This window comes from Acomys russatus, chromosome 32, assembly GCF_903995435.1.
Source record: "Acomys russatus chromosome 32, mAcoRus1.1, whole genome shotgun sequence".
NCBI classification, from domain to species: Eukaryota; Metazoa; Chordata; class Mammalia; order Rodentia; family Muridae; genus Acomys; species Acomys russatus.
The window spans coordinates 47666894-47738472 of record NC_067168.1 but is presented as its reverse complement, the minus strand read 5'-3'; the positions used below and the strand labels follow the sequence as shown (position 1 = coordinate 47738472).

Here is a 71579-nt window from a genome sequence, read left to right as displayed (position 1 = left end):
TGCCCTCTTCTGGCTTGCAGGCACACATGCTATAATAAATAAATAAAACCTTTAAAAAAAAAAAAAAAAGGAAAGAAAGAAAAGAAAAGAAAGTTCAAAATCAGCCTCTTTCCTCAGGTAGGCAGGCATACTGAGGAATGCCTCACTGAGTCCACATTTGTGCCTGGTTGGACTTGGAGAACATCTCCTGGGAAGAAGTCTGAATTGAAGCCCTCTCTTTAGCTACCTAGACAACAGGGAAACAGGAAGCTGGGTACTCTCCCGTGGTGCTTGTGAAGATAGGTGCTGCATGTCTTATCAACTCAGACTCAATGAAATGAGAGGCTCACGGCATCCTCACTGCCCAGAACCCTTAGGGCCAGAGTTGACCTCCCATGATTCCAGCCACATCACTGAAGTTTGTTGTGTTGCAGCCTGAAGTCAGAGAGTGATCCACCCCTGATAACCGTGAAGACTGAAGAATAGCGGTGGCTGGCTGGAGTAGCAGTGGCTGGTTGGAGTAGCGGTGGCGGGCTGGAGTAGCAGTGGCGGGCTGGAGTAGCGGTGGCGGGCTGACACTTACTGGCTTTGCATGCATCCCAGGAGTAGCTCAAAGCCCTTGGCGGTATTAATTTGTCTTTCTCTCACCCTATGACTCTAGTCTTTTATCTCATACTGCAAAGGAGGAAACTGAGGCACAGAGAGGCTGAGTGAGTTGCCCAAGTACACCCCAATACTAAGTGGGGTTTGTGGGATGGGACTAGCACCGAGCTTTTAGCCTAGAGTTCTCTGTTTCAGAGACCACAGCCATCCTAACTCATACCTTTCTTTTACAAAGAACTCGGGGTCGGAGAGACAGCCATGCCAGCTGTGCCAGCTGTGCCAGCCATGCTTAGGAGCTTTCTCTGACATGAGAGTTTGGTCAGAGAAATGGGTGTGAATGGCAGAATGCCATGGCGAGAGTCAACCTTCACCTGGTCAGGAACAGAGATAAAGGCTCCAGCCTCCCCATCTCCTGGGAGGGAATTCTAGGTGGAGTCCCCTGGTGTGCCTTTGGGTTCCCAGGAGCCAGTACACACTACACACAGGATCCTGCTCGCTGCTTAGCACATTCCCACTGAATCCTCCTTCATTGATCCGACCCCACTGTCCCCCAAAATCCAGGATGATGACTTGGGCACAGTTGGCTTGTCATGAAGAAGCCAGGAAGAGAGGAATGTGGCAACAGGTACACCAATGATGGGTGTCCTTTAGTGGGGCAGGGCCATTGGGGAGATGTGTTGAGCACTGTCAATACTGCCCTGGAGAGGGGCGAGGAAGCTAAGGGGTTCATGTAGCCCTTCCATCCCTTGTTGGTGGAGGTGTCCCGTTACAGGAACACTACATTCCTGCTACCTCCCAAATTTGCTCCATGCTTGGAAAACCCTGGAGAAAAAAAATACAAGAAGTAGGAACCATCTGCAGTAATGTCCGGGGTGTTGCCTACAAGGTGTGGGCATGGGGCCAGGGGCATCTATGGCTTTCTGGAGCCGTCCATGAAGCTGGAGCTAAGACTGGATGGCAGAGGCTGGCCTTTCCTTGGGAGCTTAACCTTTGTGCTCCACTTCACCTCCAAAGGACTCTGCTTCACATGCTCACCCCAGGAATTTGTCCTGAATTTTGGGTGCTCTAGAAGTGGAAGCAACCCCTGCTTAGATGACAAATGCCCCTTCTCAGCCTTACTTCAGGTTACAGATGATGGAGTTGGGGTGAAAGGAGTTTGAGAAGCAGAATCCTTGTTCCAGCATTAAAGATTAGCATCGTAGGCTCTCGCATCGCATCTTTTGCTGGTGAATTATTAATAAGCCCTGTTTTTTGTTTAATGCCTGATAATAATTGCCAAAAACAGATCTACAGCTTCAGCTGTAAATGCACGCCCATGAATCACTCTACTGAAAGATCAGTTGTACAGTTGGGGGTGGGGTGGGACAGCCAAAGCCTCTAGCAATGAAATAACCTTATTTTAAAACCTTCTGCCTTGCAATCTGTACAAGTGGCAGGTGGGTCAACATGAGACCCTAGAGGCAGGTTGGGGGCTGAGATGGAGCTCTGGAGAGTTTTGCCTAGCTTGCCTAAGGAGTGGCACAAAGAAAGGACCTAAAAGCAGACCACTACAACAAATGACTTTCTCACTGCTGACTTCAAGTCAGGATGAATTGGCCAGCGCCCCAGCTTCCATCCAGCTCCCCCAGAGGTCCGGCTTCCCACTCCTGCTCTCCCTAAGGAGCTCCTGGGTCCCTACAGGACTGTCCTGAGTATGTGCAACACATTCCCGCAGTGTCTCTGCCAATGCTGACAGCAAGCTGCTTGTTAGTGCCTTCTTGACCCTTGGACTCCCATTCCTGATGATGCAGCAGGAGACACAGAACACTGGCAAGTGCCAGAGCCAGGGTGTGAACCCAGCACAGTGTGGTTCGATCAATCAAATGGCTTTGAATTTCATTTTCCCGTGGAGGGAGAAATAAAAAGTTCCTCCTCCAAGAATAAATCAGGGATCAAAAGCCCCCTTGCAGAGGTGCTGATGCCTGTGCCCCCCCACCCCTGTTAAGAACCATCATCTTCCGGTGAGCACACTGACCCGACCCCAGTGTCACGGACTGGATTGTGCTCACGTGGAGTCACTCATGGGTGGACATTGATTTAGCATCTGTGGTGGCCAGTTGCTGTATTAAACAAGGATCCAATGGCTGTCCGAACCAGATGTCACTCTTACTCACAGGCTACGTCAGGAATAAACATGAATCAGAACTGAAATTACGTGCAGTACATCCTGAGTTCATCTCTGGAAGTGAGGCCTTCGGGAAATTGTCATCAAAGAGTGAATCAGAGCTCACAAGGGAAATGCGGGAGAAAGAGCATTCCTGGCAGAAGACACAGTGTGGGTAAAAGTGCGGTGCTGGGTGCTGCATGCAGACTCACGAGGCCACAGAGGGAAAGCGAGCCCCTGTGGGAGGTGGGTGAAGGCAGGCGGACTCTGGGCCTTCAAGGTCTCCCACCCCATGCCAGGATGGCAGTGAGAAGACAGGATGACAAGCAGAGGTGGGACACTTTGTACGGTGTCTCCTCGATGTGGGAAGTGTGGCTGAGAAGGCAGAATGGAGCCAGACAGGACACAAGCTCAGGGGTGGTAGTGAGCATCTAAGACAAGCTAATGGCAGCTTAGACCTGTGTGGGTGATGGAGACAGAATCAGGGCTGCCGTGGGGAAGATGTAGGTGGTAAATTCATCTGGACCTGGGCATGGGCTGGACAGTGCCAGGGTCTGAGGGAGAAGGCGAGAGGAAGGCATCAAGGATGTCTCCAACTGTTGCACCTGCATGTGTGACCTGGAATAGGACAAAGGTCCAGATGTGGTGTTTGGGGGAAGGGAGAATCATGGGTACATTTCCGGTTTCCCAGAGGAAAGTGTCAAATAAGTAGGTGGGACGATTCTAGACTCATAAAGTCTGTGAATCATCTCCTTAGCAGTGGAAGCCAAAGGTGTGGGCCTCTGTGGGAAGGAATGGAGATGCTTAGGTGGACAAATACGTCCCCCGGTGTGGAAGGGTCAGCATGCTGAGAGTTGAGAATGATCTAGTAGACTGAACAATGTGGGGCCCAGAGGGACAGTCCAGGCCAGACTCAGCCGGCTTGAGATGCCCATGGGAGGGAGGAACGGGGGTAGTGACCACAGGGAGTGTGAAGGGAAGACATGGAGAACAGGAGCGTGGATGGTGAGCTGACTCAAAGCACAGAGATGACTGCCCTTGGTCCTCCACAGCCTGCCCATCTTTAGTCCCCACGGGAATTGCCTGGTGCCTGGGCAGCTTGTGTTGTGAGACCAGGATATGCAGGGACTGCTACCTGGGACAACACTCAGACACAGGAGGGTGAGGGGCGGAGTGTAAACACCTCAGGCTGCAGATTCTCAAGCAGGATGGGCCTTAGCTGTGCCCCAGGTGGCTTTACAAAGGGCTGTATCCTCCTCACTCCCCACCACCACCACCCCCAGATCACCAAGGAAGACAATAACCATCTTGAAGCTTCCAGAGGGACAGAAGAGGGATGGTAGAGATTGTGCTTGAGGCAGTGGGCACCAGGCGGCGGCTGAGCGACTTGTCCCACTAATGTCAGAGACAGATAATCTCCTTCTAGAACCAAAGAAGGTAAATACATTGTACAAACACCTCCATCCTCCCCCACTCCCAGCTAGGCTATCTGACCTCCTGTCCTCTGGACACAGAACCTTCCGTGGCTCACCACTGCCAAGGAGCATCCCACGTCTCTCTCCAACCTACTCTCCTAGTGCATTTCCCATCATGCCTTTCTCTCTCTGACTTCTGGTATGACATCACCCTGCTGGGATAGTATGACATCACCCTGCTGGGACAGTATGACATCACCCTGCTGGGACAGTATGACATCACCCTGCTGGGACAGTATGACATCACCCTGCTGGGACAGTATGACATCACCCTGCTGGGACAGTATGACATCACCCTGCTTGGACAGTATGACATCACGCTGCTGGGACAGTATGACATCACTCTGCTGGGACAATGTGCCAGATGCTCCTTTCACCAGTTGCCTCAGCAGAAGACACTCTTGGTCCACGATGGAGCAGTAAGGAACCAGGTAAGACTCCTACCTATAGGAACTGAATGTGTGATGTTCCTTAGTGCCTGACATTCTTAAACTGTGTTTTAAGACTAGGGGTGACATACAGAAGATGGGGGACACAGTCAGTAACACATCGCAGCCCCTGAGCAGACATGCCTTGGCGATGCTCTGGCACACAGCCTTGTGGATTCCCCAGTCCCCACACTCTCCATCTCGGACTGTGCCTCACCTATGCAGCCTTTCTTAAAGGACCTCTCATAGGCACCATCTTTCCCTTCCTCTTTCCCTGTGACTTGTGGCAGTGCTAAATCTCTGGTTCTTCACCCTGTCTTACTTTGACTCCCGCTCCCACGTGCTGAGGTTTGGGGCCGCCTACCTTTTACATTTTATGTGTCTGTGTAATGGTCCTGTGAGTGTATGAGTGGCCAACTGTGACTTCTCCACTTGCCCCATCCTCTTGTCCCACCCCCCCCAACCATGGATCACACTATAGATGTGGAAAGACCCGCAGAGCTGACACTCCAAGAGAAGAAAGAAGAATGCTGGAGCTTTGGGGCCAGAGAAGCATGGCACTGGGTCCAGCATGGTAGCCCACAATGCCATCAGGGTAGCAGATGCTTCCAGGAAGCCTCACCTGGGCTTCTGGTGGAGCTCTGCCAAGATGGAGCCAAGCACTGGCACAGTCCTCACGGGAGCCCAAAGGTCATTCTTGGTGCCAAACTCTCTGCATTCAGGAAGTGGGGAGCCGAGGGTCCAGGACTCCCAACTCTGTAGCCCTGCTCCCTCCCAGGGGCCCCTCAGAGGGAGCCAGACCCAAGGAGGAGAGCTTCCTACAACAGTCAGACCCTCCCACCTCCCCTGCTGTGGCAGCTCCCCACCTTGAAGACCCAAAACACTTCTTGTGGATGTGAACACTCAGGGCAGGGACCGGCTCCCTTCCCTCGGACTGGAATAATACGAAGGTACCCACAGGACCAGCACTGCTCATCACTTCTACATCTTCCTGAAAATGTACTTTTAAATGCCTTAATTGCATTTCAGAGATAACCCTGTAAGCAAAGTGGCCGGAAGAAAGACCGTGGAGAGAGCTTGGTGGTCAGGCTCTTTGTTTTAAATCAATCCAACATCTGCGACTAATGCAGCCTTGGGCTGCTCCTCCGGAAGCATTAGCTCTATTAGCGGGGGCTGGCAGGAACACAAAATAAGATATTTATGGGCTGGGCACGTGTGCATTGCCGTGGGGGACTGGGGCTGGGGAGGGCTTGTGAGGGGAGTACGCAGGTCAGCATGTTTGCGGAGCTTGCTTGGGTTCCACGCCAGGTTGACGGCAGAGAGCACAGGGTTACTCCGTCCTCACACACGTTGGCACATTCTCACTGTCTACGCAGTGGAGAAGACTGTGCTGCACCCTCATCTGTCTGACCACAAGCAAGGGGAGGGGACCACAGGGTGAGGAGTAGTGGGAGATATGATTCCACTTCCACCACAGCCTTGAAGCCATGCTCAGGGCAGAGTGCCCACCAGAGCCTTAGTCCTTCCGCCGGGCTTCTCTGCCATCCTGGGGTGTGGCCCTTCAGTCTTCTCTCAAAGATGGCTTCCTGCATATGGCTATTTCAGCCAGGAGGAAGTAGGAAGGGGAGATGTCACTCCTCATTAAGTGACATGACCCAAAGGCATGTGCTGCTGGCCAAGCTTAGCCGCGTGGATGTCCGCACTTGGCTGCCGGGAAGTAGCTGAAAATGGCACACCATAGAAAGGCCGGGACGAGAAGTGACATGGCGCTTTGTTCAGTCTCTCCCTACGAGGAGCTGTGGGCCAGGCTGGAAGGAAATGCATGTCTAATTTCAGACCCAGAACTAGGGAGCTAACAGAAGCAAGGGAAAGGATACCCTAGCTAAAGGTCTGGGTGGGTTCCCCGGACCACATACACTCAGTTAGTCTCCAGCCCTGCTAATCTCCCCTCCTGAGCGTGGCATCTGATCTTGCCCCCACCGTCCAATGGTCAGGCCAGCATCACTGCTCGTTTGGACACAGCGCAGGATCCTGAGTACCTTCTGACCTTTCTCCCACTTCCACCGGGCCCCTGCAACTCAGCCTGTGTCCACTAACCCACTGCCACCTCCCAGCAGTGGACTCTCCAGTGCCCACCTCTTCCCCAAACAAGTCAAGCCCACTCTCCCCAGCTACTTTTTGTGACTTCCAAAGCTCACCTGTGTGACCTCCAAGTGCTAATTTTGACGTTGTACTACAAATCACTGCAGCACAGAGCTTTAGCCCGCCCTGGTTATCTCGAGAGTCTGTGGGGCATGAGTCTGGTCACCATTGATCCGGGCCTCTACCTAGGTCTCACCAGATTGAAACCGGGGGTACAGTCATGGTGGGGTTCTATCTGACTCACCATGGAAGAAACTGCTTCCAAGCTCACACAGGCTGGTGACGGCAAACGCTGAGATGGAGCTGAGGACCCCAGCTTCCCTAGGCTGGTGAATGGAGCTGGCCCCCAGTTACCCATCATGTTCTGTCCACTTGGGCCATCCCTCTGCAAGACTTCGTAGGGTGACTCCGCTCAAGCGGTGAACACTAAGCGGAGGGTATCGTGGCCACCTGCTCGCCAGGCCTCTGTGGGCCACAGACTACTTGTGTGCCTGGCTCAACTGCCACACACGCCTCACCACGAACTCTCACAGGGTCAGGCCTATGTCGCTCTGTCTGGACCTCCAGGGGTTGGAGTTGGGTCCTGGCATGCAGTGGGTATCCAGGAAATACATGTATAAGGGAAGTGTCTGAACAAAGGCTGCTGGGAGTCGAGGCTCTGAAGGTTAGATCGGTCCAGTCTCTTTCCTTTAGTAAAGCATGAGACTGTGTTAACCCTGCGCTGTGTACACTGGACAGTAGATCCTGGCCAATGCATGAGGGCTTGTGGGAAGGACAGAATTCCCAGCCCCACCTCGCCCCTGAATACTCACCTGCTTTTTTAAAAAGCTTGCAGTGTGATTTGCAACATGTGTGCTGAAGTTTCAGACGAGGTGGTCCAAACCACAAGCTTTCCTGCTGGTCTTGTTTTGTAGGACTCTGAGGGTTCCATTACTCCGTCCCCAGCACCCAGGGCTAGCTTTGCTGTGCATTGGGTGTCTTCTCTGGCTATATTCCTCAGAAGCCTTTCATAACTGTTCTCATTATGAAGAGATTTCTGCTGATCTGCATCCGAGTCCAAGTCCAGCTATGGGCTACATATGACTTTCAGCAAGAGCTGAAATCCAACGGGCAATCTTGCTCATCTACGGATCTGCGGGGGCAAGTCACCCCATAAGCAGGAGGCTGACTTTTGGGTTCTGTGAATTGAGGTGCCAAGAGCTCCTGGGATGAGTGTGTGGGTAAAGGGAAGAGTGAAGAGGCCACAGTGGCGCCATCTGTAACCCCAGCAGCATTGTTGTGAGGCAGAAGCCAGAGGGTTAAGAGTTCTAGGCTAGCCTGAACCAAACAGCAAGACTGTGTACTAAAAGAGAGGTGGGTTTGGAGAGATGGCTAAGTGGTTAAGAGCACTTGTCCTTGCAAAGGCCCCAGCTTGGTTCCCAGCACCCACGTTGGTTGGGCTTTCATAGGCACGGTCTTTTCCTTCCTCTTTCCCTATGAATTGTAGCAGCCCTCTTTTGGCCTCCTTAGGTACCTTAATGCATGTGTACACCTGTAAATAAAATTAACACTTTTGAGAGAGAGAGAGAGAGAGAGAGAGAAGGAGAAGAAGAAGGAGGAGGAGGAGGAGGAGGAGGGTAACATCAAGGGCTCTTTCTACAGCATCTGTGGGGGACGTTTTTGCCCTCAGAGATCTGTGTCTCCCTGTTTGACGTCCACTCTAATTCACTAGGCTATGTGAGCCCTTGACTCCTTGGCCATGGTTCTTTATGGGAGAAGCAAAAAGAAAACTATATTGTCAAATGCTGTTGGAATTTGACTCAGGGGAGGGTTTCTCGTCGTCTCTTCTGGAAGGAGAAATACCTCAGAGCCCTGGACAGCAATACAGGCAAAAGAAATGAGCAGCCGGAGACTAAGCACGCCAGAGTCAGGCTTTGGTAGCCGCCAGGTCACCTCCAGGACTGCAGAGACCCACGCATCATCCCAGACGCGCCTCGCACTCCGCCTCTCTAAATCCTTGTCCCAGGGCTGAGACGAAATACCTAACAAATGCGACCTAAGGGACGGTTTATTTATTTTGGCTCACAGTTTGAGGGTGCAGGCCATGGAGGCAGGGAAGTGGGTGTCCCTAGAACTGCTGACCTTCCAGAAGCTGAGACCTGTGTATAAAAGTGTCCAGAATTCAGAGATTGGGACCAACTTCATCAAACTCACAAGGTCATTCAGCCAATTGTCTCTACTCAAAGTACAGTCTCTCTCTCTCCCTCTCTCTCTCCTCTCTCTCTCTCTCTCTCTCTCTCTCTCTCTCTGTCTGTGTGTGTGTGTGTGTGTGTGTGTGTGTGTGTATGTGTGTGTGTGTGTGTGTCTAGGTGCCCCTGCCCGCGGAATTGTATGGGGAGAGTCGCCTACTTGTCTGGTGGATATGGCCCTTGGGGAGTGGCGTGCAGGTCGGAGTTAACTGATGGATAAAACTGCTTTGAAATCTTGCCAGAAAGTTTCATCCCAAAGCAAAATGCTGTGAGAGGCAGCCCTCCTCTGCATGCCTCTCCCTGACACTGCCAAGGCTGGATCTCTGCAGACCAGCAGCAGGGAGGGTGGAGGGTGGGATGACTCGCAGCTTCTTCTGGCACAGCCATCTCCCTCCTAGCCAGATTGGGCCAGAGAACAGTGTCCCTGGGCCCTGCTGACTTGACCAAGCTGCAGGAGCCCTGCGGTGGCAGCTTGGGGTGCTGGTCTGGTTAGGAAAGGGGCTGTGAGCCCAGCTCTCTCACGCTTAGGGTGTATGTGCCCCCAGCTCCCGTCTGGCAGACAGGCCCCCTTCCCCAGCGGCCCCAGCTGGAGACGTGGTCTGTCTCTGTGGCAGATATTGGTTCATCGATTGGGTTTTTGTTGCAGTGGGTCCAAGGCCTGTCGGGAAAGTCCTCAGCTTGTCTTTGAAGGGAAAGACTACGTGGGTGGGAGGCTTTTGCGGTGTCCTAAATTAAGCTCCTGTGGAACTGGGAGGGGCTTCACCGCGTTCTCCACCCCGCCCGCCCTCCCGCCCCGCCCCACCCAGCGTTCTCCACCCCGCCCTCCCTCCCTCAGGCCCCCTTGAGATCACCCAGATGAACAGGGCTCCCAGCATCAAGATAAAACCACTCCCCTCTCTCCTTCCTCCAGGACTGGGGTCTCCTCTCAGCAGCGACCACAGATGGGGAAAAGCCCCCTTCCTTCACCTAACTAACAGGCACTTACTTCTCCTTTAGAATATGAATTAAAAAGGCCATTTCACAGCTTAAGGAAAAAAAACAACAACTTGTAATTGGAGGATCAAGAGGCTTTTAAGAAGGCTCTGTTGATTCATCAAAGGGTTGATATAAATGGTCGCTAAAGTCAATAGTGCAGGAAGGGACAATTTGTATGCCAAGTCTTTCTAAATCTGCACGCCACGGAGATTGCCCTACCATCATCTTTGATTTTGGTTTTGTTTTTTGGCCTCCAATCTGCTATAGCCAATAACGGCCTTGAGCTCCTAATCGTTCTGCCTCTGTCCCCCAAGTGCTGGAATTACAAGTGTGGTGTGTGCCCCAGTTTATGCAGGGCAGGGGGTGGAGCCCCGGGCTCACGATGTTGCACCACCACTGAGCCACGTCCTCCAGGGCATCCTCTGAGGCATCAACAAATTCTGTTTGCAATACTCCACAGAAGAAACTCATGCCCAAGTAAAAGAGTGCGTTGTCACCAGCTTCCCTCTCCTGCCACCCTCCCTGAAGGCTGCTGTTCTAAAAAGAAGCCAACAGCCTAAGTATGAAACCCACCTCGGTGGCTAACATACTTGCACAGTTGTAAGGGCTGGAATCTGCATGTCCAGAGCCCACGTAAATGCTGGTTAGATGTGTTGACCGACATGTAATTCTAACCTCTGAAGGTGGGGGCAGGGGGCTCCCTGGAACAAGCTGGCTATGCAGAGTAGCTCTGTCAACAAGTCCCGGGTTCTACTTGAGACTGTCTCAAAGCATACGGCTGCGGGAGATGTGGAAGCGTGCTTCCTGACACCAGCCTCGGGCTCCACATGCACATGCAGAGGTGTGCACGTTCACCCACACAAGTGTAAAAGCATGTGTGTACACTCTACACATCACACACACATGGAAAGGAAGGCTCCTTCCAAAGTGTGGACATTAAGATGCTCAGATTGGAATCCTGTCCTGCTGTGATACTTGAGCAGACCTGGAGAGATCACATGACCTAAATCCCAATTTTCTTTTAGTAAATGGGCTTCAGACAACGGGCCTTATGAACAGTTAGGGAGCTGTGTGCCTACAATGGGAACACTTTTCTGCTTGTATGATACGCTTTAAAGGTTTCCTTTCCAGTTTTCGTTACGTGAATCTGTGTGGATTTCTACATAGAAGTGCAGTGCCTGAGGAGGTCAGAAGAGGGTGTAGGATTCCCAGGAGTTGGCATTGCCGGAGTGGGCTGCCCACCACGGGCACGGGAAGCCCACCTAGAGCAGTTGTCTCTCCAGCTCTGAGTTTATGCTCTAACAAGCCCATTCCTGAGGCTGGGGGTGTGGCTCAGTAGTGGCCCGCCTGCCCGGCATATGCAAAGCCCTGGGATATCTAGAACTGAAACAGAATTAAGAAATTAAGTTTGTTTTTCTTTCTCTCTCTCTCTCTCCACACACTCGGAGCTGCCTTTGCCTCAGTGTGCTTGCAAGAGTCAAACGGGCTGACAGAGTTGATATGGATCTCTAAACTACCACGTGTCAGCAGAGGACAGCCATTGCCATGGGACAGCCACCCACACTGTCAAAGGCAGTGTGACAGAATCAGAGAAGGACCTGGAAGATGTCACTCCACACCAGCTGGGCCACGGAGGCAATTCTCCTCACCCAAGCTTATCCGCAGACACAGTGACCTTCACCTCGCCTGGCAAACGCCCACAAGATGTCGCTAAGTGTGCCGTAAGCCATAAACGCTAGATCTGTGAATGAGACCTGCTGCTGCCCCCGCCCCGCCCTGTCCCCGCCCCCCTCCCCGCCCACACACAAACATCTAGCTAATCTGAAGGGCTGTGCTCCGAGAGCCAAGCCCGGCCGCAGTCGGTTTGCCCTTACTGTGCCCCTGCTGGCTCGCCATGGAGCCTTGAAGCTGAGCAAGATTGAGTGGAGACAACAAAACACCCTTGGCCTCCGCGGGTCCCTCTGGGGTCCTGGGTCCAGCCTTCCCAGGGCCCCGCCCCACTTTCCCTCCCCTTGGTACAGTAACGCGCGCCTCTCTCTCTCTCTCTCTCTCTCTCTCTCTCTCTCTCTCTCTCTCTCTCTCTCTCTCTCTCTCTATCTCTTCCTTAAGGAGCTTTTCTTCCACAAGCCTCCCCTAATTTCACGTGTGAGATAAAAAGCGACAGGTTCAAGAGAGCTGGCAGTAGGGTGAGGACACAGGCACAGTCAAGAGGCTCCACCTTGGGAGCACCCTTTCCAGAGCCACAGAGAGCCCAAGTGGCCTGACCCCAAAATCTTGTCTCTCTCGGTGTGGCTGTAGGGAGGCCACATGAGGATGCTAAACAGGCTCCCATGGGCAGAAACACAGGGGCTCATGAGGTCCTTTTCCGAGGACCCCACAGATGGCAGAGCACAAGAGGTGCTCGGAGGTGGGCGCGTCAGGACCCAGACCTGAGCCTCGGTTGGCGCACTACCTCTGTGCAGCGTGTGCGTTGTCTCTGTAACTGGTAGACTCTTCGGAGCCGGCTGCCTTGGTGAGTCAGGTCACCTCTGTGGAGCACGTTGTGTCACTTCCTCAGAGGATATTATATTTCCAGACTTTGTGTCATCCCCGGAAGGTGGCAGGGACATCAAGGCACATGTTCTCCAGCCTAGAAGGAGACTTTGTCCTGATCTTGCCCGTGATGGTTTCTTGCATGTCTCTAAACCTTGACCAATGTGGTAGGAGAAAGAAACAGGAACCTTTAGCTCAATGTTTGGGAGGTCTGACAGGGTGGGGAGCCAGGGAGCCCTGTCAGTATTCTGGAAATGGACACAAGAGGAGGTCGCCCCCTGCTGGTCACAGCTGGGAAAGGCATATGAATAATCCTGTTCTAGGTCAGGGGATGGAGGGAGAGGGATTGCAGAGGTTATGGGCAGGCATCTACTTGCTGCTTTGAGCGTCAGTCACTCAGCTGCATGATTCTGTATGATCCTGTGTGACCCATAAGCAATGGGTCAGGGAGTTCCAGACAAAGAGCAATGTTTATTCTGGAACTGTGTGTGCGTGTGTGTTGGGGGAAGCTTCCTAAAATTGTGCAAATGTGAGGAAGTAGTGTCACCAACATCTTCCCTGCATGCCAGGTGCCAGCTGTGGGCTGAGACAAGAACCAAGTGGGAAGGAAGGTGTTGGGCAGCGCCCAGAATGTCATCCACAGACTCCCCCCTACATCCTACATGGCACACCCCGTAGGGTGGCCGTGCACTGGCGGCACGCATGCCTCCTCACCCAGCAGTCGCCCTGAGCTCATTGGACAGATGAGGAAACAGAGTCTGTGGGAGTGACACGTAAGTTCTGAGCCAGGATCATAACCAGATTCCAAAGAACCACACTTTCAGTCATGTCACTAGCCACCTCTGCGTCTGGGACCATTCTGTGTGAGGGGTGGGGAGCTGCTATCCTCCCTGCATGCGGAGGAGGCTTTGGTGGCAGCCCATGGTCTTGCCACACCGCCTTGGCTCCTCTGACGTTCAAATGGGGAGCAAGGTCAGATTTTTCCACATTCTCAGTATTTCGGCTCGTCTTGTGCATGTGCATTCTGGGACCTGAGCTCCCCTCACCCCTGCCTCTTGCCTAACTGTTCCCTAGATGAAATTTTAGTCTTAGCCAAGAGGGCGCAGCTCCTACTGAAGCCAGAAGTCAGGGCCTCCTCCCCTGCGGCCTCGGCCTGGTTCCTTCAGAGCCCTCACAGACAGCCTGCTGCCTGGCCCGTCAGCAGGGCTCACTGGGACTCCACCAACCACCCAAAGTGATACCGATCTTCACAGCTTTTCGGTGAGCTCCCTGCTCCCTCCGCAGTGTATGCGCTAGAAAGTTAACAGGAGAACAAGAGGAGCCCCCAGCCTTCGTAATTACCATGCAGAATGCTTTCCTGGCACCACACGGGCTGTGGTAAATCGGGAAACCTTTTAGCACAGCGTATATTTAATCTGTGGCACTCACTTCCACATGAAAGTCAATCAGATATTTTAAGGGAGCTAACAAGGACGCTCAGATTGAACTAGGAGCAAACGCAGGTGCTGCAAACACACCTGGTTCTATTTTTCTAGGACTTTTCTCTTAAAGATATGTCTCATGCAGGCCAGGCTGGCCTTGAACCCATGTAGCCAGGGTGGGCATTGCATTTCCTCCTCCCTAACTCTGGGATTACAGGTGTGCACCACAACGCCCAGGTTTATAATGGCTGCGGTGGAACCCAGGGCTTCATACACTCTACCCTCCGGGGAGTGCTGTGTGCCAGGCACCAGGGAGGCCATGGCAGTCTCCTAATGGAATTTGGATGAGCGTTTCCCAGTTCACAGTGGAACTCGCATTCTGTGGTGAGTGAGGCGCCGGTGGCCAAAGAGAAAACAAGGAAGGAAGCAAAGTAACAAAATCTCCGGTTGTGTGAGGTAATGATGAAGGTTCAGGCACATCCCTTGTGAGGCGCACCTGTCCGGGTGAAGCTTGAAGCTCCTGACAAGGCTATGGTGCCACAGAGGTGAGAGGACCTGGGCACACCCAGACAGCCAAACAGGAAGCCGCCAGCCGCGTAGGTCGCTGAGGTGAACCTTCCTACAGATTCTTTTTCCAGAGTTAAAGGTTTGGTTTGCTACAGGCCTGGGAGGAAAGGTTGTTTGGCCGCTGGGGTGAGAAAAATAGCTCACTACAGGGAAAAGAAGCAAGCTGCACCTCACCTCACAGACAAGAGGAAAGATCCAAGACCTCACAGCATGAAAGCCAACAGAAATGGAAGCTAAACCAGAAAGAAGAGAGGGGAAGAGAAGAAAATCATCATGTGGTCTGAAAACCGCAAGCCACAGTCCCGGATAAAAATCGGATGACTTGCACTACGTTGAAATGAAGGATTTTGGTCAGAAATAACGCTGTTGACCAATATCTGGACAGGCTCGTGGAGACTACGTTGCTTAAAAAGCAGGAGGTTAATGTGTAGAATAAGAGCAGGATACAGGGACAAATCCTGGTTGGTTGTTTTTATAAATAAAGTTTTATTGGAACACATTTGCACTCACTCACGCCTGTGCTACCTCTGCAAAGCTGCAGAGCTCTGATACAGAGCCACAAAGCCTACAGTATTTACTACATGGCCTTTTATGGAAAAAAATTTATCATCCCCAACCTAGATGGTAAAGAGTAACGAGTAGGAGATACACCAAAAAAAAAAAAAAAAAAAAAAAAAAGTGGCAGTTAGGTGCTGAAGACACGGCCCAGCTCTTAGGAGCACTTGCTGCTCTTCTAGAGGACCAGGGTTCAGTTCCCAGCACCCACATGGGGGCTCACAACCATCTGTAACTCTAGTTTCAGGTGACTGACGCCCTCTTCTGGCCTCCCTGAGCACCAGGCATGCAGGTGGTGCATGTACATACATACAGGCAAAATGCTTTTACACACACACACACACACACACACAACAACAACAACAACGACAACCAAATATAAAGCAAAACAAAACGAGGCAGTGATACCCTGGTGGTGTGTGACGAGGGCAGCTTCACATTGCTGGCACTGAGCCTGAGTCCCTCAGAAGGTGGCTGTGTGCTTTCCACACCTCGGGCAACTGGTCAGTGAGGTCAGACCCTCGCAGGTAAAGCCAGCAGATCAGAATAGTACAGAATCGTTCATCTGCCCTTCTCTTGAGCCAGAGCTGGTGCCTGGCTGGGACAAGGTCTGAGCCTTGTTCGCTTTGACAGAAGATGGCTAAGGGTAACGTGGAGAGATTGCTGGGGAAGCAGAGCATCGCTGTCTTCCAACTTGCCCCAAAAGCCACCCCACCTTCGGGCTCCCAGCTGAGTCATGTGAGTGCTGTAAGGCAGTTTGGTTTTTGTGTATAAGTTGAGGCATCGGAACCAACAGAAACTTCTTGCGTTTTTCTTTTCTTCTCTTTGGTCCTAGAGATTGAAGCCCGGATCCTGCACACTAGGCAAGAACTCTACCCCTGAGCAATATCCCAGGAGAAAATGTGGAGCGCTCTTGAGGACTTGAGGGCTGCTGTAGTTTCTTTTCTCATCTCTGTGACTTAAGCATCCGACAAGAAGTGACTTATGGGAGGAGGGTTCGGTTTGGCTCACAGTTTGAGGGATCACAGTCCTTCATAGTGGGAAAGCATGGAGGCAAACAAAGAACTTTGAGGCAGAGACGGTGTGAAAGGAAAGAACAGAGTAGTCTCTTGCCCATATCCCTGTGGACCAGGAACACAGGTGGGGCAGGAAATGGGATAGGTTATAAACCTGGACATGGCCCCCCTCTGCAGAGATCCGCTCCCCCCAGCACCCGCCCACCAGGTCCCTAGCTCCTAAGTGCTCCACAACCTTCCAAGAGAACACTATCAGCTGGAGACTAAGGGTCCCAGTGGATGAGCCTGCAAACCACAGCAAGGGGTGACAGTGTCTGTACCCAAATGGAGGGAGGAAGGTGACAAGCACTGAGAAGAGCTTGCTCTTTTACTCCAGTCATGTGTATAGTCACACACATGCCTGCCAGCCCAGGGAGGGAGAGACCAGGGTTGGGGCGGGAGGGGGGGCAGGGTGCTCACAGCCTCGGAGACATCCCAGCACGCTCTGCTTCATGGGATAAAACACTGGCTTAGGGCAGGTCCCTAGAAGCTGAGGCTGAGACAGAGGGTGCTGCGGAGGTCATGTCTCCGTAAGCACCTTCCTACCACCTACAAAAAATATAGGAGTGAAAAGGCCTTTAAATGGTAAAGAGTGAAGGAAGCAAGACAGAAGAAGGAGCCAAGCGATGACGCGGCCACCATCGAAGCGCCCAGGGCTTTCAAGGGTACTGCAGTCTGTAGGGTCACACAGTTGCTCACTGTGAAGCAGGGACACTGTCAAGGGCCCTGCAGTCTGTAGGGTCACACAGTTGCTCACTGTGAAGCAGGGACACTGTCTTTTACACACTACCCAAACCAGTTGTTAGCCACGGGCAACCCTAGGGAGCAAGACTGACTTGCCTTCCTCTCATAGAAAGTTGGCATTGCCGGTTGACCAGAACAGTTGTTGCAGCTACAAGGCAAGCTACAAGCAGAGGCCCAGAGAGAGGATATGTGGGAACCCAGAGAAAGGGTATGGGGGAACCCAGAGAAAGGGTATGGGGGAACCCAGAGGAAGGGTATGGGGGAACCCAGAGAGAGGGTATGGGGGAACCCAGAGAGAGGGTATGGGGGAACCCAGAGGAAGGGTATGGGGGAACCCAGAGAGAGGGTATGGGGGAACCCAGAGGAAGGGTATGGGGGAACCCAGAGGAAGGGTATGGGGGAACCCAGAGAGAGGGTATGGGGGAACCCAGAGAGAGGGTATGGGGGAACCCAGAGAGAGGGTATGGGGGAACCCAGAGGAAGGGTATGGGGGAACCCAGGAAGAAAGGGTATGGGGGAACCCAGAGGAAGGGTATGGGGGAACCCAGAGAGAGGGTATGGGGGAACCCAGAGGAAGGGTATGGGGGAACCCAGAGGAAGGGTATGGGGGAACCCAGAGAGAGGGTATGGGGGAACCCAGAGAGAGGGTATGGGGGAACCCAGAGAGAGGGTATGGGGGAACCTAGAGGAAGGGTATGGGGGAACCCAGGAAGAAAGGGTATGGGGGAACCCAGAGGAAGGGTATGGGGGAACCCAGAGAGAGGGTATGGGGGAACCTAGAGGAAGGGTATGGGGGAACCCAGAGGAAGGGTATGGGGGAACCCAGAGGAAGGGTATGGGGGAACCCAGGAAGAAAGGGTATGGGGGAACCCAGAGGAAGGGTATGGGGGAACCCAGAGAGAGGGTATAGGGGAACCCAGAGGAAGGGTATGGGGGAACCCAGAGAGAGGGTATGGGGGAACCCAGAAGAAGGGTATGGGGGAACCCAGAGAGAGGGTATGGGGGAACCCAGAGGAAGGGTATGGGGGAACCCAGAGGAAGGGCATGGGGGAACCGATGCACTAGCTGCCCTTTACTGCCTCTAGTGAAGCACAGAAGGAAGTGACAAGAGGAGTCGGTGGCTCAGACAAGAACAGTGGGTATACAGGGTGACATAAACAGAGTGGAGGAATATCAGCAGACCCTACCACATCAGAAGGCCAGTGAGGGCAGCGGTATAGGAGCCAGGTGCCCTGCTAAGCTCCACTGAGGCCTGAGCATCCTCATGGCCACGGACAAGGGTGAAGAGTAAAGCCTGGAGCTTTCCATCATCGATCAGAGTGGCGCTCCAAGACAGAAATGGGGTACAGAGAGGGAAGGTTCCGTGGACCCCCATCCTGCCAGTGTGAAATCATCGCACGAGCTCCTACTCAGGACATAAAAGAATGCCATCAGCAGGACAGGCTGTTAGCAAGCTCATTAACCATGGTCCCTTTCACAGTTCCATGGTCAAGGGCAACCCTGGTGGCTTACAGGGAGGCCTCCCCACTTAATTACAGTGCGTACTGCCACAGCCCTTCCCTGGCCTTCAGTAAAAGACAAGGGGCTTGAATTGCAGGAGTGCTCTCTTCGGGGGTCTGCAGCTCGGGCAGAGAGCCATGCTTGGTATGAGTGAAGACGACCATATTTGGTGTCAGCAGAGCAGTTAGGCCACAGCCTAACCCCTGCACAGTGCGGGGGCGGGGCGGGGGCTCTTCTCCTCTCTGACAACAGAGAATTAGATTTGAAAGTTTGTTCTGCAGCGCCCCGTGTTCTGCCTGTTGCTGAATGGACAGGTCCATTTTTGTGGGTGTTGCTAAGGGCTTAGACCCAGCCTCAAGATAATAAAGACCATAAGCCACTGATTATTCCAGGTGTCAAAACAGGGTAGCTGAGTGACCCAATAAAATGTCCCTTACTGTCAACCAACCAATCAACCAAAAACAACCAAAGGACACCCTGCATGTGAGTTACCTTGGGGACCCCAGCCTGCGACACATGTGATAGACACTCTGAGGTGAAGGCTTGGTCAGCAAGATGCTTGCCAGACAGCGTGAGGACCCAAGTCTAATAACCAGATCCACACAGAAAACAAACTTGTTCTGTAGACTGTCATATTGTTCTGCTGACAGTGTCCTTAGCCTGACAGAAGCTTTTCAGTTTGGAGGTCCCAGTTCTTAATTATTGACCTTAGAGTCTGCGCTGATGGTGTTCTCTTCAGGAAGTTATCTGCTGTGCCAATGAGCTCAAGGCTCTTCCCTACTTTTTCTTCTAGCAGATCTACTGTGTCTGGTTTTATGTTGAGGTCTTTGATGCACTTGGACTTGAGTTTTATGCAGGGTGATAAATATGGATCTATTTGCATTTTTCTACATGCAGGCCAGCAGTATTAGTTGAAGATGCTATCTTTCCCCCATTGTATGGTTTTTGCTCCTTCATCAAAAATCAAGTGTCTGTAGGTATGTGGCTTTATTTCTGTGTCTTTGATTTGATTCCACTGGTCATCCAGTCTGTTTATATGCCAATACCATGCCGTTTTTTTTATTACTATTGCTCTGTAGTACAGCTTGAGGGCAGGGATGGAGATACTTCCTGAAATTCTATTATTGTATAGGATTGTTTTAGCTATTCTGGATTTCTTGTTTTTCCATATGAAATTTAGAATTGTTCTTTCAAGGCCTGTAAAGAATTGTGTGGGTTCTTTTATATATATATATACATACAGTATTCTGCCCACATATGTGCCTGAATGCCAGACAAGGGCAGCAGATCTCACAGATGGTTTGAGCCACCATGTGGTTGCTGGGAATTGAACTCAGGACCTATGGAAGAACAAGTGCTCTTAACCTCTGAGCCATCTCTCCAGCCCATGGGTTTTTTTTTTTTTTTTTAAACAGGAATTGTATTGAATCTGTAGATTGCTTTTGGTAAGATGGCCATCTTTACTGTCAATTCTCCTGATCCATGAACATGGGAGATCTTTCCATATTCTGATGTCTTCTTCAATTTCTTTCTTCAGATGCTTAGGTTTTTGTTATAGGGGTCTCTAACTTGCTTGGTTAGAGTTACTCCAAGATACTTTTATATCGTTTATGACTATTGTGAAGGGTGTGGCTTCCCTAATTTCTTTCTTAGTCCATTTATCCTTTGTATGCAGGAGGGTTACTGTTTTTTAAATTTAATTTTGTATCCAGCCACTTTTCTGAAGGAGTGTACCAGCTGTAGTAGCTCTCTGGTGGAAATTTTGGGATCACTTCTGTATACTACAGATCATCTGCAAATAGTGATACTTTGACTTCTTCCTTTCCAATTTGTATCCCCTTGATCTCCTTTAGTTGCCTTACTGCTCTGCTGAGGACTTCAAGTACTATATTGAGATGCAGTGAGGGTGAGTGGCCTTGTCTTGTCCTTGATTTCAGTGGGATTGCTTTAAGTTTCTTTCTTTAATTTGACAGTCTACAGATTGGAAAAAGATCTTCACCAATCCTACATATGACAAAGAGCTCATATCCAAAATATATAAAGAACTCAAGAAATTAAAATACCAACAAACAAAATAATCCAATTTAAAAATGGGGTACAGAGCTAAACAGAGAATTCTCAACAAAGAAATCTTGAATGATCAAGAAGCACTTTATGCTTACAGAAAAGCTCAATGTCCTTAGTCTTCAGGAAAATGCAAATCAAAAGGACTCTGAGATTCCATCTTACACCTGTCAGAATGGCTAAGATCAAAATCTTAAGTGACATCACATGCTGGTGAGGATGTAGAGAAAGGGGAACATTCCTCCATTGCTGGTGGGAGTGCAAACTTGTACAACCACTTTGGAAATCAATCTGGTGCTTTCTCAGAAAATTGGGAGTAGTGCTACCAAAGACCCAGCTATTCCACTCCTGGGCCTATACCCAAAATATGCCCCACCATACAACAAGGACATTTGCTCAACTATGTTCATAGCAGCTTTATTCATAATAGCCAGAAACTGGAAAGAAACCATACGTCCCTCAACCAAAGAATGGATAAAGAAACCATGGTACATTTACACAATGGAATACTACTCAGCTATTAAAAACAAGGAAATCATGAATTTTTCAGGCAAATGGCTGGAACTAGAAACGAGCATCCTGAGTGAGGCAACACAGACCCAGAAAGACACACATGGTATGTACTCACATATAAGTGTAATTTAGCCATATAGCATAAGATACTACAATTCTCAGACCCAAAGAAGATAGATTAAGTAAAAAAGAGGACCGAAGGCAAGATGCTCAAATCTTACGCAGAAATTGTCTCAGAGGCTTGTCTGCAGGCAGTAAGATGAAGACATTATCTCAACAGAGGCTCTTCTCAGACAACTCTGGCTTATGTCGAGTTGATGAAGAATTGGATTTGTAGCCACAGAAGCACGTAGCTGGGGCCCCTCCCCCATCTGAGCAGAGAGAAATGAATGCTGGCACCTAGCACCCTTTCTCCTTTGTCTCTTTTTATTTGGTCTGGGACCCCAGCCCATGTGGTGGTGCCTTCCACACCCAGGGAGGATACGCCCTCCTCAGCAAACCCCTCCTGAAACGTCCCTGAGCATGCCCAGAGCTGTGTCTCCTAGGCGATTCCAAGTCCAGTAGGGTTGACTGTTAAGATGATGTCATGTTACCTTTTTGTAAGGGTTTTGTTTCATTTGACTTCTGGATTTAGGAAAATATGCCCAAAGCAATAAAATATACAATCATTTGCCCCCTCTAGATGGCCTGTTCCATCCCCGTCATTTCAGAACCTGCATGAAGGCTGGAGTGCTGGAGGCTGCCGGGATCCATACTGCTTTCCTGGAGAATTTTCTTTGCCTTGGCAGAAGCTGGAAGTTCTGGGTATTGGACCTTCCCTTGTGTCTCGGACAGTGCATCTCTGAGCATAAGCTCCACAGTGGCTCCCAGAATTCCCTGCAGGGTTCCAGGGTTAAAGTTTAGGTGGTTGGCCTGGTAACTTGGTTGACTGATAACATATCATTTACTAGCTTGGCCCTACCCCACAGGTCACTTCCCCACAGCCCTGACGTGTTGCCTTCACTAACCAAATAAACCTCTCAGGCCAGTATCTTTGTGTCAGGGCCAGCTTCAGGGGTCACTAGATTAAGACAAATGGTCCTAGTGACATGCAGCAAAGACATGCAGCATGTATTCAGCTAAAACTTAGATTGTGATTGTGTGTGTCTGTGTGTGTGTGCACACGTGTACATGCACATACATGTACATACGCACTTGCTTGCTTCAGTGAAGGTGACAGAGAAAAATATAGCACCCCAGGAGAAGACTTTTGTGGTATCAAAAAAAAATCCAAGTATGCAAGTCTATCAAATTAGCCATTTCCAACTGGAGACAAGTAGAGATTGGTCACAAGGCAGTGTGCAAAGGGACAGACCAACCAGGAAAGTGCATGGGCAGGAGCAGCCACAAGACTCCAGAGGACAAAAGGAGAAACATAGGGGGTGGAACCCACCCTCTGCAGAAGTTCCCGGTGGCATCAAGTTCTATCCAGAAGCCCCTGTCCCGACTTCCCACACACGTGCTCACAAGGCACCAGGGCTCACTCTGAGGTTTTACCCTGGATGCTACTTTGGTGCGTTTCCTGAGGCGGTAATTCGAAAGCTGGGACGGTGCCGCCTGAACAATACACAGCACCGGGGAATAAAACAAGAGTGCGGAAAAACAGCGGCTGGAGTGAGACGTACAGAAAAATCCCATTAAGTGAAAACAGACGCAAGGCAGAGCATGCGTAAGGCTGAGGAGCAAACAGATCTGAGAGCCGGGGGCAGGGGGTGGGTGGGACGGTGCTGTAGAACTCAAGGGAGTTACAGCCTGTGCTCCAATCAGGTCTGCTCACCTGTCCTCAGTCAGCCAATCAAAAGACCCCGCTTGTTAATAGCAGAAAAAGATGTATTCAATGTGGCCACAGCGAGAAGAGGAACAGAGACAGCAAACCTCCAAGTCCATCTTCAGCGCCCTGAAGTGCGATCAAAGTTGAGGGCCAAGATTGTGCATCCCAGCACTCCTGGCCGTCATGCCGCCCTGCCCACACTGTCCGCTGCCTGCACTTCAGTCTCCCCTGTCCCGTGCACTGATGAGAGTTCTTAGAGCTGCGTGAAGTGTGTTTCCAGGAGACCCGCTCCCCCTCTGGCCGGCACACTTTCCTTCTCCCAGTATGAGAACCCTAGTAGAATTATGGTTTTTGGGGGGTTGGGGGGGGTGGGGGTGGGGGGGTTCTTTGTTTCAGTTGTCTGATACTGTCTTCAGAAATGTCTTCATTCCTGCCCGGCCTGTTAGGGCAGCACTCGGGAGGCAGAGGCAGTGGAATCTCTGTGAGTTCGAGGCCGGCCTGGTCTACAAAGTGAGTCCAGGACAGCCAAGGCTACACAGAGAAACCCAGTCTCGAAAAACAAAACAAAACCAAAAAAAAAGAAAGATGAAAAGATAAACCAGAGCTGAGGAGCCCTTGAGAGGTTCCATAAACAAATCGTCTCCACACAACAGTGACTGTTCAAGGAGGGCAGGCAGAGGGCAGGCACAGCTGAAGGCTGGTCATGTGGACAGAGTCACTGTCAAGTGATGACTGGCTGTGGGTCTGCACAGGCCCTCTGCTGGTCGCCTTTGCGCCACCCCTGCGCCACCCCTGAACTCTGAGGGAAGCCAAAATCGAAACCCAGCAGGCAGGCGTGGCTCACAGTGCTCCGTGGGGCTTAGCAGGCCATATAGGCCTTGAAGTTGCTAAGCAGCAGCAGCTCCTGTGTGGCAGAGAGCTCTCACTCCACAGACGTGCCACTGGGCATTTTGCAGATAAAGAAATTGAACCTTGGAGCGGTTGGAAGGTTGTTCAGGCCACACAGCGGGATGGGAAGTCAGGCTCACATTCCGGGCCGTGTGTGTGTGTGTGTGTGTGTGTGTGTGTGTGTGTAAGTGTGTGTATGTGTGCATGTGTGTATGTATGTACATGTGTATGTATGTGTGTGTCTGTGTATGTGTGCGCTTACACGCACAAGCATGTCTGGGGGTGGGACGGAGGTTATAAAGCCCAAGCTGGCCTTGAACTCACTATGTAGCTGATCTTCCTGAAATGACAAGCTTATGCCACAGTGCCTGGCTCCTTCCTTTCTTATTATGAATGCCACCTTACCCCTGAGATTTTGCAGAGAAGGCAGAACATGTCTCTGAAGGAGCCCTCCACTTTAATGTGGAGGGGAAGCGCATGGGGAGGTAGAGGCCCACTCCTGCCGCGCACACTGCTGTGAGGCCGCAGAGGCTGCACACAGTCCTCTCGGAACTCAGGCAGTCCCGTGGCTCTGGCTCCGCCCCTCTCACTGTGCATTGGCTTCTAATGCCCTCTGGCCCGGACGTTACACACGAGGGAGGCGTGTTGCGATCTGTGTGGTGATCATGAGCTCGGCATTTATATTTGTGAACAACGGGGTACTCTGTGGGCTTGAAAGGACAGCATGCTACACACATGTACACACACCACACACCCCTCCACAATACACAAACATACCACACATACGCCCCATGCCCCCACACTACCAAATACAGCACATGCCTACACACTACACGTACCACATGCACCACACACAAACACATACTACACAATTCCCCCACCACACAAACACACACACACACCCACACCACACAGACATACACCTCACATACCACACACATACACCACATAAACACCACACACCATGCACACAGGTACAAATGCAGGCACACATACACAGGCATGTGCACACACGTGTGTACAAGCACACATAGGCACACATGCAGACACATCCACAGACATACACACACATACACTACATAAACACCACACACAGGCACACTCACACACTCACACACGATGGAGACAGACTTTACCATACCAAGGCAGACTGACCCCAGGCTGCTCCGATGTCAGTCAGGACTTCCCTGGACTCTGGCCAAGTGTTATCAGCAGAGTCACAGGTGGAGTGATGTGGCCTGACTTGGCTCACCTCTCCCCTGGAGCTGCCAACAGGGAAGGTGTGGGGAGTTCAGGCACTGAGCCCAAGGTGTCTCCTCATCGGGGCCTTCCGGTCAGCTGGGGAGGAGGGGCTGGCTAGTCAGGGCAGACAGCGGCACAGGCACAATCGAGGCACTCCTCCAGGCCTCCCAACTGCTCTGCAGGCTGGCCTGACTCTGTCGTCCCCTCACGTGTCACACTGGCCGCTGCGTCGGTGTATGTGTAGGTGAGGTGGCTTCATGAGAGCGGCTGGAACACATCAGAAAACCTGTGGCTTCTGCTCCTCTGCTTTTCCAGCCAGGCGTCATGTCCTTCTTTTCACTTGAACGCTTTTAAAGCCTCCCCATTTATCAATGGGCCAATATGGCTGACATGTGGACACGCCCCAGCTCAGCACACGAGCAAGGAGCGCCCAGGTTCCAGTGCAGGGTCACACCCTCCTCCTCAGCTGTTGTGTCTCCACAGCCTCAGCCAAGCAAGCCGTCACCATCTCACGCCGAGGCCCCAATTCTTGGCAACACCTTGACAATGGCGAAATGCATATGGAAGGGGCAGAGCACTGTGACCCAGAGGGAATGTACTGGCCTCGTACAATGGCAGTGCTGGCCCTAGAGGGAGAGTTTTTGTTCCTCCCCAGCAGACGGGCAGACCCGGAGGAGTCCGTTAAGCATCACTAGGGATCCAGGCCTTGGCAGCAAAGCCATGAGTCTCCATTATCCTTGCATTGCTCAGAATGCTTGCTAAGACAGTGAGTGGTACATGCTAAAAAAGATCTGGATATTGAAACAGGTTCCCACTCTGCTAGAATATTTAAATGGTGATGATGATGCCTGCCTCACACGCGGCTATGAACATTAAGTAATTAATGCTTGCCAAGCCCTTAGCAGACCGTGTGGCATGTAGTACATGCTCAATAAATGGTGAACATGCTAGGAGTCTTCCACGAGCTAGGTGGGCTCTGAAGGAAAACAAGGAGAAAAGTTCCAAAAACAGTTGTTTGTTAAAGACAGGGTCTCACTGTGAAGCCCTGGCTGGCCTTGGACTCACAGTTAGCCACCTGCGTCTGCCTCGAGGATGCTGGAATTAAAAGATGTACGCCACTTTGCCCGGCCAAAAGATGTTTTGAGCAGTCTCCACATCTTCAATGCAAACAGCTGGCCTCTCAGTGTAGAGCATTCGGAAAGAGGCACCCTTATAGGTGTGGGGATGGGGTGAGGGTGGGGGAGTCACGTCAGAGGTCTCAGAATGGAGCCGTCCGTCTTGGATGGGACTCCATCTCTTTAAAGCCAGAAAACAACATTACCACCCACCCAGCCCAGGGTGACTGACCATGGCTTCAGCTCCCACAGGGCAAAGAGAGTAAGGATCCTTCAGCACAGAGGTGCCGGGATCTACATGGGCCATGTGTTCCATGCTGGAGGAGGGAGGAGGAGACTCTCCCATTACCTGAGTTCCGAGACTGGCAGAGGAGTCCAGAAGTCAGGCTTACCCAGAATTCACGTCTGTGCTGATCGGCGCCTTTACCCACTAAGCCATCTTCCTGGCCCTGGTGAAATACCTTTATGAAAACAATGCTGACCTCATGGTCTGCTTCTGCACCCAGATGCAGGGCATTGCTTGGTTGTCGGCAGCAGGCCTGTGTCTAAATTCAAGCTCAATCATTTGCTGTAGCAAAGTCCTCTAGACGTACAGAGCCCCAGCACCCAAACTGGAACAGCTGAAGGATAGACGACAGAGCCCTGGCCTGGGATTACCAGATTCCATCTTCCGTCTCCAACCCCTAACCTCCACCTAGGGGCTCTGGGGCTCAGACCCAAGCATGGTATCGCTGTGAAATCTGCCTGGGTGTTCAGGACCCCTTCCAAAGTCCAGCAGAGAGCAGCTCTGTGGCCCTGGGAAGTGCAGCCAGGCCATATGGTGGAGAAGGCCCTTTGAGCTGCAGAAGCTACTGAGAAGGCTGTCCTTAGCCTGGTGAGTTTTCCTTCTTCTTCTTCTTCTTTTCAGACCCCTCTGAGGAGGATGCAAGTTGCTTGATCATATGAAGCCAGACGAAAGTGGGCATCTTTGATGGGTGTGAATTTATCACCTTCCTTGGCTCCTCCCTCTCACCCACAGCAGAGAAACTGCCATGACCCTTAACAGCTGCAAGAACTGCTTTAGGGGTGTAGGTCGGAGCAGGAGGAGAGCTCTCTGCCTCTGCTACTATTTCTGGGGAATTCATCCCAGAATAGGTAAAGCAAAATAGCATCCTAATTAATATGCAGGCTCTTGGAGACAGGAAACAGCTCGCTGCTCTTGTGTTCCCCTGCTAGGCTGAACTCCAGGACTGGCCCCACCCCACTCTTGCCCATCCTCCACCCTCCCCAGCCCTTCACAGCTGGAGAGGGTCTGTGGGGCGGATTTGAGCTTGTCCCAGATGCACGGCCAGGGACCCAGGGATGGGGGTGAAGTGGCAGATAACAAGGAGGAGGGTTTGGGACACCCCTTGTTTGTTTGTTTGTTTAATATTTATTTATTATGTATACAGTGTGCATCAGATCACACTGTAGATGGTTGTAGATGGTTGTGAGCCACCATGTGGTTGCTGGGAGTTGAACTCAGTGCTCTTAACTGCTGAGCCATCCCTCCAGCCCCATACACTCCCTGTTTTATTTGGAGAAGTTCCTTGGCTGTGCTGACACTGGGCTGATCTGAGCTTGCTAACCTGGAAGCTGGACCTTCCCGGAGACCATGTGGCTCCGTCAAGAGGTGACATCTCCAAGTTGGCTGATTGAGTTTCAACTTCCGGGAGGGGGGTCCCTGCAGTGTCAGAGCTGAATTCTGAGCTAGTTGGACCCGAGGTCCTTCCTCCAGCCCACTCCCACCCTGGAGCATCCTCACCCGCCCTGATCTCCTCCCCTTACGGATTCTGCATGTTCCAGTCCCAGCCAGCTGCTTCTCATTTCTTGGGGACCCTGAGGCCACAAGTGGGGTGCTCAACCCTTTGCCTTCATCCCCTAAGTCAGCTCAGAATCAGGTTGCTGTCACCAGATGGTAGTGAGGGAAGTCAGCCACCCTCCCTCCTGGACAGAGTTACTTCTCCCTTACTGGGTGGGTCACTCTCCATCTTCTTCCACAGGGTTATCTGTCCCAGGGCACACACATGCACACTTACTCACACATGTACGTGCGTGCACCACCCGAATAATTCTTTTTTCACACGTTTGCAGCTTTTAGTAGAACCATTGACAAGCTGACACTTGGAATCTGAGAGAACTCTGTTCTAGGGAAACCGCAACCCTTCTTGGACCTATTGAAAGAAGCAGGGTCCCTTGGTTCATGGTCATAGAGCTCAGGGTGTGCCCTGTGTGGTGTGTTCGAGGCATATTAACGAGCATTCTCCTGTTCCATCTCTCAGAAGCCCTAACACGAAGCAGAGACACAGCCAGGGTCATCATCTCCCCTCGACAGCTGAGGAAGTTGAGGGAAAAGGCACGTGGTTTACTCAGAATCCTTCCTAGTGTAGTCTGGGCTCCCTCAGGGCTCCTGTTCAGTGCTGGCTTCCCCTGACGTAGGGTCTTCACACCATAGCTCCCGCCTCCCAGGAGTGACTGTATCTTGGAGGCTACTCTGCCCCAGACCTGGGGATGAGGAGGGACAGCTCCTGGGAGCTGCCAAGGTACTGGCCATCTCTGAGTCACGAGTGCAGAACTAAAGATATTTGATTTCTCCACCAACAAAAAAAGCACAGGCCTAGCCTCTCTGCAGCCCCGTGGGAGGCAAGCCAAAAGCTAGTCCTGGACAATGTGTTTTGGTAAAAGATTTGGGGCACTTGCAAAGGAGTCATGAGCACTAAAAAGCCCTACAATCTGAGAACTAAGTTCCATGTGGGGCGTCAAGCCCAACAGCCTCCTCTGCAGCACCCTGGAGAGCAGCCAGGAAGGCGGGTCTTGGTATGAAGACAAACCTATTCCAGCAGTGACTCTACTGACCTGGGGAGTGATTACCATTTCCTGGAGATCCCCTCCCCGACTGACCCCGGGCGTGGTGGCAGAGGCAGGAGGATCTCTGGGAGTTCAAGACCACCCTGGTCTACAAAGTGAGTCCTGATAACCAGGGCTGTGACACAGAGAAATTCTGTCTCAAAAACTAAAAACAAAAACGAAACAAAACAAAGCACTGGCTACTCTTGCAGAGGACCCAGGTTTGGTTCTCAGAACGCACTTGGTGTCTCACAACCACCTGTACCTCCATTTTTAGTAGATATGACGCCCTCTTCTGGCCTCTGCATGGTGCAATGTGCGTGCACATATGCAGTCAAACACTTATAAACTGAAAATAAATAAATCTTTAAAAAGAAAAATCCATATTTCTCTCTCCATCCTTCTCTCTCTCTTTCTCTTTCTCTCAACACACACACAGGTTCTACATGGGCTAATTTTCCATCCCCATAGCTTTTCCTCTCATTAAACTAATAATTTTCTCTGTATACAGAACATTCATAGTAGTCTTAGCACTTTTAAAAAATTCAATGACTTTTCTTTTTCTTATCAATTTAATTATTTCAACACATTGTTCAAGTTAATTAACTTTTCAGAGTTGATTTAATTTTGTAGTCACAAAGGGTTTTTAAGCTCAAGAAAAGTGTTTTTTAAAGTCAATAATGCAAAATGAGTGTGTTTGTCTAATCTGTAAAAAAGAAAAAATAAGATATATTTGCATTTTCCAATCAGTGCACCAGCCACCACCCACATGTCGATCTCTTAATATTTTGTGTACTTCTTTTTGTTGACTTTTAAAAAATATAAGTGAATGTATATGATTAATACAAAATTGTATCTTTTTTCCTTTGAATCATGAATATGTTACAATACTATTAAAATCCAAATTGTAATTTCAAAGGCTCCTTAGCATTCATTTTCATATTCTATGAGTTGTTTAGGCAACCCTAACTCGCCAATGTTGAGCATGTTCTGTTTCTTCCTTATCACCAGGGCACAGAGACAAACAAGTCTGTGTGAACCTTTGACCCCAATGTGTCTATTTTCTCCAGACAGCTTCTTAGGCTTCTTAGAATGGAGATTCCTGGGTGAAAGGGCCCAGGCTCACATTTTGGAGTTTCTTGATACCAGTTGCTAAATTGCCTTCCAAAAAGGATGGAAGAGCATAGCAGCCACCATGGTGGCTGCACGTGTCTCTGCTGGGCAAGAGCTTTGAGGCCTTGCTGGTTTCTTTGCTTCTTTTGGTGAGCTGAGAACCCTTCCCCGCTGTTTCAAGTGTGTTGATGGTTTGTCCCCACACCCTCTGTGAGCCTGGTGTCATCTGCTTGCCTGGCCGTAACTTGTTCATCTGTTACTAGGCATACTTTCATCTGTTGCCTCGTTTAAATTTATATTTATTTAATTTTTGCACTTGTGTGTGAGAGTGTATGTGAGTGCTCCACGTGCGCGCATGTGTGGGTGCTGGGAGTCAAAACTTCACCCTCCGCAAGAGCAGCAAGTGCTCTCAGCCACAGAGCCATCTCCAGAGGCCCCGCATGTTACATCTTTGACAAACATTCTCTGTCATTTACCCTTTGCCTCTGACTTTGGCTTATGATGTTTTTGGTGAACGGACAGTAGCTTATCGATCTTTTTCTCTGAAGTGAGCCAAACAGCGAAGATCAACATAAGAGCCGCAAGTCAAAGCTTCAGATAAAAAACATAAAGTGCAGGAAGGTGCAGGTAAATGTTTTATTCTGGTTTGTCTGGGAGGCATTTGGGAGTCCAACTGCACCTATAGATCCTTGTGGGGTTTTCTTCTCAAGTAACTTTAAGATTTTTAATCCAGCAGTAGTATTCCTCATTTTTACCTTGATGTGATAAGCTTTGCATGGATTGTGTCCTGCTGTGTGCTAAGGCTGTCTTGTAAGCACAGGAAGTATCTGAATTTCTTTCCTGTCATCGCTGTGATAGAGCACCTGACAAAAGCATCTTAAGGGAGAATGGTCTTGTTCTGACTTAGATCTGGAGGGAGATAGATAGCATCACGTCTGGGAGGTTAGACCGCAGGCAGGGAAGGCACAGTGGCAGGGGTAGCAAGCTAACTCGTCGCATCGCACTCCAGAAGCAAAGGGGTGTGGGGCCCACCCCTGGTAACACACCTCCTCCAGGGAGGCTCCGCAACCCTTCCAAACAGTGCTGTTAGCTAGGGACCAAGTGCCCAAACACCTGTGCCTAAGGGACGTTGCACCTTCAAACCATGGTAAGTGTCTCCACTCTCAAAATCTACTCCTGATAGTTCCCTTTTCCCTGGTTCTCAGGAGGAATGGTCCAGTTCTGTGCTGCTGTCAACATTTTGCTAGGTGCTGGGAATTGAACCCAGGTCCTTTGGAAAAGTGGCCGGCAGCCTTAACCACTGAGCCATCTCTCCAGCCCTCTGCCAACATTTTGCAAGACTGGCTTTTATGTTTAATATATAAAAATGATAAGAAGATAATAAGATGTCAGATAACAAGATATTAGATTATATGAGGAGTTTATTAAGTGAGCATGGGCGGAGAAGGAAAGGGGGAGGGGTACTCCCAGAGAAGGAAAGGGGGAGGGGTACCCCGGAAAGAGAGGAGGGGAGAAGGAAAGTAAAAGTAAGAGGGAGGATAGAGGCTGAGACAGGCAGAGGAAGAGAGGGGAAGAGTAAGAGAGGAGAGAGCGAGCCAGGAGGAGGGGCTGTCTTTTTATATAGCCCTGGGCAAGGCCACGCCCCCATGGCAGATAGGCAGTGACGTCACAGGCAGGTGACTGAAGGAGACCGCTAAGCTTCTCAGGGCTTTAGCCTGGGTGTGGCATCCCTCCATCCACTTCCCTCACTCTCAACACCCCTACCGCCTGACTTGGAGCTGCCACCTTTTTCCTAACACATCTGTTTCTATTTTGGCTGTGCTGGGAGGTTGAAGCCAGGGCCTTATAACGTACAAGCGAGCTGCCTGTCTGCCATTGACCTGCACTCCCAAACCACTGTGCAAGTCTTGTGTTCGTCCCAGCCCTTCACTGTCAGCCTTAGATCAATCGCCTCCCAGGGGCCTGTGTGAAGGGAGATCTCAAAATCCACCATTACAAAGCTGAGCAGTCACCTACTTTGCCTCAGCGCCTATGGCTCAGGGGCTACTTCCCCAGCCTGTATTTTGCTAATCATTTGACAGTGCTGGGGATCGGACTCAGCCAGCCAGGCTACCCTGAGCTACGTTCTCAGCCCCTAAGTGTGATCCTTTGGTTTTTCTTTTCTTTCCAGGTTTTGGGGTTGCTGTTTGCTCTATGACCCCAAATCTTTATCAAAGCAAAGAAAAAGCTACTGTTTCTTTTTTCAATTATTCTTATTTTTTCTCTTTGAGAGGAAAAACGATGATTTCCAGCTCTTAAATGTCAGGTCTAAAGTTTTTTTTTTTTAAAGATTTATTTTTGTAGGGAAGTTAAAAAAAAAAATCTGTATTCAGTTTGCTTAATGGTCACAGGACGAGCAACCATCAGGGAGGTTGGATTTGTAAAGTCTCCTTAAAAAGCAAGCTCTGTGGATCGTCAAGGGATTTTACCAAACACCAAGCAGTCCTGAATGAAGCTTTGATATTTGTAAAATGCTCTCTCTGGATGGGTTTGAGGCATAATCCTCTTTCCTTTTACCGCTGTAGCCTAAAATGCACTCCCACTTTGTGTATCTATATACTTTTTGTCTTCAGTATTGAACTTTAGAATACTTTGGGCTCGTGTGCTCCTTAAATAGTTACAGTATTCACTTTGTATTCAGCTGTATTCTTACCAGCAGCTGTGTTTCAGCTCATTTTCCTATTGTTCTCCTTGCATGGTATCTCCACCCCACCCCCCCCCCCACCTCATCCCCCACCCTATCCCCACCCCATCCCCCACCCCGTCCACCCCATCCCCCACCCCCACCCGCCCCAGCTTTGTGGATGGACTTGAGGCATGAAAAGGGACATGGAGGGTCCTCTGGGCCTCTCGCCTGTGAGAGCAGCACGGCGTCAGACCCAACAACAGCAAAATGAAATCGAGACAGTAGAGCATGTGGGTGTGGGTGGGACTCTTCCCAATCCCAGCACTGGAGTGGCAGAGGCGAGGCGGGAGGACAGAGAGCTCAAGGCTTGCAATACCTGGCAGGTTCAAGGACAGCCTAAGATGACAAATCTGATTTTACCAAATACGGAAGAGAAGAGACCATAGGAAGCCTTCCTGAACTTTTTCTTATACGTTCATTCAGTGGTTGGTGTCGTCTGTGGATGTGTGTGCCATGGGGCACGTGCAGGGGTCAGAGTACAACTTGTGGGGTGGGGGGTCAGCAAGGCTCAACTCTCCTCCTTCCACCATGCAATTCCCAGGGGTCACACAGTCAGGCTGATGGACTTGTCATCTGTACCCACTCTCACATGGTCATGTTGACCCGTGAGGGTCCCTGTGTGGTGGGAGTGGGGTCAGGAGGATCCTCGCTCTGTTCTCTCGGCCATCACAGAGCGAGGCGGCAGCTGGAAGCTTGGAGCGCCACAGCAGCTTTGCTCCAGGGCAGCAGATGTCTGGTGCATCCCAGGGCAGTGCCTTCACATCAGAACGCAAGTCCGCCTCACCCAGGAAATGCTCTCCCGCAGCCTGGGGGAGTTGAACTCATGCAGCTGGGGCCAGGTCACGCGACTGCATGCACCCCAGAGCAGGCCTCCTGAGACAGCTCCTGAAGCCACAGAAGGCTTGTTCTATGCACATCCTCTCTCTTGCCCTTTGCTGGAAAACAGGAACCAAGGGTTTATCTCTGTCATTATTTCCTGCTGAGCAGCATGGGTCCTCAGCTCCATCCACAGCCAAGACAGGGAGTCTGAAAGGCCAATGGAGAAGCTGCTGTTTCTCCCTAGAGCTGGGCCTGGCACCTCCCAGAGCAGCAAGCTAGACCCTGAAGAGGCAGTGTTTTTCTCCTTTAAAATGTTTGTGTGTGCATGTGTGTGTGTGTGCGTGTGTGTGTGTGTGTGCATGTGTGTGTGCGTGCGTGTGTGTGTGCATGTGTGTGTGCGCGTGCGTGTGTGTGTGCGTGTGTGCATGTGTGTGTGCATGTGTGTGTGCGTGTGTGTGTGTGCGCGTGTGTGTGTGCGTGTGTGTGTGTGTGCGTGTGTGTGTGTGTGCGTGTGTGCGTGTGTGTGTGCGTGTGTGTGTGCGTGTGTGTGTGTGTGCATGTGTGTGTGCGTGTGCATGTGTGTGTGCGTGTGTGTGTGTGTGTGTGTGTGTGTGTGTGTGCATGCCTGTTTGTATGCATGTAAACATGTGAACATGCACATAGACCTTAGTTATTGATATCAGGGTTTTCTTAAAGATGCATGTGCATAGTTATCTGCCCACACGTATGTCTGTGCACCACATGCGTACAGGTGCCCACAGAGGCCAAAAGAGGGTGCTGGATCCCTTGGAGCTGGAGCTATAGATGGTCTGAAGCCATCATGTGGGCGCTGGAACTCACCCTAAGTCTTCCACAAGAGCAACGACTTTTTTAACCTCCGAGCTGTCTCTCCATCTCCTCTCTACCTTTTCCACCCTTTTTTCGGGGGGGGAGAGGGGAGACAGGGTCTCGCTGAATGCAGAGCTAGGCTAGGTGACAAGAGTGCTCTAGACCCCACTCCCAGAACACAGCTTCTGTGTGGGGACAGGGGATTGGACTCAGACTCTCGAAGTATATGGCAGACACTTTATTAACTGAGCCATCTCCCCAGCCCCCGAAATGCCTTTTCTGACTCTGACTGCCACCTCCCTGGCATGTCATTTCCTGCCTCCAAGTCTATTTATCCAGTTTTGTCTCCTTTTATCTCCCTGTGTAAAGCAGATGCTTTGCCAATGTTCTGGAGCACATCTGGGGATGGGTTTTCCGTCTTACCGAACGCTGACAGTGCACACTGCCAACTCTCACATCTGGGGATGTGTTTCCCATCTTACCTAACGTTGACAGTGCACGTTGTCAACTCTCACCTGCACTTTGTTCAGTCCTTGTTCTGTTAATGCAGCCTGTGGTGAGACAGTGGCCAAAGGTTAACTGACTTTATCATGGAATTGTACTCCCAGCTGATCAGAGAAGCCAGGAATGGAGTTATAAGGAGGCAAGACCTGTCATTTGCCAGGTCCATACTTAGACAGAACATTCTTCTGGCTCTGCCCCGTGACGGCTTGTGATGTTATGTCAACATGGCCAAGTGCCATGAGATAAGGTGGATAAATTCCACAGAGCCAGATCAGCAGGTAGTAGGCCCACCTTCCTCCCCTTCTGGAAAATACGACATCACAAGACCCTGTGATCTTCTGATGACCACGGGAGTTCAGATGTCCAGGAGGCGAGTGGTCCTCACACTTCCTTCTCTGAGGCCTGTTTACAATCTGTCACCCCGCCACACAGCAGGATCCTTTCTGGGCCCAGGGTTAGCCATTCCCAGATAGAATATTCTAGACTGTAAAGTCTTATTTTCATTTTGTCATCGTAGTCTGAGGAGCAGCACACAGGTTGTATACTGCACAGTACAGAGGCAGGGATGCAATGCCCACAACCAGAGATGAACTGTAGGGCAATGTCTTTTTTTGCAGAAAGAGATTATGGGTGTGGAGCTTTCTTGCTTTGGGGTCAGCCTCCAAGGTATATGACTTGCGTATGCCTGGACTACCGAGCGTCTTTCAGGAGGTTCTGCACTCACTCTCGTGCTCTGCAGTGGCCGTCTGGACCCTCCTTGTACTTGCTCAACAGGGGTCTCTCACATCTTCATTTGCACTGGGCTCCATGAGTTTTGTATGCCCATGCTGCCCAGTCTTTCCTCTCTGTCTTAGGTGTTATTTATTTTGCTTTTTCTGTAACCAGCAATCTACATAGACAGTTTATGGATGGTTTGTTTTGGCCGCTTCAGTCCATCACTGAGAGGAAAGGCACGGTGGCCAGTCTTCCTCCCCGGCAGACAGAGCCACTCGCACGGTGATTAGCAAGCCTGGTACACCTGCAGCCGACTTCTGCCAGCTAGGTCCCCACCTCTCAGCAATACCCACTGGAGACTGTGCTCTTAAGGCACAAACCTGTGGTGGACAGTCACGCAGAAAACACAACATGGGGGTCTAGGCTCAAATCCTCTTCCTTGAAAAGGGTTTCAAACTTCAGACAATGACCGCTTTTGAAGGTGATGCACCTCCAGGCTCCCACTCTGCCTACTGAGAGCGTGTGGCCTCTGGCTCTGGCAAGCTCATCAGCTCTAGCCAGAGACACCCCCCCCCCAGCACCTTTGCTATGTTGTGGCCTATTTGACCTCTCCGCCACTGTCACTGCCCACTACTTGAGAGCATCTCAGAGTAATTTGTTTTTAAAATGGGCAGTTTCCTATTCCTCCACTTAAATAAAAAAAGGGCGGGGAGGGTCCACCTCTCTATTTGGAATGCCCATCATGCAAAGTGCAAACCAGGGCAGCCTAGTATCCGCCTCTCTTGTTGGTGTACCAGCCTGCCTCTATCTTAGGCTTAACAGCTACCTTATAGTAAAGACAAGCTAGGTTCACCCCGTTTATGATTAAATCTGTTTCTTAGCAGTTGGTTCACCCGTAACCTTAGCTACAAACGGTTCCGTGCGGCCTGTTCCAGGAAACGAGGACCATGCCTTTGTTTCAAAGAGTTGCTAGGCCCATCTTCCACTCTGCCTTTGTATCAAAAGGTTATTGTAACCACCTGTTGTTATGACTATCTTATGACCGACCACCTTGTTATGACTAACTTATTATGCTATGTTCTGCCTCTGTGACCCCGCCTATTTGCCTACTAAATCCTCCATTTGGAACCTCCTTACCTCTGAGCTATAAAAACCTTATCTTCCCTAGGTCCAATGCTGACTGACCTCTTGAACCCCAGCTTAGGAAGAAGCAGCCCGTGCACATGAGTAAAAATGCTAGCTTTAAGTAATTAATTCAGCCATGATGGTTTGGGTCAGTGGTCTTTCTCCTCGAGTCTGTGGGATTAACATTGTCTCGGCAGGTGCTTCTCACCTTCTGTCTCTGTCAGGAAGGAGGTTTCCTTGATTTTGTCTTCAGATGACATCTTCAGACAAGACTCCCTTCAGAATATTCCAGGAGCCACCCTTGGAAGTTAGGTGGAGGCTGCCATCAGCTGGCCCAGGAAAGGCTGTCTGCCTCCACCCACCCACGCCAATATCTGCTCCCAGCCAATGCTGTCTGTGCTTCTGGGTCCTCTACACTCACATAAGCTTACCTTCCTCTGCAGCCCGCTCCTAGGATTACAGGAAGCCACGTGGGAAGTTTGAGGGTGAGTGTCTTGTCAATATTGCTCCTTAAAGCCGATCGCCTACTTGCCAGCTCCCTCCGTTCCTCAGCTCTGCCAGTCACTGGGTCAGATGCAGTCTTTGCACCTCTACTGTGGAGTTGACAGAAAGCACCCAAGGGAATTTGGAGCAGCTGTCCACTTGTCAATAGGCTGTAATCCTGCAGGACGGTGTCCACATCTTGTTTGTGCTCTTGAGTAAAGGCCGTGGCACAGACAGTGCGGGGGCTGTGCTGGCTGTGCTGCCTGTTACAGTTTCCAATGCAAGCTCTGGCGCTCAGTCTGAACAGACCTGTTCTACTTTGCCGTGGCGCTGGCAGCTTTGTAAGATCTTGATCAAGACTTGGTTGAACAGTGAAGCTATCCATTTTCGCCATGTCTATACTTTTCTGCCTCCTGCAACCCTTGGCACACCAATCTGACCCTGCTATTTGCCATCTCTGACGATAACAGCACACAGTGTTGTGTAGAATGGTACCCAGGCCCTGGACATGTGCCGTAGGCCTCGCTGCCGTCGAGAAGGGGAGGCGGACAGTTCAGAAATGTCTCCTTATCTACAAATACATGCTACCCCTGGGATGAAATCCAGAATTTATGAGGTCTCAAGATGGATGTAAGAAGAGGAGGCATCAGTGGCAGCCTTCCCATCAGCCTGCGCTCTCCTCCATTGTCAGGGTGCCATGGTTCCCCGTCAATCTCAGATGAGCTGATCACTCCTCGCCTGGTCGTTCCAGCCATGTATGCTGTTGTCCTCTCATTCTGACGTCATATCCCAATAGGGGTCAGTTGCTACGTGAACTTCGACCGGCTTGTTGTCAACTGTCTCCTAGTGAAGAGATGCTAACCCACCGTGCAGATGGCATTTCAGAAGTGTGAGGAGAATACAGGTCCTCACGGGCTGGAGGAGAGTCTCCTGGCCCTCAGTGGACACAGCTGCATACCGAATGGCTTGCTGCACTCACACTGGGCCCGTGGCCTACCTTGTTTTTTTCCTCCTCGGTCCCCAGATATGTCTGATAGCAAAGCTGCTGGGCAGGTCCACATGTGATGCCTGCCTTACCTGATGACAGACTTCCGAAATAACAGGTCAGAAAGGCACGAGGAGCAGGCAAAATGGAGGGTAGCAGCTCCTGGGTCACAGGATGGTGATTACAGATCCTACTCCACCCGTCTCTGGGCATCAAGGAAACCTGGCACCAGTCCCACGTTGGTCTGGGTGTGGAGGAAGCCTTTCAGGAGCATTGCCTCGAGCTTCTGCATGAGGGGATAGGCTCAGGGGGTCCTGGATGGTTTGGGTGGAATGGTAGTTACCTGTAGGCTGAGGACTCTGCGCCTCAGAGACTAGCATTCATGTCAAACAGGGAGCTTGATTTTACCACAGAAAGGGATTCAGGGGAGCTCAGAGTGAGGCTGACCTGGGTAACCCATGATGTAGGAATAGAAATAAGGCAGTTCATCCTTTCCACCGCAGGGAAGGGGCTCCTGTGAGAGTCTGAACCATCAACAGTGTCCCACAGTATTGATAGGATTTACGGGGTCAAGTGCTCAGGGAAGAATAATTTACAATCAGGTTCGAAGACTGAACAAAGCTTAAGTATTAAATAAAAATATATGATCTGGATTATTTCATTCAAATAATTTTGTTTGTTTGTTTGTTTGTTTTCCAACATTCTAGAGAGAGAACGTTGGAGCATCATCTTTAGCCTTCTGTTCCAGTAGAAAACTCAGTTTTGAGTTTGGCCAAATGAACTGATAGAAATCTGCACAGTCCCATGTTCCCTGCCTGGGGAAGGACCCTGCTAAGGGCAGGATCCCAGGCCTCGCCCACCAGCTTCAGAATGACACCTTTGTGGGAGCAGCAATGGTCTCTGCATCAATACCAGACGGCACAAGGACTCTCGGGCGCTCCAAGAGCAAGCATTGCATGCAGGCCATGCTCAGACTTCTGCTGAGGAAGCTGTGTGGAGACTCTGTCGTCAGCTACTGAAACACTGTGATATGAAAGGGCCACAGAAGGGGACGGTTGTACCCAGCTCTCTCCTGTAGCCTGTCACCTTTCCTGTTGTCCTGGCTGCTCTTCTTAAGCGCCTTTAACTGCCCACATGCCCTCGCACTGTCAAGCCTTGAACAGGTTCCTGTGAAAGACCTGTCGGACTTTAGTCAGCAGAAACCTGTTCCGCTGGTTAGTACCCCAGAGGGAAACACCTTCAGTCACTGGTGTCTGGCATCCAAGACTCAACACCCAGTTGTTTTTGTTGCTGTAACATCTAAGTGTGGAGGCCGCCAAACAAGCTCCCGTGAGCACTGTAAACACTGCAGTAGTGTGAGGGCACTGCCCCACCTTGCCGTGACTAACACCTGCCTCCCTCTACCTCACTCCACCACAGAAGAAACAGGCTGCTCAGCTGGCTTTTCACACCCAGGATTAAACAATGTGACAAAGTGACAAAGAATGTTGCCTTCTCGGCTGTGTCAACCAAGGGACTCTTCCCTCAAAAATGAATACAATATATTAAAAGAAAAAGCAGGCCTGCTTTATTCTAAATCTTCAATTAACAGGCACTTTGTGGAAACATTTTAAGCCCTCAATGAATACACAAGTCTTTAAGGATTAAATATGTGCTGTAATAAAATGTCTTATCTAAATCACTTAGAAAAAAACTGATAAGGGCACTCTTAATTAGCTTAGCTCCCAGATTTAAAACTTAAGTGACCATAAAGTCAGACCATTGTCTGTAACCAGGCAAATAAATTCAGCCAGTTCTAAATTAATATATTGTTAAAAAAAAAAAAAACTTTTAAGGAGAATTTTTAGGGAAAAAAGCATGAGAAATATGCTAGCTTACATGAGATGAAGAAAGAGATGTGTTTTTTGTTTTCTGAGCTCTGTCTTATGCAGCCTTGGTTGGTCTCAGTCTTCCTCATATACGCTAAGAACGATCTCGAGTTCTGCTCCTCCCTGCTCCATCTCCCGAGTGCTGGGATCATGTGCCGTTGTGTCTGCTTTTATGCAGTGCTGGAGATCAAGCCCGTGTCAGGCAAGCATTCTCCCTCAAGTGAGCTACGTCCTCAACTCAGGAAATAAATCACAATATAGAGAAAAGTGGATTCTAGTGCCAGGAACCCTTTCAAAGGGGGCATGTTAGCACATGCTTGCAATCCCAACGTCTGGGAGATAGAGGCAGAAGGATCATGAGTTTGAATCTAGCCTGGCGACACAGCAAGGTCCTGCTTCAAAACAACCAAGTACTCTGTGCTTCCAAGTCAGGCTGCATAGCTCATGTTTTAATAACTGGTGTGCACACACTGAGTCTGACCCTGGCCATACAGAAGTCAGCACAGCCGGTGAAATCCTACAGTTGCTTTCTTACCTGCTTTATAGTAACCAGGATTTCTTCTCTGTGCTGCATGTGGCTCTTATTAAAACACAATGAATGCACAAGGCTCCAAGGTGTGTGTGTGCGCCTGTGTGTGTGTGTGTATGCACACAGCATCCTTTTTCAAAACCAACCAGTGTTAACAAACTCAAGTGCATGTTTCTCTTCCAAAAACTGTGTCTACATATCTAGGAGCATATATGTTGTAAGCAGAACTTTACGAAACTTCACTCACTATTCTGCATGCATGCACATATTTCTGCGTTCCTGCATACATATACACAGAATAGTCTGCATTTTCCTAGTTTTCAAAACTTGATGTTTCCGTATCAGACCTACCTCATTTGTAAGGCTATGTAATACTCCAGCGTACCCTATCAGCGTTACTGATATGGATGTGAGCTTGGTCCCCAGCTGGCTACTGTTTTGGGAGTTCGTGCAAGCATTTATACAAGGGGCCTAGGGCGGCAGATGCAGGCCAGGGATGAGGGATGTGGGCCAGCCTGGATTCCTGCCTGAGCGTTCTGCTCCCTGGTTGGCCGGTGACAAGCTAGGAACAGGCAGCCTGCCACTCCTGCCACCCTGAATGCTGCTATGCCTTGCCTACAGTAAAGCTGAGGTGAAATCATTCCTCCTTCTCTCAGCCGCTTCTGTCTCTTACTTTGTCCCGGCAGCAGGGGCATCGATACAATGATCATGCTGGGGTTGAGCCACCGTGCTCCAGACCTTTAATTTCACAGTGCTTGGAGGCTTTCGCTCTTCTAATCAGGTTATTGATCCATTCAGATAGCATCTCTGTACACAGAGAAATGGACTCAGCATTACTTTTCGCATGGTTATGCACACTTGGACCATTTCACGTGTCCCCCATCAATGAGATGCCTTCTTCTCCAGCACTTTTTGCACTTGCTGTTTGGTTGTTCCGGAATCAGTCACTCCTCCTCCTCTAGGGTTCTTACTTGGGACAAGAGTATGCTGGGACCCAGCGTGGCTGCGCAGCCAACGGCACATGTGAATAAAGATACTTCCAAAGAGTTCCGACGTTGTGAAATGAACCCACAGTGCAGATAACAGGAGCCTCTCAAGGACCTGCATGGCCATGAGTGAAGCCATGTACAGTGGCCACAAACCTGGCGCCACACAGAGCAGCCGTCCCTCACAGGACATTCACTGGACCATGGTCCCATCATAACCGTTCTAACTGATGGGCCCATGCCAAAGACTCAAGAAAACACACAGCTAACCCTGCTGGAGCCAGCGCTGTCAAGTTTATTCTGTAAAATAAGGCGAAGGTACAAATAACTTAGCAAAGACCAAATACTGCTTCAACCTTTTCAAAATCACATACAGCAAGGTAATTTTAACTTTTATGAAGCCTCATGATGTTTCCAATAAAGCAAGTCAGTAGGAGGGTCAGTCTCACTTGGCTCTGGAGTGGACCTTCAGCTGGCAAAGGCGGGCTGTGGCTGCTGAGTGTGACACTCTGAGCACTGCCCGAGCTCTGTGCCACTCCCAAGCCTGAATCTGGCCATCCAATACACTCACATCAAAGGAAAATCTATTTTTATTCTCAAAGTGGAAAAACTTTGAGCACTTGTGGTCTCATGTTGGCTTCTTCTACTTAATCTAGTTCATTTAATTAGTCGGGTAAAAGGTCACATTATCCTATAGGTAAGGATGCTGAAAACACAAGAGTCCACCTTTCTGGCAGTTAAGTAACAATGACGTAATTTTATATTTTCCATATAATTAGTAGGTTTAAATTTTCCTTATTAGCCACTAAAGCTGATAGCCCAAATCATCAAGCCGTGACCTGTGCTGGTCTGGTTACTTGTGCCTCTGCTTTTCTCCTGGACAGGCGATGCTGGTGACAGTCCTCTCTCCCCAGTTCCCAGCGGCCACATGGAGCTCTCGCGTCGTTTCAAATCTTCCCTTATTTAAAAACTGTCAGAAAGTTATAATTCATTGGTGGTTTTTGCCAAACAGTTCAAACAATATTATAGAAATTTGTATAATCTTACTTCAAGTATATAAATGATTAGATTAACATAACAGTCAATAAACACAAGTGGCAGCTCACTCCTGTGCCACGAGACATAACAGCACTGAGTACTTTTAAACGTGAGTGGTAAAGAGTGATCCAGCTTAAGCACCGTGTACATAGGCTGTACATGAGAGCACAGTGTGACGGAGTTCACTGGAGGAAACAGTCTTAAGTTCCCTGCAAGTGAGGAGACCTGCTCGTTTGTTACGCCCTGGCTCCTGGGAAGGAGGAGACCGACTTTGGGTACGGGCTTCCCGGTACTTAAATCACTGAGCGCATGTATATGGTGTTTTCACAGAACCTAGAACTAGATCATACAGGCGGTTCCAAGGAAGCTAAGTGCCTCAGGGCACACACTTGACGTGCCCCGTCCAGGTCTGCAGCCTCAAACATCACACAGGAGAGCCAGAGAAGTTACTGCTGGTGACTGACCCCTGTCAACTGACCCCGGCCTACTGGCCCCCGCCTACTGACCCCAGCCTACTGACCTCGGCCTACTGACCCCCGCCTACTGACCCCGTCTTTTAAACCAAAACGTATCCTTCTACTACATTTAAAAATGAAATATTCTAAACTCCATTTCAAAAATGAAGTGTTCTAAATTGAATTTTTTTTTTTTTTTACATAAAACATACTTGGGTTAACTGTGTTAGTTGTTAGATGGTAAATCCATGCAAAGACAGTAAAGTGCACCTCCCCAGCATTTAACATGACAGACCCAGAAGTCATTTAATTAAATTGGCATATAAACCACACTATGAATAGCACCTAACTAGCAAAGTTAAATTAAAAAAAAAAAAATCTCAGCTGAAAAATCACAATTTTTCAGTACATCAGAAGGAAAAATAACCTTTATTTAGGCTGCTATTAAATTGGGAGACTCTTGTGTATTTCAATTTTGTGCAGGAGAAAGGAAACCCTCTCTCCTAGAAGGCACTACTTGGTTTATGTGTGGACATGACCTCGTAAGAAAACTGCAGAGTCCAGTCCAGGAGGCAGCCTGGTTCTGGGGTTGAACTTCTTGTTTCCTGTGGTTGTGGGGTGCTGCTTGGGAGCGGCGTCAGCTCCAGGGGCTCCCACACACTCTGCTGTGCTCAGTCTACTGTGCGGCAGATCTCCTTGACTTTCTGGTTGAACTCTTCTGGCTGATCTGCGTACACATAGTGCCCTGCCCCGAGGATGGCCTGGGAAAGAAGAGCCAGTGAGCGACAGTATGACTGAACACAAAGAGCCACTGCACCCCTAGAAGACAACGCCAGTGAGACTCATCCAAAACCCACCGCTGATTTCCATCAAATGGCTCTGAGATAAACAGGAAAACCTCCTGAATCCTAACCCCACCACACAAGAGCCAACACAAATACCCTCTAGCCCGATGGGCAAACGTAGGAGCCAATAAAAACTGTGTGTGCCTCAGCAGTGGGTGGGTGTGAGCCTGGGTGATACTGGACCAGCCTTTCCGTATCTCCAGGGAGACTGGGAAGGCCCTCCCTCAAGAAGGTGATTCACACTGGGACATACAGGTGTGCATGGCTCAAACCTCGCCCACATCGCCATGGACGACAGGACTATGCATGGAGCCCAGCCTGGCAACCTCAAGGAAGCAATCAGACGTCACCATGCATGAAAACCACGCCAGCTGCACACTCACGATTGTCTTCACGTACGACTTCGGCCGCAGTGACTGGATGCTGGTGCCAGAGTTGCCATCTATGCAGGACCGGGCGCCGAAGATCACTGAGACTGGAATGTCAGGGTGCAAGCCCCCTATCCGCTGAAGCATCGGCCGTTTTGCCCACCCATAAGGGATCGTCATGTTTTTGAAAGCTGTCTCACCACTGTTGAGAGAGGGAGAGGAGCACACTACATGATTTCAGCTGAGTCCGCGCTGCAGTCTCGCCTGTTAAAACACACTCACACCTGGCTGTCCCAGCATTTAAGAACATCTGTTTAAAGGTCTAAGCAATTTACTAGATAATGTGGGGGGGAAATCCCTATGTAGGGGCTGCTCAGTAAGGAGGTGGGGCTCTCCTAGAGGGCTGGAGAAGTTTTACACAGATGTCTCACATGCACACGCCTACAAGGTTCTAGAAGCCCCTCCAAGCAGATCACTTCCTCTGCTTAATCTGGCACCTTTGTTGGGCAGCCTTCACGCTCAGTTTGGGAAATACGCTTGAAGTGAAATTCTTTCATCTCTCACCCTAGACCTCCTCTTTGAGATCCCGATGCCTGCGCCCTCCTCAGATGAGACACACACATGTAGGGGAGGAAGTGTATCTTATTTGTGATGCTCATTAGAACACATAGTGTCTACACAATGTCACTTTATGAATAGACAGGGGTGTGTGGACTGGAAATATGTCTTTTAAAAGTACATTTAGCTACCAATAAACACATGCTTACAAAGGAAAACGTTGAAGCATGAACAGTAAATTTAGAGTCTTAGTTTTCTAGACACAGCAGGCCACATATGAACTCACAGCGGTTGCGGCAGCAGGACAACACCTGCACAAGCTCACACAGACAAATTCCCAACGTGAGGGAGGAGGGGCTGAGGAGCTATGGTGACTGACTGGCAGCTGCTGGGAGAGGGAGGCCTGGTCTTCCTTAAGGGTGCGGTCCCTGGAGGTCACCTGCCCTCTAGTAGGTCACACTCAAGAATATATGAGCAGCACCAACTGTATTTGATGGGTTAGATAAAAATAAAAAATAAAAAGAGGCCACAAAGCTGGGTAGATAGGGAAAGGGAAAAGTTATAGCAGGAGTTGGGGGAAAGGTAAATATGATCAAAACAGATTATACAGAATGTTCAAAGAACTAATAAAAATGAGAAAAAATTCAGAGCCATAAACCTTACCTTGGGGTCTGTACGTTACAGTGGTAGATGTACTCTGTCACAGTGTCATCCTCAAACATAGAAGAATACTTCCGTTTGAAATCAGGCCTTAAACGCTGCACTAGACTTAACCCTATTTGACAGAAAATAGAAGCACGTATCTTCTGAGTTATAACTTAGAGGATAAAGAACGGCATCTGTTCATATAGTAAGTGCTGTCTATGTACACACGTCTATTCATGTCTTAAATACATATTTAGGTTGGGAAAAGCACACATCCTGGAGTTGCTCTCCAGTTCCCTGAGGACAGATGGAAGAGCCGAAGGGTGTTCTACCTTGACTTGCAGATGTTAGAGGCTCAAAATATGTTCCTATCCTAGAACTTGGTTTGTGGAACAACTTTTCAAGTGATGTCACCAAATAAAGCGGCCTGTACATAAAAACTCCGCATTGGCCTCTGTTCTTTTCCCTCCATAGCAACATAGTAACAGTGTGTTACAGTCTAAGTAAGCAAACTGGGATGTATAAATCTTTTCCTCTATGATAAAATAGCCTCAGAACTTCTGTTTGGGAAACTCGGATATGCCCTCCTGAGTCACGCTAATGGGACAAGGCATCAAGGACCACAGGAAGAAGAGCAGACGTCTCTTGTAGGCACAACTGTTGCAGGACTCCAGACTGTTAAAGAGTCACAGACACAGGCCAGGGCATGGCATACACCTCTAACCCCACCACTCAGAAGAGACACGGTGGGTCCCTGTGCACTTGAGGCCAGCCTGATCTACGCTCTGAGTTCCAGGCTGGAGCTACATAGTGAGACCCTGTCTCAAGCTGAGAATTACCATCACCAGAGTCATAGAAACAAGCTCCCACATCACTAAGGAAACTATCAGAAAGTGCTGGAGCCACCCTCCCCACACTGCTCATTAGGGGATTAATAAAAGGCGCCGTGGTTTAAGCCACTTATCAGATATTCAGTTATTTCTTGCTAAAAACACTTGTACAAGTTGTAAGGAGGCAAAGTGGTGGCTGAAATCATCGTCTTCTGAGCCAAGGCAGGAAGGACGCTCTTGTGGCTGTGGCTAAGACACGAGCTGAGAGTCTAAACACTAACATTCAGGATGAACAGCTCTAAGTGATAACCAGGAGCTCCACAGTGCCCATGCAAAGGAAGGCTTTACCTTCCGTCACACTGGCATGAACGAAGAGAAGCAGCCTGAGTAGGGGACACGGGTCAGCCCCACTGTCAACCAACCAGGCTTTGTAATCTTCTGCTTCGCTCTTATTGGTAGGCTCACACTCTCAGCAGTCAGCACGCTTCGCTCTTGCCGCTCTTGCCCGTACTGGGTGTAAGGTGCCGAGACTCACCTACCTTAACCCTAGCACTTCCCTCTTGGCTTCATCTGGCTACTCAGCCTGACAGTTAGGGAGCGTCAGGAAGAGTATAGCTCTGGCGTGTTTATGGCTGACTCACACTGGTCATCAGTAAGCACAGACGACCCCTTATCTGTGATGCTTCAACTCAGGATAGTAGAAAAGCCACAGGTGCTCAGGAAGCTGCATTTTGAATGCTAATGGTTTCCTGCCTCTCTTGTGCTAACAGGAAGTGACAGTGGCCCACATGAGCAGCCACGTGTGGGCTTCCAGCAACCATGGTGCTGCTCCCCGCTGCCAGGCCAGGGTGAGGAAGCTTGCACTCCTCTGCTGTCTATCAGCACTGCTGTTCCCCAGGACAGGAACACTCACCAAAAGGCCCTGCGATCCTGAGGCCGGCCAAGGGGTTAAAGGGAGTCAGTGCTGCTCCCAGGACCCTGATCCAAACTGGAATGGGCCTGTCTTGATCAGCAAGATCTGGTCGCTCAGGAAAACCCCACGGTTCTACTAAAATGAGGTGACTGACCCTGTGGAGGAAAAACAGACTTAAGTTCATTTGGTAAATTTGCCCTTTAACTGTAAAGAACTCACAGTGGACAAACGTGAGGCAGATGGACCCTTCCAGAGAAGCCAGGCTTCTGCTCTATCAGCTCTCAGGGCTGGAAGGATCTGAGGGGTTATGGGGAAAAGGCTTTGCTTACATGTAGACTTGGGTAGCAAAAGACATGCCAAGTAAAATACATAACTGTATTTCCTGAAAGGAAAGACGAAGGAGAAGAGAAGGTGAGAAAGAAGAGGGGGTTCTCTGCAGGTGACCCCTGACCACTCAGAAGAAGACTGACACTGCGGAAATGACGAGACGTCAACATTACACTCATGAAAAGGCCTCGGCTATGATGAGACAATGACTCTACAACTTTAAGCAAATTAGTATTCCCCTACGAACATGACCATAACGTAACAGGGCTCACAAAATGCACTCTAGTTTGGTAGTCGGGAGTGTGGTGAGAGGAGTCTGTCTGTTTACTCCACTCACGCCACCATTTCCCTCTTCCTAACCCTCTTCACTAGCAGACTTCTTTATTCCAACTTCATACAAATACTCATTACACCATCAATAGTGTAATTCTGTCTTATGAAACTTATCCTGATAAAGAAAAGTCAGAACTGTGGGTTACTACCAGGTGACTAGTGTAATTTCCTCTATTCACCATAGAGATTATAATCAAAGCACAAGCCCCACCGACACAAGAGCATTTTCCACAGTAACCAGTGCAGTCACCCAACGCCAGGTCAACCCCAGGATGAGACGACAATGTCTCTGATGGCCTCCCCAGTCACAGCTGAAAGTGTGGCAAACAACTGAAGACCGTCCAAACACAGAGCTCTAGAACACAGATGCAGAGAACAGACTCAAGAGCATGGGGCAAACGGGTCACGCTCTCATCACAGATGGAAGGAAGCTGACCGTCACCTCCCACTCCAGTATGCTAAGAGGACACCCCCGCTGGGCAGGCTTTCATTCCTAAAAGTGCCAGAACGGTAAACTTTAGTTTACCGACCCTCAGCCAATTCAAGCCCTGACTTCCAGACTCTCTATAGTCCTGAGACCATTGGTGGGAGAGAACTATGTAGCACAGGACAGCTGTGCACACTTAGTGTGTTTTCAAGTGTAAATTTTTAAAAAATGTTTTTAATAGTGTATGAGAAAAGGATCAGAAATACATTTTTTTCCTCAATACAAAATGGCAGGGAATAGGAGAGACATGCCAGAGGTGGGGCAGAACTGATGGGAACAGCAGAGGTTCCCAGAGGGAAGCAATAGTCAGTTACTGATACCTCCTAAACAAAGAAGTGGATCCTCCCTGCATCTCCCACTGTGCTGGAGGGAGGCAGCCTCTGGGCAGTTACTGTGCTTTTGCTTGTCTGACTAAGTTCAACACATCACCATCCCTTCGGAACATGCCAGCCTAATGCACTATGGGAAGCACATAGCCTAGAGGGAAGAAGCTCTGCTTCTTCTTGTAAACTGACGGAGGGCTGCTCAAGCCTGTCTTCAGGACCAGAGTGTCGATGGCGGCAGATGCTCGGGAAGCCTTTGCTGGTCTGGCTTTGGGCCTCAGTAACAATATCCGAAAGTTCAGTGGTGCCATCTTAGTCTAGTGTGGAGTGTAGGGGTCTCCCAGATGGCACTGGATCATGCTGCTGTTTGTTATGATAAAACCTCAGAAGTCATTACAGAGGTCAAGAGCTAGTGTGGCTTACTTTCAATAAAATGTACTATTTGTAATTGAAAAATACAACAAGCATGAGCATTGACATATATATTCTTTATAACACATGGCAAAAAAAGAGTTTGAAAATAAATTGTCAAAGCCTGTAACATCAGAGATGTAGCTAGATTGTATCCACTTTAGCCACGTGTGAGAGACCTCACAACACAATCCCTGTTTTCCCTTGTGAGCTTCTGGAATACAGCAGACCAGGCAAAGCATGTGGTGCTGCCATGGGCCCTGTAAGCAGAATGATATATCCACAGAAGAATGTACACCGCAGAGGCACACTAAAGGAGGCTTACAGAAGAATGTACACCGCAGAGGCACACTGAAGGAGGCTTACAGAAGAATGTACACCGCAGAGGCACACTGAAGGAGGCTTACAGAAGAATGTACTCCGCAGAGGCACACTGAAGGAGGTTTACAGAAGAATGTACACCGCAGAGGCACACTGAAGGAGGCTTACAGAAGAATGTACACCGCAGAGGCACACTGAAGGAGGCTTAGAGAAGAATGTACACCGCAGAGGCACACTGAAGGAGGCTTACAGAAGAATGTACACCGCAGAGGCACACTGAAGGAGGTTTACAGAAGAATGTACACTGCAGAGGCACACTGAAGGAGGCTTACAGAAGAATGTACACTGCAAAAGCACACTGAAGGAGGCTTACAGAAGAATGTACTCCGCAGAGGCACACTGAAGGAGGTTTACAGAAGAATGTACACCGCAGAGGCACACTGAAGAAGGCTTACAGAAGAATGTACACCACAGAGGCACACTGAAGGAGGCTTACAGAAGAATGTACACCGCAGAGGCACACTGAAGGAGGCTTACAGAAGAATGTACACCGCAGAGGCACACTGAAGGAGGCTTACAGAAGAATGTACACCACAGAGGCACACTGAAGGAGGCTTACAGAAGAATGTACACCGCAGAGGCACACTGAAGGAGGCTTACAGAAGAATGTACACCGCAGAGGCACACTGAAGGAGGTTTACAGAAGAATGTACACTGCAGAGGCACACTGAAGGAGGCTTACAGAAGAATGTACACTGCAAAAGCACACTGAAGGAGGCTTACAGAAGAATGTACTCCGCAGAGGCACACTGAAGGAGGCTTACAGAAGAATGTACACCACAGAGGCACACTGAAGGAGGCTTAGAGAAGAATGTACACCGCAGAGGCACACTGAAGGAGGCTTAGAGAAGAAAAGTACACCACAGAGGCACACTGAAGGAGGCTTTACAGAAGAATGTACACCGCAGAGGCACATGAAGGAGGCTTAGAGAGAATGTTACACCGCCAGAGGCACATCTGAAGGAGGCTTACAGAAGAATGTACACCGCAGAGGCACACTGAAGGAGGCTTAGAGAAGAATGTACACCACAGAGGCACACTGAAGGAGGGCTTACAGAAGAATGTACACGCAGAGGCACACTGAAGGAGGCTTAGAGAAGAATGTACACCGCAGAGGCACACTGAAGGAGGCTTAGAGAAGAATGTACACCGCAGAGGCACACTGAAGGAGGCTTACAGAAGAATGTACACCGCAGAGGCACACTGAAGGAGGCTTACAGAAGAATGTACACCGCAGAGGCACACTGAAGGAGGTTTACAGAAGAATGTACACCACAGAGGCATACTGAAGGAGGCTTACAGAAGAATGTACACCGCAGAGGCACACTGAAGGAGGTTTACAGAAGAATGTACACCGCAGAGGCACACTGAAGGAGGCTTACAGAAGAATGTACACCGCAGAGGCACACTGAAGGAGGCTTACAGAAGAATGTACACCGCAGAGGCACACTGAAGGAGGCTTACAGAAGAATGTACACCGCAGAGACACACTGAAGGAGGCTTACAGAAGAATGTACACCACAGAGGCACACTGGAGGATGCTTACAGAAGAATGTACACCGCAGAAGCACACTGAAGGAGGCTTACAGAAGAATGTACACTGCAGAGGCACACTGAAGGATGCTTACATCTCATTTTATTGTATTCTAGAGACGCTATATAGCATGGCCCAGCTTCAGCTCTGTAGTGCTCCTCCTGAGAGCTAAGACTGCAGACATGAGCCACTTCAGTGACCCACCCTGACAGGACTGTCAGCCTCACATGTAGGTAAAGAAGGAGTCTGAGAAGACAGCGCACCGGAGCCATCCTATCAGACATCTTCCTCAAGACACAGAGGGTAATTAAACTACAGGGAAATCACAGAGGCAGAAGAGCAGGAATAAGAGGACAGCCCGTTGGCTTCACTGCATTCTTCTCATGGTCGTCACCAGCATGCTGAGCTGCAGCACATACACAGCTTACACTGCTACACAAAGCAATGGGTCACATCCACACCAACAGCCCAGGATGGGGTGTTCTGTCTAAATGAGCAGATGACTATGTGTGCTTGACTTCCCTAAGAGTCAGTCAGCTGCCGGCTGAATGAAACAACCATACCAGTCAGCTCCAGAATTAAGAAGCCTCCTTGAAACAAGGAGAGGAACAAGGCAGGTGACCAGAAAGAATCCCAGCCCACGCAAAGCACTGTCAGGTGGGGGTACCTGGGCACTTCCTGTCAGCACCAGGGCACTGGGGTGACAGGGAAGGCCTGGAACCAGAAAAGCACCTCCCATTCTAGACCAAGGGCAAGAGCTTTCCTTAAGATGATCCAGGAAGCTGCTCAGCCAGGTCTGCATCGTCAGGAAGCAGTTAGGCAAGGGCAGCAGGAACTATTTGAGAGAAGATTATCCCAAAGTCTGTTATTAGTCGATACAAGTCAGAGCCTGGAATGGATGTCTTTGCTGGCTCCCTTCTTCTTGTCTCTTTTTGAGACAGGATCTGTGTGCTCCAGGGAGGCCTCCAGCCTCTGCCTTCCCTGCCTGTTCCCCAGGAGCTGAGATGGCAGGTTTGCACTATAGCACATGGCTCATGAACCACCCTCTAAGTTTCCATCACATCCTTTTACTATAGCAAATACCTGTAACACAGACATTTCCTTGCAAAGAAACGAAATCTATAAAGAAAATCTGAACAGCTGAGAAGAAGGGGCAAATATCTTGCTGCCAACACTGGCTACTTAAGGGAAGGCAGCCCAACACTCCTCAGGAAGCAAGGTGTGCTAACATTTGTGAATCTGCATATTAATCTACTAATGAAATTAAGGTAGCATCTCCACTCACCACATTGTAGTATAAAGTGAGATGAAGCTAGGTACAATGGCGCATGCCTGTAATCTCAGTACTCAGATAGGCAGAGGCAGGTGGATCGCTGTGAGTTTGAGGCCAGCCTGGTCTACAAAGAGAGTCCAGGATAGCTAAGGCTATACAGAGAAACCTGTCTCAGAAAACGAACAAACAAAATAAACAAAGTGAGATGAACCGAGGCCGCTGTCTGGGAAGGAACAAGGGGGCTGTGGCTTCCTTTGGAGTCGTCCACTAACAGGTCACCATTTCTCTGCCCTTGGCAGCCTGCCGGCCAGCCCTAAACAGCCCGCCGGCCAGCCCTAGACAGCCCCATTGGCCAGCCCTAGACAGCCCACATGACAGGCCGCTGGCCAGCCCTAGACAGCCCATACGCCTGCCCAGTATGGGGCCTTTACAATGTTCGCCTCATTGCCTATAATAATTCCTCTTCCAGATCTCAGCTCAAGAAATATTTCTTTAGACCATCACTGGATCAGAAGTCAGATCTGGTTCTCACAGCACTGCCACCTCCCTACCATAGCACTCATCCCAGCTGTCGCCGCTGTGTGAGGTTTAGAGAGCCATTTCTGATAGACCGTAAGGCTCCTGGGCGATCAGAACTCAGGATCCTGAGCCACATACATAGCACAGCTGGGTATATATCTGACATACCAACAAGGTATAATAAGTTTTGAAGCATTCCTTTTCAGGTGGGTATGATAAATACCATCTAGAAAAAATGCAGCTGTGCCTCAAGACTACCACCAAAGATTATAGGGTGCACAGAGCTCAGAGGCCTCCTCAGAAGTTTTTTAAAGAGGTAGAATTTTAAAATGTGCCCCCCAGCACACAGTTACTAAGTATCAGCTTAACAGCCAGTCTCTTAGAATGCACTGCTGCAGCATGTCAGTCATCACCAATATTGTGTTGTTGTTATTGTTGTTGTTTTGTTGTTTTTTGAGACACGGTTTCTCTGTACAGCCCTGACTGTCCTAGAACTCACTCTGAAGGCTACACTGACCTTGAACTTACAGAGATGTTTTTGCCGCTGCCTCTCGAGTGCTGACTGGCGTATCACCGATCTTTCATCATGAGGAACCAAGTGCACAGTGCAGAGCATTGGTCAGCAGGCAGAACATGGAGGACACAGCAGCACTGCCACAGGTGAGGCTGTAAAGCAGCTCCTATGGACAGGGGACTTAGAAGCGAGCCCCTACACTGACCCACTGCACCAGGGAACAAGAGCAAACCTGCTCTGCTTTCTCAAAGAAACTTTCTTAAGCAGACATGAAACTGGGAATTTTCACTCTTTTCAAATTGTCCCTCAAATAGAGAGAGACTGCCCGAAGACAGATAGAAACAGGTGGGGCCGGATCACTCAGCTCTGCAAATGAAATGCTGAGTTCACACTCTTACCTCTCCCCCCTCTCTCTGGGGCGCCCTCCCACTTCCCTGAGCTCACATTCTTACCTCTCCCCCCTCTCTCTGGGGCGCCCTCCCACTTCCCTGAGTTCACACTCTTACCTCTCCCCCCTCTCTCTGGGGCGCCCTCCCACTTCCCTGAGTTCACACTCTTACCTCTCCCCCCTCTCTCTGGGGCGCCCTCACACTTCCCTAAGCTCACACTCTTACCTCTCCCCCCTCTCTCTGAGGCGCCCTCACACTTCCCTGCTCTCCATGCTCAGATAATCAACTTGTCCGTAGCACTGAGCTCGCTGTCACCCCCATGCTTTACTTAAAACTGTAAGAGATTACGCCAGGCAGACCTAAGAAGGCAAGAACAGAAAAGCTGGGAGGGAGAATGTCTGTATTTCTGCCCTCTCCAGAACACTTCTTCCCTCCCCTCCCCCCTCTCCTCCCCCTCTACTTCCCTCTCCTCACCCTAACCCTCACCTTCTTCTTTCTGAAGCTCAGATCCATTTTAATCTCATGGGGCAGAAAACAAACACTACTCAGATCAAGAGACTAAACCTTGGAGTGGGTATGTGCCCGCCGGCTTAGCCTCCTGGCTGCTCTGGAGAAGCTGCACCACAGCTCAGATGCTCTAGATCAGGGGAGACACCAACCGCCAAACTACACTTGCTTTGAGGCTTCCCTACATTACACTTGTGGTCATTGTAACTGTGGTATCTGGAAATCAGGTCATTTTGAAGTTCACCTGTGTCTAGCAAGCTTTATAAAGTCAAAAGTATGAGTTAAAAACAAAAATACAATTAAGCCAGGCAGGCATGGCGGCACACACCTTTGGTCACAGGAGGCAGACGCAGACAGATCTCTTTGAGTTCAAGGCCAGCTCAGTTAACACAAGTTCCAGAACAGCCAGGGCTATAGAGACCCCATCTCAAAACAAAACAACACACAAATAAAATAATGTTACACTAGATAGAAAAAAAGAACAAAAGAATATAGCTTCAGTATCTGAGCGTGTGTAGTGCACTCTTCTGACAGCAAGAAGAGCAATGTAGACACACTACATGGTCTGTGCATCCTCACATTCGCTGTGACCCACTGCTGAGCAGGTCTTGGCTCCCACAGTGCTCTGGCTTTGTTTCCAGCACTAGGCTAGGCACAAACATTCATAACAACGTATCTGAAATGCAGTCAGCTCTATGAGGAATCAATTGTTGCTACTCTCTCCCACAGATGGCTTTTACGCATTCCACTACTGCAGACGAAAAGGTCACCAACTCTCATAGGCAGCAGCGAGCTGTACAGGGCTGAGAGTGTAACTGTGGAGCTGGGCGACCACAGTCTGGCCCACAGCTCATCAGAGATGCTGTCACACACATGACCACGGCTGCTTACACAGCCAAGGGGCCGACGCTCACAAAGACGCTGCTGTCTTAACTGTTTTCTTCCCTTTCTCACAAACATCAGTAGGTTTCTGTCACTGTGAGTAGGATGTGATCAAACACTAGCCTTAAAATGCCCACTAAGAAAATAAAGTTTTGTTTTGTTTTTAATGAGCAGATCTTCTGGTTGACAAGACTAACACTGTCAAGCATATAAGGAACTTTGAATCCATCAGAACACTCCAGTAAAAAGGGTGAAGTTTGCACACCAAATCTGGGGAGAAAAGGAGCTGCGGCAGAGACCAAACAGCATACTGTACCACATGCCCACGGCTGGGCAGACCACAGGGCAGCCTCATGGTAGGTTCAGACACTCTGAAGATGGCCATGCATGCCTCATCCATAGTCCTCAATGCCCATGATCTCTGCAAGTCTAGATGTACAACACGGTCCAGTAGGAAAACCCATCAGCAGCACAAACACACTAATATCCAGCAGCACAAACACACTAATATCCAGCAGCACAAACACACTAATATCCAGCAGCACAAACACACTAATATCCTTCTCCTCTGTAAAGAAGGCGCCAGGCAGAGCCAACTTCTTTTATTTTCTTTGGACTTAAGTGTGACTTCTGCTAGAACAGCAATATCATAGGAAACAGTACAAAAATAGTAGGAAGATTCTAGAGAGAAACACCCACTGATTCAAGGACTGAAAAACAGTTCTGGCCGAGCATAGTGGGTTAAGCCCACAATCCCGACTCTCAGGGAGAAAAGGCATGAGGCTGAAGTTTGAGGTCAGCATGGGTTACATAGTCAAAGGTGAGGTCCTAGTCAGTCAGAGCTGAGCCACTGCACAGTGAGGTCCTAGTCAGTCAGAGCTGAGCCACTGCACAGTGAGGTCCTAGTCAGTCAGAGCTGAGCCACTGCACAGTGAGGTCCTAGTCAGTCAGAGCTGAGCCACTGCACAGTGAGGTCCTAGTCAGTCAGAGCTGAGCCACTGCACAGTGAGGTCCTAGTCAGTCAGAGCTGAGCCACTGCACAGTGAGGTCCTAGTCAGTCAGAGCTTAGCCACTGCACAGTGAGGTCCTAGTCAGTCAGAGCTGAGCCACTGTACAGTGAGGTCCTAGTCAGTCAGAGCTGAGCCACAGTACAGTGAGGTCCTAGTCAGTCAGAGGTGAGCCACTGTACAGTGAGGTCCTAGTCAGTCAGAGCTGAGCCACTGTACAGTGAGGTCCTAGTCAGAGGTGAGCCACTGGACAGTGAGGTCCTCTTTTTCTTAAGAGGTCTGCAATGAAAACATTTAGGGAATGATAGTCAAAACCAGAAGGAAACTAAAGTTCAGAGCCTACATCAACTGCTCAGTCAAGGAAACCCAGTCCGCTTCCCATTATAACTTAACTTACAGCAATTTAGTGAAAAATCTGGAAAAGCCTGCTGTACCCAAATGCTTATTTGCAATAGCAAAAATAAGCAATTACACCATGGTATTTTATTGGTGGCTTATGGTTATACATTAGGCCAGATGTGGTGCACATGGGACACAGAGGCAGGAAGATCTCTGTTAATTGGAGGCCATTAAGGACTACATAGTTCCAGGCCAGTCAGAGCTACACAATGAGAGATGGTCTCAGAAAATCTTATACATTAGATTTTGTATAATTATGAATAACAAGTATAATATCCTTTGTCAAACTTATCAATATATAGGACATATAATAAGGAAATCTGCTTTCATTTCTCTAGCTATAAAATTGGCTACCAGTTGTGGTCATCTGTCTACAGGGTCGTGTAAGGCTGCTCAGTAGCCACTAAGAATGGGAGCCAGAGCCCAGCACGGGGTGCCCCTCCTCTGCTGCTGATACTCACCTGGATGGGTACTTCAGTGCGTAAGCAGCAGCCAAGAACCCTCCCAAGTTGTGTCCAAGCAAGATCATTTTGTCCAAGCCAAGGGCACATCTCCACTCTTCGATGGACTCCACAAACTGATTCTCCACTTCTTCTGCATCACTGTCAAACCTAGGTCTACTGCTTCTTCCAAAGCCCAACAGGTCAAAGGCATAGACAGGCCTATCGGTGCTCAGATCCTCAAAATTCAGGGCCCAGAGTCCAAGCCCCCCTCCGAAGCCATGGAGGAGGACCAGTGGTGTCTTGCTGGGAACACTGTGCGAGAACATCAGTGTCCATACTCTGTTTCCGTTAGATATGCGGACAGGCTCCTTCTTGTAAGTGCAGGGGACACCTGGTGAAGAGAGCACGCCCTCAGCGTTACTGCTTCTGAGGACTCCCAGAGCAAGCACAGCCCCACTACGTTAGCTTCTATTCTCTTGGCCCCTAAAGAGGCAGAGACCTGACCGAAGCAAACCTAAGTGGCCATTCCTTGTAACTACATGGGAAGACTTACCTTAGATAGGCCTCAAGTGCCTGTGGTCAGAGTCTTTGGCAAGTCATGTGACTCCTGACTTCTCTGCACTCTAGCACACTGAGGGGATTGCATACCCAGAACGGGACAAGAACTTCGTGGTCACTGAAGCCATTAGCTTTGCAGTCAAACCAAAAGAATGCCATCTTGAATTTCCAGAGCACTTGATAGATTAGCACGTGCCACTGAAGTCACACTTGAAAACATCATGGAAAGTCATCAGGAACTTGGGGGCGTATCAATCGTATGGACAGCAAACACTACCCGATGAGTGAGATCATCTTTTAGTAGAAAAGAGAGACCACAGGGGATGACCCCCTCATGATGAGGCGACCTGAGAGCCAGCAGTTGGCCACAAAATAAAAACAATACAGTTCTGAAGACCAAAAACCTTTGTGCTCAAAATGCCTTAAGACTAAATGCTTTAAAGCCCTCAAGTTGACCAAAGATAAAACTGAATCTGATTTATATTAAATTATCAACTGAATAGCTACACTCTAAGGATGTCCTTAATTACCTGGCACATTCATGTGCAACAGACAGAGTATGGCAGCCACATGTTTCTTCCCTTCAGTCAAAGAAGTAACCTTAGGTTTTGTATATATAATGGCAGCAAAGACAAAGGCAGCATTCATTTGGAATTTTAATAAATGCCCTGCCCTTAATTGGGAAGAAATTCCCTCACTTAGAAAAGGACATGACGCAGGATTTGCAGCAAGCCAAGTCTCTTCAGCTTTTGAAACAAGCCTGAGACCGTCCCATTAAGCTTGTATGTACATCTAGTGAGGGCTCGTCCCAGTGCTCAGCAGTGCCCATGTCTGACCTCACAGCAGGGCTCGTCCCAGTGCTCAGCAGTGCCCATGTCTGACCTCACAGCAGGGCTCGTCCCAGTGCTCAGCAGTGCCCATGTCTGACCTCACATGAGGTCAGGGCCAGCCTCCAATCAGACAGTGGCACACCCACTGGGCAAATAGCATTTTAAATAGATCTCCTAACACAAGCTCTCATTCTGGTAACCAGAGTGAAAATTCTGCTAGTTCTGTATAGAGAACATTATCCAGGGACATGGAATAGAAGTTAATTTTTATGTTAAAAGCACACAACTGGGCTAACTAGTCACTCCTCAGACTGTAGCCAGCTACAGTCACTTACTCTGGAATTGTCGAATGTCCAGACAAGAAGCTCACTGATGGTGAGGACGTGATACAGACAGACATCAGCAGAAACATCCAGTAATCACATACAGGAAGCCCTGACTTACCCACTCCTGTCGATTCTATCAGTAGAAGTCTGGATCAGTTCAGTACTCAAAATAAAAAACAACAGGATCCCACGCCAATGCAAACATGGATTTAAAGAGTGGCACAGGCGAAAGGAACGCAAAGGAGCGCCCTACCCTGTGGTTTAGAGTCAAGGAATGGGAGGCGAACAAGGTGAGCTGCCCAAGCGCTGGCACTACCTCACAGAAGCCTGGGCCAGGTCACTTGTTCCAGTCTAGAATACGCTCCACTAGCAAGACTCTGGAACATTAAGAATCTATTCTCAGCCGGGCATGGTGGCGCACGCCTTTAATCCCAGCACTCGGGAGGCAGAGGCAGGCAGATCTCTGTGAGTTCAAGGCCAGCCTGGTCTACAAAGCAAGTCCAGGACAGCCAAGGCTGCACAGAGAGACCCTGTTTAAAAAATAAAAAAAAAGTATGTGTCCTCAAGTATATAGTTTAGGCACACTGGGAGAGTCTTTAACACTCGTATTAAAGCTTTACTAGCCATTCTTTAAAAATATTTTATCTTTATTTTGTGCATATAGAGTGTGTGTGCATGTGTGTCTGTGTGTGCACGTGTGCGTGCGTGTAATGTGCATGTGTGTGTGTGGTAAGTGCAGGTACCCATGGGGGCCAGAGGCATCAGATCCTTTGGAGCTCAAGTTGCAGGTGGCTGTGATGCGCCTGCCACGAGAGCTGAAACTGAACCCTGGTGCTCGGCAAAAACCATACACGCTCCTACCACCTGAGCCGCCGCTCCAGTCCCCTATTTGCCCTTTTGTGACAAATGAGTCATAAAAACAAACACAAGAATCCAGCTCACTAGAGAGATCTGCACGCTAAATACATTTTTGGGCAAGTAGGTAATGATTCTATAAACACTTTATATGGAATGGCTTATTACTATTATTGTCAAATGAATTAACATTAAAAATTTTTCAAATCAATTTCAATTCTTCTAATAAATATCAATAACCATAATCCATAAGCAATGTTCTTTGGAATCCTTACTACTTTAAGAGTTTAACAGGAATCCAAGACCCCAAAACCCAACCATCACTGCCCCTCCTCCTCCTGTGCCACACGCTGACACAGAGGAGCAAGAAGGCTCTTTTGCTGCAGCTAACACCCCACACTCTCATCTTCAGTCAGGGCAATATAACGCAGCAGGCCGATTTTAGTAGCTAGCTCGAGGCACTTACAAGAGGAAAAGCTTACATTTTAACATTTTCTCTTCAGCTTCTTTAAGATGTAATGTAGATGTAGGACACCAGGTAGGAAGCCATCCGGTCAGCCATCCTGACCTAAAACACCAAAAACAAAATGCAAACAGGTGAGGCTACTCTTCTCAGCCCTCAGCTCCTGCATCCTGAAGAAGCCCCCTCCCCCCCCCCCCCCCCCCCGTGTGAGCACTACTACAAGCTGCACAAGACACTGGGGCAGTCACTGAGTGCCTGCAGGCAGGTGACAAGAGGCCACCCTGGCCTCAAGGGTAGTCAACTCCAAATAGTTACATAAAGAAGGGGGGGGAGGGAGGGGGAGGGGGACAGCACTCACACAGTAAGGCAGTCTCTCAACAGGACAGAAGTGTAAAGAAGATGAAGACCATGAATGAACAGGTTCTCCTCACCTCAAGAACAGGCTTAAAATGACAGGAGAACTTCTATTAATAATTCTCATTAAAAAAAAAAAAACAGGTTCAGATGTTGCAAGAAACTGCAAACAGCTGCTGGCCTGTGTGCAAGCTCCCTGGCGCAGCTGGCTAGCTGTTAATGGGCAGGCCACCTTGATAAGGATGATAGGGCACCAAAGGAACAAGGAAAGCGGCCCAGAGGCAACAGCCGAGGAAAGATACGGAGAGGTCACAGCTGACGCTTGCTGGGAGCCAACTATGAGGTGGGTGAGCCTTCAGCCTTAGGTCTGGCAGCAGACCAAAACCTTACTGCAGTAATTTGCTGCAACACAAGAGTTCAGCAGCCATCTGCAGCTGGCAAGGATTCAGTCAGGGTAGTGAGACATTCCCGGTGAAAGAAAAATGAATTTGAAAAAGTGATCAATTCCGTATGAAAGTGGAGGGCCTGAACCAATAGCATTGGCAAGAGGGACAGAGACGTGAAGATTTGGCCAAAGACTACTTGAAACTGAAACAGGCCGCATGTGAGCAATGGTTGGAAGGTGTAGTAACGATTCCTGCGGTTCTGCCTCAGAGTACCACTAACATGACGGAGAACACACTACATACAAACAGGGACTGGGTACAGTCGTGGTAATCATTAGTCTAGCACGCAGGAGGCCCTGGGTCTGACTTCCTGTACCTCAAAGAGAATGAAACAACAACAACAACAACCTGGTGTGAATAGAGAGCTAGGCTGACCCAGCCTCTCGCTTTCCCTGGGCTTCACGGGCTCTCCCTGCCGTCCCCTTCCCTGTAAACCACACAGTGTGAGACAGGGGCTCAGTCACTCGTGTCGGCACAATGATTAGGTCACTTATCTAGGTGTGCTTAGTCCACAGCAGGCCGGGCTCACACCAGGATAAAGGATGCACAGCTGGTACCAAAATTGGACACTTTGAGTTCAATTTTGAAAGCCCCCCCAAATCCCTAATGTCCACAGGGAACTACCTCCCTCAAAACGCCCAAGGAGTTGCCCATTGTCCAGACAGCCACACCCCTTGGACCTGCGTGGCAGGCACTTTACGATCAGTCTGCTTCTACCCAGCTTTTCCCTTGCTTTGCCTCCTCCCTCTCAACACTTCACACTATTGCATGCGTCTAAGGTGCAAGCAGCTCTTCCTCGGTCCTAATGCCTCACTGTTTCAGAGACAGGCTTCCTGATGTCCTTGCTACCGACAGTTACTGTGGTCAGTGGTTATTTGTTTGCATGGTCATCTGCCCACTGCACGGTGAAAGGCTCTCAAAGCTGGCCTTACACCCAGTGGGCACCTGAGGCTGCCGTCACCAGCCCAGCGGAAGTGTGGTGAAGAGAGCAGACGGGCTCTCTCTCCACACAGAGCACCTGGAGCACACCTCAGTGCATGGCAGGGCAAGGACCAGAATCTTCAAAACAAAAACATAACCTAATGTTGACACAAAGAAGAGCATCAGAAAAGTCACTGCATGCAACACAAACGGCAGCTCCACCCTTTCATATAAGGGCACTGTTTACGTCTACAGTCAACTCCTTCCCTTGGTCTTTAGACAAAATTTCGAGGCTGGCCTCGGACTCACAGCAATCCACCTGCCTCTGCCTCCCTGAGGGCTGGGATTAAAGCTGTGAACCACCATACCTGGCTAATTTTTTTAATTTTCTAAACAGAAGGCAATGTAGTTTTGTTTGTTGTTAAATTATCACTAAACCGAAGCTCTTCTGTCCTTGACCAGGCACCACGTCTCTATTTGACAATAAAATAATGAACAGGAAGCTACTTATAACTGAAGCTCATCACCTTTCCTAAACAAACATCCTTCAGAACATAGTATGGTTCTTTGCTAGAGACAATCAGAGGTCATTACAAACAACGACCCTGAAGTAAAGGGAACTATAATCTACTCTTTCTCCAAACGGCATACACAGCTGGGAAAGCGCAAATGAAGCACTTGGTTCAATCATGAAGACAACACATGGGCTGCCAACCTTCTTAGTACTAGGACTAGAACTGCCATAGCTATGAAGCAGACTGACACTGGGACAGGCCTCCCCCACCGCTTCGCTGCTTGACAAAGCACACTTTTCCCCTGTGAGGCAAACAGGCTCTCGGGTAGCCCGAGCTTATAGAGCGGCCTGGAGGTTTTGCCTCACTTGCCTGTACGCCTGGAATCTCAGGTGTGAACCACCATATGTGGCCTACAAAAGCAACCTTTAAAGTCATGAAATTTTACCTTCTAATGACCAGTTAAATTTAGTGTTTGTAAACCTAGTGGGTTACATTAAAAATTAAGAGGCACTAAATATATATTTCCATAGCTACTTTTTCATCAATGCAGGGCCATTTTTATAAATGAGATTTCTCTATAGCATATTTAAAGTGGAAAACCGCCACATAATTTCATTCCTAATAGCACTGTGAAGACAGTATTTCCCCCAAGCACTAACAAGGGCTCCTGTCCAGGTTTGCTTTGATCACATTACTGGCAGGATGGTGTACAGAAGCCGACTTCTAAGTCTATCTCTAAGAGGAAGTCCTAAACACACACCAGCCCCCAAGGAATACTTCTGAAGAGAGAAAGGCAGCGGCCTGTCTGCCCTTCAGCCTTCGTTCAGGGCCCTCGTCCCTTTCTTGCTGCCCCTGTCTTCCCTGGCCAGCTGTCTCTGCTGCCATTCAGTTGTCTGGCATTCCCTGGGCTTAGCATGTAGAGAGAGAAACCAAGCCTGTGAGGTCACAGACTCAAAGTAACCACCACAAGGTCCAGGTACAGACCGGAAAACAGAGATCGCTGTCTGCACAGTTGTGGAAAACAGAAAAGTATGACCTACTTAAGTAATAACCAATAAGCACTATTATCCATAGCCAAGGCCTGACTCCAGAAGAGATGGAAGTAAGGACTGCAATACAAAGAAACGCCATTCACAGCAGACTGTAACTTTGCCAGAGTGATCACATACAGCACCAGGAAGACCTGCCAGCTGTGCCAAAAGGTTCCCTGTAAAAGTGCTATGACATGGGCACTGGCCTTGTTGCTAAGGAAGAAGAGATGAACCCTGAAGTACCTAATTTAAAAAAGAAAAGAATTAAAGAGCTTGATCTAGATTTATAACCACTAAAGTAGACACAAAAAAATTAGGAGAGTTTTAGGAGCCCACACTAAAAGCGAAGACTCCCAGGGAAACCAAGTAGTTGTGATAAAACACAATATATTTACAAAGTGTCCGGCGTTCCCCACTGAACTTTCTACCTTGTTTTTTGTAACTATCACTAGCAATGTATTTGTTCCTCATGCCATAAACACTTAAGTTCCTGGTAGTTCCTGTTTTGTTCTCTGAGACATTTGACTATCTATAGTGTTACTAAACCTGAATTGCACAATCTATAAATATTGTGAAATAGTGAAAGAGGTTTCAAAGTATCCTGAAGAAAATATACAGAAGTCTGGCCAATTTCCACACACTCTTTTGGCCACTTAACATAATATTTCTAATTAGGTTATAAGTAAAGAGGATTTCATTATGTTACAGTTTTGCTTGAAATCGTCCCCATCCCTCCTGATATCAGCAAGAGGAGAAAATTTGCTTACTATTGTTCTCTGTAAAATAGTCTAATCATAGAACTGTTTATTTAAAGAAACCATGAACCTCTAAAATAATTCATCAATAAAAGAAGCTAAGAGCCGGGCATGGCGGTACATGGAGTCTACCCTGGGGGGGGGGGGGGGGGAGGGGGAGAAAGAAAGAAAGAAAGAAAAGAAAAAGCTAGAAACTTCCAAATTGGAACTGCAGCACAATCAAAGGCCTTCTTACTGGAAACAGAATTTTAAAACCTATTCTTGTGAAAGAGGGGAGAGAATGTGCCTCTCATAAGTACAATTTATGTGATGAACACAACATTTTTAAATGCATGACCCTTAAAGGAGTCAGGTTACCACTGGCCACGACACCCATGGCAGCACCTGCCCTCTAATAACCTATATGTTCATTTAGTCTATTAAAAGCTGAGTGGTGTGACTCGGGCCTGTAATGCCAGAACTCAGCAGGCTGAAGCAGAAAGTCTGCGATTTTGAGACCAGTCTAGGCTATACAGGAATACACCCTCTTATAAAGCCAAGTGCTTACACACCACAAGCACGCACATACACGCGTGTCCTCTCTGTGACACCCCTGCCTTCCTCACACAGTAAACCACCCTTGAGGAGAAGAGTCAGACACATGGAAGCAGCTACATGTGAACACTCACTGCTCAACAGGTCAGAGCAATATTTCTTTAAGTCAGTTCTAAAAGAAGATAATAAAACGAGAAGTCCCAGGTCTCAAACCCAATAATTATTTTTAATAAAATTATCCTTTTTAAAGAAACTCACAATGGGGCATTTGGTTTAACTAAAAAATTAACAATTAGTCAAGGCTATTTTTAAAATAACAGTAATGTTTCAGAATAGGTGTTAAAATAGTCTGGGTCACATCTCTGAGTCCTGTAACGTGCTGGTTAGCAATGTTTTGCTTATGTGGCTCACTCCTGAGTGTATAATCTTTGGATCCTGTCACAGGATTGACGTCTTCATTTGCTGGTCTGTGACAGGCATCCTGGAGTGCCACACCAAGGGACAAGGGCCAGTTCATCTGAGGTCAAGAAATAGAATCCTGCTTCCAATGTCCCAGGATTTAAGCGTGTGATTCTAATTGTTGTCCTACTCCAATACAGACATTTCTGCGTATCTTATGAAAACACGCCATACAGTGAGTATATTGTAAACAGTATTTAAGTGACACTGTGGTAGCACATGCCTGCAATCCTGGTATTTGGGAGGCAGAGGCAGAAAATTCAAAAGTTCAAGGCCACAATATTGTCTTCAAAAAAATGTTTAAAGAAATGCCTTGGAGGCCAAGGAGATGACTCAGGGGTAAAAAGCCCCACTGTGAAAGCACAAGGACCTGAGTTCAGACCACAGCACCCACGTGAGGAAACATGGCCTAGCGTGCCTGTCACACCAACACTGGTTGCAGATCCCAGGCTCTAGACTAGCAAAACAGCAAGCCTCAGGTTTAGTGAGAGACCCTGTGTCTCAGGAGTGAGGCAGAGTAACAGAGGAAGGCACCTAATGTCCTTTCCCATCTGCCGTCCACAGGCAACACACAGGCACACACATCACACAAACATACAAAATGCCATGACCTTAAAGAAGGATGGTAACAATCACAGAAAACACATTGAAACACACCATGAAGAACAGCAGGGAAGCACTGTGTTTAAGAAGCATGAACAACAGGGCTTTCTAGAGTCAGAGCTGGTGCATAGAACATAAGTAAATCACCAAAGCTGAGTGGAAGCCACACAGATTCCAAATGGCTTTGCAGTCAGGCCAGGGGACATGCCACAACTACGATAAAGCCACTGTGTGGGAAGAAGAGTGTGGTTCCTCTTGGGGAAAGCAACAATGCAATGAGATAGATTTGACGTGTGCTACTAAGCTTGCAAAAAATCCAAGGAAAGAATGCGAAGGTTTTGAACTAAGTGGCCCCAGGTAACAGTGGGACAAGAAAGGGCAGGTTGTTAGACTCCACGGGGATTTGATAATTGATTTGTTATCCAGAGACAGTAAGGGAACAGATTTGATTGACAGAAGCCAGTTATAAGATGTAGGTAACCAGAAATATGCAACTGTCTTCAAAAATTAGGAGTTGGGGGGGGTGGGGGGGGGAGCTGTGCACTTTGTGCTATTTAATGGGAGGAAGACACACACGAGGGTGTGGTCTAGACATGTTAAACTGGAAAGACCTAGACACAAACAGCTGGAAACACAAACACACACTCATACACAGCGCAGAAGGGCGTGAGGTCCCAGTCCTTCACAGACAAGATCGCTCAAGGGCTGTTCATAAGTTTATTGAAAAAGATGATGATGATAATAATAATAGTAAACTCTTAGGGAATTACTGTATTTAGAAAATATTAAAAGAATAGAAGCTAATAAAACTAACTTCTGGTCTTGGGTAAGAGAGTAAACAAAATGTTTTGAGTTAGCTGTCTAGTAAGAGTTTCGCTATAGTACTGAATACTGACAGGACTCAAACGCGGGATGTAGCTCCGTGGCACAGTGCTCATATGAGGGCTTGAGGTTACTAAGTACTGGCACTGAAATTTTTCATGATTTTGAAGAAGTCTTGGCAGTAGCAGCAGGAAGGAATTACAGATCTTAACAGGTTTTTTAGGAGGCAAGATGATGAAGCTCACTCTTCAATCTCCAAAGCACAGGACTAAACAGACACTTCAACATGTGTCCAGCATGACGCTGGCAAATCTGAGGCAGCAAGGGAGAAATTCTCTGAGCTAGTTAATGCATTTGATGATTTCCACAGTGTAAACACTCCCACGGTGGCTGGTCTCATAAGCTGGTGCTATGCAACTTCTGAAAACCCAGCAACGGGCTGCCAGTGCGGACCAACCACAGCATGCTTGGCAACAGCACACTTCTGTGATGGCTTCCCCTAAACTCTACCAGCACATAACTCTCTGGGACATACAGCAATTCGCAGAAATCTACCCTATTCTTATTATACTTGGCTTTCTCAACTGTATTGCAACTGAAAAGGATAGGATTTTGAAAGCTTCCCAGCACACTTGTCTTTACAAAGAGCCACAAAGGGAAAGAAAAAGTATTATACGCTCCAAGACGCTGTGGGACGACTGCTTTATAATTGTCTTATTAATGTCGTCTCCCCATCTGTATTGTTACAAGAAAATGAGGTATTTTGGTCATAGTTCTGGAGATACAAAATAGGGATTACTTCTACTGTCAGGCTTCTCCTGATAAAATCCCAGGGTGGCACAGGGCAAGACACAGGGAGCTGAGAGCATAGTTTGTACATAGCCTGTCTCTCCCCTCTTCTCATAAAACAAGGATTCAGTCACCAGGACACCATTCTGACTGTCTTACCCTAATCACTTGCCAAAGCCTTGCCTCTTCCAGGTAACTCCTCTCAACGAGGATTAAATTCCAACATGTGACGCCTCTTAGGACACTCAGATCATTGCTGCACCATCTAAGCTCAACTGTCCTGAAGAATTGACTTAAACCAGGAGGCAGATAATCCCTGAGTCCAGATCCAGTCGAGAAGCAGCAGGCATATGAGGAAATGCCTTAAAACTACACGCAGACACCTGAAGGGGTGGGTTCCAACTCACCCTCCTGCTTGGTAGTGGCAGTTTCAAATGAAAATGGGTGCGGTCAGATCTAAGCACAGGGTAGGTAGAGATTAGGATCACTCTGAGCACACTGGGGGAACACCCAGTAGGCACTTAGCCGGCTCAGGCCTTGCTTGGTCCAGTTCAGAAGGCCCAGCACTGCTCAAGTGCCCGGCTAGAACAGCACGGAGGTCCACCTCAGTGTGGGGACTGCAGCTGGTCTTGCGCTCAGTGACCTGCAGTCGTCGCCCATGCCCTACGTCACTCTCACTCGTGCGTTCTGGATTCCAGATCCTCACCATGTCAAGACCACAGGGGTCCACAAGCTAGGCGTCAGCGCCGGAAAACATCCCGGCAAATTTCACAGGGACACAAGCTGCATCACGTGACACTCCGTGTTTCAAATCGATGTAACTGGGCAGTTCAACAGCAAATCAAAACAGAGAGGCTGTAGTTTCTAATCCCTAGCACCTTTCCAAAACACTTCCATATTAACATAACCTACCTTTCCTATATCTTCCCTATGCAAATGTCTCCACATATCTGAAGTAGAACTGTCAAAATACTTAATTTGTGCAGGAGAGATGCATAGTCCCGTCCACACAAAATAGCTTTTTGAGAAGCGATGCAATAACTTTCATGTTGATTTAAAATTTCCATCAATTATTATTCTACTCACAAGGGCATTTGATATATATCAAAGTTGGAAAAGAGTAACTTAAAATGAGTCTATTAAAAAGCTGGGTGCGGTGGATTACACCTGTGACTCCAACACTGGGTGGCTGAGGGAAAAAGGGTTGGATCTCTGCAGATTTGAAGCTAGCCTGGTCTATATAGATTTCCAGGCCAGCCAGGGCTACACAGGGAGATCCTGGCGAGAGAGAGTGAGGGAGAAAGAGAAACCGTGGGGGGGGGGGGGAGAGGGAGGGAGGGAGGGAGAGAGAGAGAGAGAGAGAGAGAGAGAGAGAGAGAGAGAGAGAGAGAGAGAGAGAGAGAAAGGGAGGGAGAGAGAGAGAGAAGGAATGAGAATATGAATATGAGGCACCTGCTCTTCAACTTGCACAAAGTTTGCAGCCTAGAAGCCTGGCGCCAACTTCTCCAGGAAAGCTGGACGCCCGGTCACGGGAGCGCGCCGGGGCGTGGGACGATCGCCCGTCCGCCGCCATCCCCGCGAGGTTCTGGGGTCCCGGGAGCCACACTCCCACCCTCCGCCGCCCCGCTCCCCGGTGTCCGCGGCGCCGGCGGGAGGGGTGTCCGTCCCGGCCTTGCTCCCCGGCCGCTGTCCCCGGCGCGACCTGTCGGCCCGGACGCCGGGGAGAGACATCGCCCGCGCCCTCCCCCCCGCCCCACCCTGTCCGCCCCGGGTTGGCCCTCGCCGGGTGAGCCTCACCCTCCGCCGGTGTCCGCCGAGTCCACCTCCTCCTCCGCCGCCATCGCCTCCCTGGGCGCCGCCGCGCAACCTCAGGAACGCACCCGGAGCCGGCTGACAGGCCGACTGGGCGGCCCCGGGCCGCGGCCGCCCTTAAAACCGCGCCGCCCGCGCATGCGTCGTGCGCCCGGGTCGGGCCACGCCAGGTTCCCGGTCCCCGTTGCCGCCGGGCCTCCCAGCTGCGCATGCGCCGCCGGCCCGCCTGCCGTGCGGAAGCTGGGGCCGCCGGGAAGGAAGGAAGGTCAGCCCAACCGAATAATCACCATTGATGCGTCATTCGGCCTGGGGTGCACTGCCCGGGGCGGGGCGCTGGGCGAGCTGTCAGCTGCCTGGTGCCTGAAGTGAGACCGGGACCGGAGACAGCCAGAGTCACGGCAGAGGTGGGCATGCTGTGCTGGTGGCCCAGGCCAGTCCTTCCTTTATGGTGGTGTTCACCGGGAGAGGGCGGCTCACTGCACCTTCAGGCCAACCCCAGCCAGAGTGGGCACTGCTCTGACCCTAACCTGCGCTTCACCCTCCAGGTTCTAGACACTTGGGAAAGCTGAGAGCCTGTGTGAGGGTACTTAGAATTACACACACACCACCCCCCCCAACGCCCCCATCCCCCCACTCCCCCCCCCATGGTCTCTAGAGAGCAGAGAGGGGGAGGGGAGAGGGAGGATTCCTAGAGTCCATTCTGAAAGATGGGTGGCTCATGAGGCCATGGTGGTAACAGCATAACAGGAGTCAGAGGCAGGCTCAAATCGGTGAGTTGGGCCAGCCTGGTCTACCTAGTGAAGTCCAGGCCAGCCGGGGCTACACAGTAAGACCCTGTCTTTAAAATAAATTTAAAGTGGAGGACGGCCAGAGAGATGGCTCAGTGGTGAAAAGCGCATACTGTTCTTGAGGAGGAGAATGGGTTTGTTTTCCAGCGCCCATGTGGGGCCGCACAGCTGCTTCTAACTCCAGTTCCGGGGACCAACACCCTCTTCTGACCTCAGAGCTCCTTAATGCATATGGTGCACACACACGCACATAACCTTAAAAATGAATCTTCTTTTTAAACCATAAACCACACACTCACACACACACAAAGGATAATTTTTGGGGGGGAGGGGGGCCAAGGGACATAAAGTGTACAGGCAAATAGAAGGCAGCAGGCAGCAAGTAAGCCCAAAGCTGCATTTAAAAAATAGAATTCAAAACTGTCACACTCGCTGGGATTAGACAAATAGAGGCATCCTGGTGTTGCGTAAGAGATCCTTCCCTTGGCCAGGGGCAGGTCCCTCAGGCCAGGAGAGAGTGGTGTGAAGTAGCCTAGCTTCTTGTGGTACTTAGCCAGCGACAGCCTGAGGTGACTGGTCTTCAAACCGTAATATAATAAGGCCGCATACAGGTGCCACTTTGCTCGTCCCCAGATCTAACGAATGACAGGAGTGTGAATTTAGGTTTGCACAGAAATGTTCCCACCACCCTCTTGAGTTTTTTTTTTTTTTTAAGACAAATGGGTTATGTAAATATCTTTTTTTTTTTTTTTTTTTTTTACCTCTTTCCCCTCCAGTCTCAGCCTTTGTGGTTGTCCTGTCCGCTCCATGCCCTCCTCACTCAGGGCTAGGGTGTTCCTACGCTGTGACACCTGTGTTGTTGGGGCTGTGTCAGCAGGACTCTGGCCTTCATGAAGCCTGCACCAATTTACTACCCTCTGTCTAAGGCTCCGCTCATCACTCTGCATCTTAGGCCATGTTCGCAGCTGCAGAGTCATAACAGACGGATTTATCTCTTGTGGTGCTGGAGGCTGTGAGGAGTGCCATGTGTCCGACACACAACAAGGGCCTTGCTGCTTCAAAGAAAACAAGAAGGGGGCCTAATCCCTCTTTTCAAAAGAGACCCAATCCCCCAAAGCTGACTCCTGAGATGAAGACATTCATTAAGCCATGAAGGTAGCGCCTCTGTGGCCCAAATGCTGCCCACCAGGCCGCACCTTCCAACACCACCGTAGTGGGGCTGACTGACCTTCTGGTATGAGGACTTGGGGACACATTCCTCCCTCACTGCACTTTGTTTCCTCTCTGAACCCCACTCCCTGTAGATCTCAGCCTTCATAATGGCAACCACTCTTAGACATAATACATTTATTTTGTGAGCACATTTGTTGGGGGAGGTACACATGCCGTGATGAGCAGGCAGAAGTCAGAGGACAGTTTGCCAGAACCGGTTCTCAGGTTGCCAGGTTTGGCAGCAGGCACCTTTACCCACTGAGCCATCTTGCTGGCCCACGGCTACAGCTTTTTAGTGGATATTACCAGATCACCTTCCAGTGACAGCAGGAGCGTTTCAACAATGTGGATCTCCTCTGTGTTTTAAAGGGGGACTGGTGGGGAGCCACCCACAACTCATAAACATAGCAGTAAGTAGTACTTCTCAGTGTTTCTGACCAGTTCGTAAAGCGTTTTAGGAAGGTGGAAGTCCATAAAAATAGTCTGACGGAAACTCTTGGTTGTTGCCAGCAGCTTGTAATGTTTCTTCAGAAACTGGCCACTGTTCACCTTGCTGGTTATATCATGCTGGGAGCCTTGGCTGTTGGACCAGCTGGTTGTCA

General features: G+C 49.4%; 1 protein-coding gene across 1 annotated transcript; it reads right to left on the bottom strand.

The window, feature by feature from the left end:
- Positions 1-43673: 43673 nt before the first annotated feature.
- Abhd5 (abhydrolase domain containing 5, lysophosphatidic acid acyltransferase) lies at positions 43674-57316 on the bottom strand. The gene is made up of 5 exons (XM_051140225.1): positions 56923-57316; positions 47176-47330; positions 45451-45562; positions 44245-44431; positions 43674-43777 (listed from the first exon to the last, which is right to left on the bottom strand). Exons 1-5 carry the CDS (start codon positions 57228-57230, stop codon positions 43688-43690), a joined length of 852 nt encoding a protein of 283 aa, XP_050996182.1. The 5' UTR covers positions 57231-57316; the 3' UTR covers positions 43674-43687.
- Between the last annotated feature and the right edge of the window lie 14263 nt (positions 57317-71579).

Coding starts and splice junctions, on each gene's coding strand:
- Abhd5 (XM_051140225.1), bottom strand. CDS start 57,230: ATGTTCTCGCACAGTGTTCCCAGCAAGACACCACTGGTCCTCCTCCAT. Junction 45,563..47,175: donor CAGGATCGCAGGGCCTTTTG/GTGAGTGTTCCT, acceptor TCTGTCAAATAG/GGTTAAGTCTAGTGCAGCGT. Junction 44,432..45,450: donor TGTAACGTACAGACCCCAAG/GTAAGGTTTATG, acceptor CTCTCTCAACAG/TGGTGAGACAGCTTTCAAAA.